General features: G+C 41.6%; 4 protein-coding genes across 9 annotated transcripts in view; all 4 read left to right on the forward strand.

Moving 5' to 3' along the window:
- The first annotated feature begins 5784 nt into the window (after positions 1 to 5784).
- LOC120027544 (H-2 class I histocompatibility antigen, Q10 alpha chain-like) lies at positions 5785 to 30492 on the forward strand. 4 transcript variants are annotated; one of them, XR_005473308.1, is made up of 11 exons: positions 5785 to 5990; positions 7339 to 7611; positions 7719 to 8012; positions 8130 to 8414; positions 9104 to 9220; positions 9435 to 9488; positions 18770 to 18808; positions 18992 to 19069; positions 19740 to 19931; positions 27404 to 27442; positions 28810 to 28876. XR_005473308.1 is itself a non-coding variant. In XM_038972535.1 (11 exons), the coding sequence occupies exons 1-11, from the start codon at positions 5927 to 5929 to the stop codon at positions 29381 to 29383; spliced, it is 1329 nt and encodes a 442-aa protein (XP_038828463.1). In that variant the 5' UTR covers positions 5787 to 5926; the 3' UTR covers positions 29384 to 30492. The 4 variants fall into 4 exon arrangements, 2 of the variants coding, with proteins under 2 accessions (XP_038828463.1, XP_038828464.1); XM_038972535.1 differs by lacking the exon at positions 19740 to 19931 and adding an exon at positions 29376 to 30492 and having other exon boundaries at positions 5787 to 5990; positions 28810 to 28887; XR_005473309.1 differs by lacking the exon at positions 18770 to 18808 and having other exon boundaries at positions 5786 to 5990.
- A 1805-nt stretch (positions 30493 to 32297) lies between these two features.
- Positions 32298 to 43719, forward strand: LOC120027545 (major histocompatibility complex class I-related gene protein-like). Of its 3 annotated transcripts, XM_038972537.1 has the most exons (12): positions 32298 to 32582; positions 34667 to 34939; positions 35109 to 35402; positions 35575 to 35859; positions 36076 to 36195; positions 36455 to 36508; positions 38888 to 38923; positions 39586 to 39624; positions 39732 to 39782; positions 40572 to 40610; positions 40718 to 40768; positions 43285 to 43719. In XM_038972537.1, the coding sequence occupies exons 1-12, from the start codon at positions 32528 to 32530 to the stop codon at positions 43296 to 43298; spliced, it is 1311 nt and encodes a 436-aa protein (XP_038828465.1). In that variant the 5' UTR covers positions 32298 to 32527; the 3' UTR covers positions 43299 to 43719. The 3 variants fall into 3 exon arrangements, with proteins under 3 accessions (XP_038828465.1, XP_038828467.1, XP_038828466.1); XM_038972539.1 differs by lacking the exons at positions 39732 to 39782; positions 40572 to 40610; XM_038972538.1 differs by lacking the exons at positions 39586 to 39624; positions 39732 to 39782.
- Positions 43720 to 57682: 13963 nt separating this feature from the next.
- LOC120027242 (zinc finger protein 239-like) lies at positions 57683 to 62827 on the forward strand. The gene is made up of 2 exons (XM_038972143.1): positions 57683 to 58033; positions 60612 to 62827. Exons 1-2 carry the CDS (start codon positions 57847 to 57849, stop codon positions 61493 to 61495), a joined length of 1071 nt encoding a protein of 356 aa, XP_038828071.1. The 5' UTR covers positions 57683 to 57846; the 3' UTR covers positions 61496 to 62827.
- A 2025-nt stretch (positions 62828 to 64852) lies between these two features.
- Positions 64853 to 71790, forward strand: part of LOC120026806 (ATPase family AAA domain-containing protein 2-like) — an 11521-nt gene continuing 4583 nt past the window's right edge. The window contains exons 1-14 of the mRNA XM_038971520.1: positions 64853 to 65974; positions 66069 to 66188; positions 67358 to 67486; positions 68109 to 68220; positions 68355 to 68470; positions 68775 to 68949; positions 69200 to 69288; positions 69402 to 69561; positions 69694 to 69784; positions 69994 to 70308; positions 70527 to 70644; positions 70777 to 70963; positions 71225 to 71410; positions 71585 to 71720. Coding sequence (XP_038827448.1) covers positions 67377 to 67486; positions 68109 to 68220; positions 68355 to 68470; positions 68775 to 68949; positions 69200 to 69288; positions 69402 to 69561; positions 69694 to 69784; positions 69994 to 70308; positions 70527 to 70644; positions 70777 to 70963; positions 71225 to 71410; positions 71585 to 71720 — 1795 coding nt within the window. The 5' untranslated portion in view covers positions 64853 to 65974; positions 66069 to 66188; positions 67358 to 67376. The remainder of the gene's footprint in view (positions 65975 to 66068; positions 66189 to 67357; positions 67487 to 68108; positions 68221 to 68354; positions 68471 to 68774; positions 68950 to 69199; positions 69289 to 69401; positions 69562 to 69693; positions 69785 to 69993; positions 70309 to 70526; positions 70645 to 70776; positions 70964 to 71224; positions 71411 to 71584; positions 71721 to 71790) is intronic.

Consider the following 71790-nt stretch of genomic DNA (forward strand, 5'->3'; position numbering starts at 1 on the left):
GGGAGCTCGCTGAAACACAGTGTTCTCTCTACGGTGCCATTTTGTCCCCCGATACACTGGTTCTTAATGCAACCGCTGTGTCAGATTTAAAAAAAAAACTTTTGTAAAAAGCACACCATGCAATAATCTGAGACGGCGCTCAAATATAAATAAAATTTCTCCGCCATGTTGGAGTCAACAGAAATACGAAATTACATCATAAATATTCCCTTACCTTTGATTATCTTCATCAGAATGCAATGCCAGGAATCCTATTTCCACAATAAATCGTTTTTTTGTTTGATAATGTCCAATACTTATGTCATATTAGCAACTTTAGCTAGCATGTGTAGTACACGTGTCCAAACACCGGCGCAAATGAAGGCAAACATCGGACGAAAACTTCAAAAAGTGATATTACAAGTCGAATAAACTGGTCAAATTTAGTAGAGAATCAATCTTCAGGATGTTGTTATCATATATATCCAATAACGTCCCAACCGGAGCATTTCTTCATGTCTGTATAACTAATGGCACACCTGGCCATCCCATGGCTATCGTGCGTGGCCAGGAACTGGCAATCTGCCAGACCAGTGACTCAAATAGCTCCCATCCGCCCCCACATCACACTAGAGGCTTCATTCCACGTTCTACTGACTGTTGACATCTAGTGGAAGGCGTATGAAGTACAAACAGATCCATAAATTACAGGGATTTGAATAGGCGATGACTTTCACATCAACCCTTTTCAGAATTTTCACTTCCTGTTTGGAAGTTTGCCTGCCATATGAGTTCTGTTATACTCACAGACATAATTCAAACGGTTTTAGAAATTTCAGAGTGTTTTCTATCCAACTCTACTAATTATATGCATATTCTAGCTTTTGGGCCTGAGTAGCAGGCAGTTTACTCTGGGCACCTTATTATCCAAGCTACTCAATACTGCCCCTTAGTCCCAAAGAAGTTAGATATCGTGCACCAGCTGTTATTTATAAAAATACATAGTCCGCCGCCCCTTGTCTTACCAGACACCGCTGTTTTATCCTGCCGGTACATCGCATAACCAGCCAGCTGAATGTTGATGTTGTTGTCGTTCAGCCACGACTCCGTGAAGCATAAGATGTTACAGTTTTTAATGTCCCGTTGGTAGTTTAATCTTCTTCGTAACTCGTCGATTTTTATTCTCCAAAGATTGCACGTTTGCTAGCAGAATGGAGGGAAGTGGGGGTTTATTAGATCGCCTACAAATTCTCAGAAGGCAGCCCGCCCTTCGGCCCCTCTTTCTCCGCCTCCTCTTCACGCAGATCACGGGATCGGGGCTTGTTCCCGAGGAAGCAGTATATCCTTGGTGTCTGGCTCGTCAGAGTTGTGAATGGAAAAAAAGGATTCTGCTAGTCCATGGTGAGTAATCCAGTCCTGATGTCTAGAAGTTATTTTCCATCATAAGAGATGGTAGCGGCAACATTATGTACAAAAAACGCAAATAAACAAACAAAAAAAACACAATCAGCTGGGGGCACGTAAAACGTTTGCCTTCTTCTCCGGCACCATCTTATTAAAGGGATATTGGTGTGCATGTAAACGTGGTCAATGTTAGGCATGTTTACTGTACAGCTCTGTGAACTGATAGACTTTTAGTTATAATAATGCTATGGTAAATTAAGCATTTTATGATTATTCCTCGCTCCTACTTGTTTTGTTCCACGGTTTGTCATGGCTGTTATGATATCAATATGCGCAAGTAGTTTAGAGATGTATAGATGCTTGTGTTTGTTATGATATTGTACACACTGAGTGCCAGGGAATGTGTGTAAGATCATTTATCTGAATCCCACCACAAATATGACTACGAGCTCTTTGTACTTTAATAAATGGGCTGTATTAACTGATGGATGTATAGGTTGTCTGTTTACTCATTGTCTAAAAGCATTTTTTAACAGATAAGATAATACAGTTCTTCAGCGATCAATCAGATAATTCATACCTTGCTAGATTGGTTTTAACAAACCAGGTTAAGGTTGAGGTCCTTTGTGGCTCAGTTGGTAGAGCATGGTGCTTGCAACGCCAGGGTTGTGGGTTCGATTCCCACAGGGGAGCAGTATGAAAATGTATGCACTCACAACTGTAAGTCACTCTGAATAAGAGTGTCTGCAAAATATCCAATCAAATTTTATTTGTCACATACACATGGTTAGCCGATGTTAATGCGAGTGTAGCGAAATGCTTGTGCTTCTAGTTCCTACAGTGCAGTAATATCTAACAAGTAATCTAACAATTCCCCAACAACTACCTAATACACGCAAATCTAAAGGGGTGAATGAGAATATGTACATTTAAGTATATGGATGAACGATGGCCGAGCGGCATAGACAAGGTGCAATAGATGGTATGAAATACAGTATATACATGTGATATGAGTAATATAAGATATGTAAACATTATTAAAGTGCCATTATTTGTGACATTGTATAAAGTGACTAGTGATCCATTTGTTGAAGTGGCCAGTGATTGAGTCTCAATGTAGGCAGCAGCCTCTGAGTTAGTGATTGCTGTTTAGCAGTCTGATGGCTTTGAGATAGAAGCTGTTTTTCAGTCTCTCGGTCCCAGCTTTGATGCACCTGTACTGACCTCGCCTTCTACATGGTAGCGGTGTGAACAGGCAGTGGCTCGGGTGGTTGATGTCGTTGATGATCTTTTTGGCCTTCCTGTGACATCGGGTGCTGTAGGTGTCATGGAGGGCAGGTAGTTTGCCCCGCCTGGAGAGCCTTGCGGTTGAGGGTGGTGCTGTTGCCGTACCAAGCTGTGATACAGCCCGACAGGATGCTCTCGATTGTGCATTTGTAAAAGTTTGTCAGGGTTTCGGGTGACAAGCCAAATTTCTTCAGCCTCCTGAGGTTGAAGAAGCGCTATTGCGCCTTCACCACACTGTCTGAGTAAGAGGACCATTTCAGCTTGTCTGTGATGTGTTCACCGAGGCTACAATACTCTTAAAATGTAAATTTACAAAGCACACAGGACGGTCCTTTATGAAGGTAACGGCTCTGTTTAGTAATTAATTTAATCTATAGTGTGAGCTCAAACCATTTATATGCACAAAGGATATTTTGTAGACACCCAACAACTTGAATACCAATATACCTATAAGAAAGCATAAAAAAACAAATGCATCCAACTACCCATATAAAATGAGGACTTGACATGGCAAACAGAAAACAGAAGAGAAGTTGTTTCGTGTTGGAATTGCAGCCATCGTTGGTGTTGTATGATCATTATAGAAGTCTATGGTTATATGACATTTTTACTTGAATTGTTCAATTGAGAAAAGTGACTGATCCAGAGTATGTAATGAATGTGTCAGGAAACCGGACAATGGAATTCTTTCAGGTACGTCCGTGTCCTCCCCGTGAGATGATCATAATGACTGAGTCCTTGACAAGGTTTCTTCGAAAGTCCTAAAGAATCACTTCACAATAATTGGACACTTTAGAATCCATCAGTTAAGTGAGGCCTGTTTCCAAGTCAGAAGAATTTAGATGTTGCATTACATGTGCGTCAAGGGCCCGATTAACCAATCGGGGACAGAGGACACGATGCTGTCAGCTGAAACTCTACATTTATGGGGGAGGGGCCAGAGGGGGGATCTGGAGAGGAAGGGTCAAGGCAGAAACACATTCTACAAGGTAAGCCAATGGATCCATCAATGCTAATGTGTTTGGTATCAGGTGTGGACGTTGATATTCAGTTTGTCTGTGTACAGCAGGAACACATGATTCAGTGCTTACATAGTAAATAGAACCATGTAAATACCTGTAGAAATCTAGAAATCTGAGACCTGAAGTAGTTGTTCCCGTTGCTCTGCAAGTGCAGCGAGTTTTGTGGAGCGATGGGTAAACGATGCTTCGTGGGTGTCAGTTGTCTATGTGTGCAGAGGGTCCCTGGTTCGAGCCCGGGTCGGGCGAGGGGACAGATGAAAGCTATACTGTTACAGCAGCACACCCACTTGGTGCTATTTCAGGGTATTTGTGGGAAGGAGGAATGCTTGCTTGTTGCTCCACACAGTTAATTTAGCCTTTTTCTTGAATGGGGCCCTAAGAATCAGGGCTTTGCGAATATCTGGATAGATTTGCAATCTGATGCGTTGAGTCTTTTTACTTTTTGTGATTTATTTCACAACTACTTTATATTTCCAACAACCTATAGATGAGATTTTCCTCGTTCCTTCTCTGTGCCTCTCAGCCGATGCTCACTCTTCTCCCTGGCTCTCCTGGTTCACATCCCGGGGCCACACGGGCACCCCCACTTCCCCCTTGCCATCCTGCCCACGTTGGATAACCCTGAGTGGGTGGCGGCCTTACTCCAGGACTCCCTGGATGTCCCGAGGGCTGTAGCTGCGGCGGGCCTCCGCCCCAGGGGGCCACTTCTGGAGTTTGGGCCAGAGAACCCACGCCCGGGCCTGCTCAGGGAGCTGGTGTCTGAGAACAGCTGGAGACAGGAGGGCATGAGGAGGGGCCAGAGGGGGGATCTGGAGAGGAGGCCCCTGGGTCCCTTCCCCGGCCACCCCATGGACACTCTGCACTACCAAAAGGGGGGAGAAGAGGGAGGAGGAAACGGGAACAGGGCTCTTACGTCACCTGCGGGCTTCAGGCTTTCAACAGAGAGAAGGGAGGCTTTGGATTACGTTTTGGAAGGAAGTAAAAAAGGAGGAGGGACTAAAACTTGTGGAGGGTGGGGAACTAGGAAATGGGTGAGGCAGAGGGATGAGTGGACAGCTGAAGTACTGATTGACACATGTCAGAGCAATCAATTGTGAGATTATGATTAGAAATGTATCATGAAATAGACTTCCAAACCGTTAAACAAAATGTAAAATCTAGTCTATCATAATTGTTACATTATAAAATGATTGAGGGTATGTGAATGAATCTGATATATTTGATGTCTATGATTGAATTTATCAATGCAAGCCTACAGTGAAAACAGTATTGGCATCGTGTTTATATTTTCTCCAGGTCTGCACAATTAATGAATAGGAATAGAACATACAGCACTACAGAGGGTAGTGCGTAGGGCCCAATACATCACTGGGGCCAAGCTTCCTGCCATCCAGGACTTGTATACTAGGCGGTGTCAGAGGAAAGCCCAAAGAATTGTCAGACTCCAGTCACCCAAGTCATAGACTGTTTTCTCTGCTATCACACAACAAGCGGTACCAGAGCACCAAGTCTAGGACCAAAAGGCTCCTTAACAGCTTCTACCTATTTATATTGACCCCCGTTGGTTTTGTACACTGCTGCTACTCGCTGTTTATTATCTATGCAGTCACTTCACCCGTATCTACATTTACAAATTACCTCGACTAACCTGTACCCTTGGCGCACATTGACTCGGTACTGGTACCCCCTGTATATTACCTCGTTATTGTTATTTTATTGTGTTACTTTTGATTATTTTTTACTTTAGTTTATTTGGAAAATATTTTTCTTAACTCTTTCTTGAACTGCACTGTGGGTTAAGAGCTTGTAAGTAAGCATTTCACGGTATGGTATACACTTTATTCGGCGCATGTGACAACGTTTGATTTGACACCAATAAGGGAAACAAATAGGCTTCACAGCCACTGAAACGTATATTCGTCTATTTTACCTGATAACAGGCCACGTTATTCAGTCCTCAAAAATCATTGGATGAATAAAAGCGAATTATGCCGCGTTCACACGCTAGTTGGCAACTAGGAAACTAAAATGTCCAATTTGCTAACATTGAACACGGTACGTTTATAACTACAACCAGTTAGCGAGGCAGAAAAGTCCCATTTCCGACTAGTACTTGAACGCGGCAGTAATCGGTTGTAACAGACCGGACTTTGTGAAGGTTGGGGGTATTCAGTTGCTGTACCTCGAACATATACTGTACCTCTCAAGGAAACTGTAAAAACGTAGTTTACAAGATGTATACGTTTATGTTACTTGTTTTTTATTTCTCGACGGAATGTATTGTTCAGAGCCAAAGCGGTAAGTTGTAGACCTACTCGAATGTCAAAAGTGAAAGTAAAAGTTTACTGCTGGATAAAAATAAAACGCATAATAAAAATCGTTTACCAACTGATATGAGCGGTCTGTTGTTGTAGCATAGTCTACAATATATTTGATTTATTGCGTTTTATAGGCTATGTAATCAACCTTATGTGCGTTATTACACTTTATTGATTACAGTTACTCGCTAATGCGCATTTACAGGCCAGCCATAAGGCAAGATGATACAGCTACTTTGTTTAGCCTTAGGCCGCCATGATCAACCTTTTGTAAAACACATATGCTGCCTGATCATGTTGTTAGCTGGTATGTTTGACATTTTACATTGTAGCTAAATTACTTCTGCTGTTTAACAAAAATATGAAACGCTCACACAGGAAACAGGAAATGCATTGTTTTCTTAATATTTTGACGACTCATATGCCTAATCAACAAGTTCCGAAAATAGTTTAACCTAATCAATAGTGTTAATTGATTATAATAATTAGGTAAATACATTTGTTTTTGATAAATTGCAGAATGTGTTCCACTTCTACTTCAATAGGCAATGAATGCAATAGCAGAGAAGTCATACTATGGCCTTGCATCATGACGTCTAAATGGTAGTATAGGTTACATTGGTGTAGTCCTTATAGGCCTATTAAAAATCGAATCAAATTGTATTTGTCACATGCGCCGAATACAACATGCGTAGACCTAACTTGTAAGTAAGCATTTCACGGTAAGGTCTAAATTTGATTTGATTTGATTTTTAATAGGCCTGTAGACATCATGATGCAAGGCCATAGTATGACATCTCTGCTATGATATTTCATAGCCATTTATTTTTTGACTAGTTGGCCCCTTACAGAGACGATAGACCTAAGTATTTGACAGGGATTTCCTGGGGGCAATATGTAACTTTCTGGGCGACACGACCAAATTCCCATAGAAATGTGAGTTATAGATCTATCATTCTAATTGAAAGCACTTCTAAGAAGCAGTGGATATGTTCAATGTACTCTATTTCTATGCTTTCTGTTCTTAAGTTTTGTTTTTGCTTCTTTTACTTTTGTTTTTGTACACCAGTCAAACAGCTGAAATACTGTATTTTTTGTTATGGAAAATATATTTAACAGCAGTTTAGATGGTACAATGATTCTCTACCCACTATACTAGCTTATTTTAGCACAAACTGAAATTAGGTTAACTATTAGAGTTTTAGCAACCAGGAAATGGCAGAGCTATTTATGCGTAGTGCAAATTGAATGTTTTACCGCATGGCTGTTTAACATGGAGAGAAGGCGAATTGAGACAAATTATCTCAATGTTTCTTTTTCCCCTACAGAGATCTACTCGCTGAATTACATCTACACTGCCCTCTCAAAGCCAGTTGAATTGCCTGGTATCCATGAGTTCACTGCCATGGGCCTGATGAATAACAGACAGATCGACTACTATGACAGTGTGTCAAAGAAGAAGATTCCCAAACAGGACTGGATGAGGGAGAAGCTGCCAGCAGACTACTGGGAAAAAGGCACTCAGTCACGCAAGAGCAAGGAGCAGTGGTTCAAAGTCAACGTCAACATCCTGATGGACCGCATGAGGCACAACAACACTGGTGAGAAACCACACCTGCATTTTGTCCTACGCTCAGCATTTATATTTTTCTTAAGTTGTGGGTAATTATCTGTCTACCTTTTTCATTATTTGTTTATTTTGTTTCAGATGTCCATATCCTTCAGTGGAGGCATGGCTGTGAGATTGACAAACAGTCAGACGGCACATTGAAATTCATAAAGGGCACTGACCAATACAGCTACGATGGTGATGACTTCCTGGCCTTTGATTATGCCAATGAGACGTGGGTGGCTCCAGTCAATCAAGCTGTGCTGACTAAGATCAAGTGGGACGGGGTGCAGATCCTCAACCAGTACACCAAGGGCTACCTGAATAAAGAGTGTGTGGACTGGCTGTCCAAATTCATGGAATATGGGGGAAAAGAATTCAGTAGCGCTGACTGTGAGTACTTATGAATATTAATCTCCTTAAATAGTGTAGCCTAACGATTGGTTAACAGAAAGGGACCTGTCAGATCAGAAATTAAATATGAATGTTCTCTGTTTATTCCCTCTTCAGCCCCTCCAAAGATCTATGTATTTGCTAAAAGAGCCAAAACTGCAGGAAATGTCCGCCTGACCTGCATGGCGACAGGTTTCTATCCCAAAGATGTGATAATTCATTTTAAGAAGAATGGGGTCCAACTGACTGATAAAGATGGAGTGCTGTCGACAGGAGCCCGACCCAATAATGATGACACCTACCAGATCAGGATTAGTGTGCAGATCCCAGAGGCAGACAAGCAAACTTATGAATGCTCTGTCAGCCATACAACATTGAATGAGTCAATTGTGAAAAAATGGGGTAAGGTTGTCCTAGTATTTAATATACTTTATATATTTTCAACAAACCAGTTATTAGCATGGTTAGCAATTATGGTAAAATCAATTAGTAAAATGTTTGTCTGTAGTAAGGTCACGAATGCAGATTTAAATGTGAATCAACAGTTTTTTCAAGCTCAATGTATAGGATTTTGTTGTTAAAGCTGGAATCTGTAGTTGCTACATCCATTTTTGGACATAAATGAATGATATATACCCATTGCATCTTGAAGAATATAACTTATGAATGCCTCATGAGCTTAGTTCTACTGTCGTACTCCATCAAATCCCAAGATACAAGCTTGTTTTATTCCAGTGTTTTGTAAACAATGTAAATGTAAACAAACACTGTATGGCCTCAGAACGTGGTTAAAACTGTCATTTGAATAACATGGATGGTCAGTCCTTGCATCCATAGCTCTATGAACTTGGGAGTGGTTACATTTCTCCAAGCCCATCCCACCGCTTTTTACCAAAATACAGGCGGTGTGACCACTTTGTTATTGTTTCTACGGACAGACAAACCTCTACCTACCTCGAGCATCACGCTCCCCCTTCACTACCTCAACTACCCCCCCCCATTCCATTACAATAAAATCCTTCAAACTACTATGTTGAAGGTGTGTTCTGTACCTAGTGAATGCTTAATATGTCCTCTTGTCTTACATACAGATGGAACATGCCGTGATTGTAGCCAATCCACAGTTGCTATCATTGCTGTCATCATTGGTGGTGCTGCTGCCATTGGCATAAGTATCATGCTGTTTCTTTGGAGGAAAGGCAAAATATGTAAGTTTCTTATATTGTGTATGAGAGAAATGGTAGCGATTATGGTAATTTCTGTACAGAGTAGGGTTTTCAGTGCCCTTTTTGGCATTAGTGCATGACTTTAGTCAGGAGGTCAAACAGTGAAGTATTGTATAATTATTTTTCCTACCTATGTGCTCCCACTGTTTTTGTCCACTTTCATAATTGGTTTTAACACCTTGCTCCATTGTTTTAGGTGCTGGTAAATCAGGAGCTCTACCACCTCCTGGGATCCAGGCCCCTCTAAATGGTACTGTTGATACAATGTCATGTGTTTTACCCCTAGAAGTCTGACATGTATAGCTGTAGCACAGCAATACCAATGACTTGACTTGTACCAGTCTGTGGCCCCCCTCCTTCAACATAGTATCCCGATGTCTAACAATAACATGTTCTGACAGTATTTACACATCCTGCTGTCCTCTCTCTCCCTCTGTGACATGATTAAGGATGTTTGAAGTTTATAGGTCAAACCCATCAGTTCCTCTGTGGAACCAAAAAGGGTTCTTCAAAGGCTTCTATGGGGACAGGCAAAGAACCTTTTTAGATTCTAGAGTTGTGCACCTAAAATCAGTCATAATCAAGAACTAAGAATTCACACTAGAACTGTCATAGGCCAACGGCCACTGACGTTTGATTTTATAAGTAAAAAGATTCAGCTCCCCAAAAAAGCTATGTCCTGCTCCTTCCCTGACTCTTCCTGAATGTTTGTATTTTACACTGCTCATTTGTCAGAATTTTGAAATTACAAACAGAAAAGTATTTAGAGCCTTTTTACCTGTTTTTTTACAACTATTCCTATCTAAATCCGCCAAGACAATGTGCTGTAGCCAGCCAGGTGCTAATGCGTCTCTCTCTTCTCACTGAATGATTGACAAATGGATGAATTGGCGATAATTGTACACTTCACAATCAAATTAAAATTAGGCCTAAATTGATCCCATTCTTGTTTACATTTTACTTTGTAAAAATACATTCTTACGGGACTGTTTTATTTACTATAACTCTATTACACACAAGTGTAAAGGGATAAAGAATATGTACATAAAGATATATGAATGAGTGATGGTACAGAACGGCATAGGCAAGATGCAGTAGATGGTATAGAGTACAGTATATACATATGAGATGAGTAATGTAGGGTATGTAAACATAAAGTGGCATAGTTTAAAGTGGCTAGTGATACATGTATTACATAAAGATGGCAAGATGCAGTAGATGATATAGAGTACAGTATATACATATGAGATGAGTAATGTAGGGTATGTAAACATTATATTAAGTGGCATTGTTTAAAGTGGCTAGTGGTACATTTTTACATAATTTCCATCAATTCCCATTATTAAAGTGGCTGGAGTTGAGTCAGTATGTTGGCAGCGGCCACTAAATGTTAGTGGTGGCTGTTTAACAGTCTGATGGCCTTGAGATAGAAGCTGTTTTTCAGTCTCTCGGTCCCTGCTTTGATGCACCTGTACTGACCTCGCCTTCTGGATGATAGCGGGGTGAACAGGCAGTGGCTTGGGTGGTTGTTGTCCTTGATGATCTTTATGGCCTTCCTGTGACATCGGGTGGTGTAGGTGTCCTGGAGGGCAGGTAGTTTGCCCCCGGTGATGCGTTGTGCAGACCTCACTACCCTCTGGAGAGCCTTACGGTTGTGGGCGGAGCAGTTGCCGTACCAGGCGGTGATACAGCCCGACAGGATGCTCTCGATTGTGCATCTGTAGAAGTTTGTGAGTGCTTTTGGTGACAAGCCGAATTTCTTCAGCCTCCTGAGGTTGAAGAGGCGCTGCTGCGCCTTCTTCACAACGCTGTCTGTGTGGGTGGACCAATTCAGTTTGTCCGTGATGTGTACACCGAGGAACTTAAAACTTTCCACCTTCTCCACTACTGTCCCGTCGATGTGGATAGGGGGGTGCTCGCTCTGCTGTTTCCTGAAGTCCACAATCATCTCCTTTGTTTTGTTGACGTTGAGTGTGAGGTTATTTTCCTGACACCACACTCCGAGGGCCCTCACCTCCTCCCTGTAGGCCGTCTCGTCGTTGTTGGTAATCAAGCCTACCACTGTAGTGTCGTCCGCAAACTTGATGATTGAGTTGGAGGCGTGCATGGCCACGCAGTCGTGGGTGAACAGGGAGTACAGGAGAGGGCTCAGAACGCACCCTTGTGGGGCCCCGGTGTTGAGGATCAGCGGGGTGGAGATGTTGTTACCTACCCTCACCACCTGGGGGCGGCCCGTCAGGATGTCCAGGACCCAGTTGCACAGGGCGGGGTCGAGACCCAGGGTCTGCATTTAACACCATAGTACCCTCCAAACTCGTCATCAAGCTTGAGCTTGATGACGAGTTTGGAGGGTACTATGGTGTTAAATGCTGAGCTGTAGTCGATGAACAGCATTCTCACATAGGTATTCCACTTGTCCAGATGGGTTAGGGCAGTGTGCAGTGTGGTTGCAATTGCGTCGTCTATGGACCTATTGGGTCGGTAAGCAAATTGGAGTGGGTCTAGGGTGTCAGGTAGGGTGGAGGTGATATGGTCCTTGACTAGTCTCTCAAAGCACTTCATGACTACCCCCCGCTACGGGGCGGTAGTCGTTTAGCTCAGTCACCTTAGCTTTCTTGGGAACAGGAACAATGGTGGCCCTCTTGAAGCATGTGTGAACAGCAGACTGGGATAAGGATTGATTGAATATGTCCTTAAACACACCAGCCAGCTGGTCTGCGCATGCTCTGAGGACGCGGCTGGGAATGCCATCTGGGCCTGCAGCCTTGCGAGGGTTAACACGTTTAAATGTTTTACTCACCTTGGCTGCAGTGAAGGAGAGCCCGCAGGTTTTGGTAGCGGGCCGTGTCAGTGGCACTGTATTGTCCTCAAAGCGAGCAAAAAAGTTATTTAGTCTGTCTGGGAGCAAGACATCCTGGTCCGCGACGGGGCTGGTTTTCTTTCTGTAATCCGTGATTGACTGTAGACCCTGCCACATACCTCTTGTGTCTGAGCTGTTGAATTGCGACTCTACTTTGTCTCTATATTGGGACTTAGCTTGTTTGATTGCCTTGCGGAGAGAATAGCTACACTGTTTGTATTCGGTCATGTTTCCGGTCACCTTGCCCTGGTTAAAAGCAGTGGTTCGCGCTTTCAGTTTCACGCGAATGCTGCCATCAATCCACGGTTTCTGGTTTGGGAATGTTTTAATCGTTGCTGTGGGTACGACATCGTCAATGCACTTTCTAATGAACTCGCTCACCGAATCAGCGTATTCGTCAATATTGTTGTTGGACGCAATGCGGAACATATCCCAATCCACGTGATCGAAGCAGTCTTGAAGCGTGGAATCAGATTGGTCGGACCAGCGTTGAACAGACCTGAGCGAGGGAGCTTGTTGTTTTAGTTTCTGTTTGTAGGCTGGAAGCAACAAAATGGAGTCGTGGTCAGCTTTTCCGAAAGGAGGGCGGGGGAGGGCCTTATATGCGTCGCGGAAGTTAGTATAACAATGATCCAAGGTTTTACCAGCCCTGGTAGCACAATCGATATGCTGATAGAATTTAGGGAGTTTTGTTTTCAGATTAGCCTTGTTAAAATCCCCAGCTACGATGAATGCAGCCTCAGGGTGTGTGGTTTCCAGTTTACAAAGAGTCAGATAAAGTTCGTTCAGGGCCATCGATGTGTCTGCTTGAGGGGGAATATATACGGCTGTGATTATAATCGAAGAGAATTCCCTTGGTAGATAATGCGGTCGACATTTGATTGTGAGGAATTCTAGATCAGGTGAACAGAATGACTTGAGTTCCTGTATGTTGTTATGATCACACCACGTCTCGTTAATCATAAGGCATACACCCCCGCCCCTCTTCTTACCAGAAAGATGTTTGTTTCTGTCGGCGCGATGCGTGAAGAAACCAGCTGGCTGCACCGACTCCGTTAGCGTCTCTTGAGTGAGCCATGTTTCCGTGAAGCAGAGAACGTTACAATCTCTGATGTCTCTCTGAAATGTTACCCTTGCTCGGATTTCATCAACCTTATTGTCAAGAGACTGGACATTGGCGAGTAGTATGCTAGGGAGTGGAGCGCGATGTGCCCGTCTCCGAAGCCTGACCAGGAGACCGCCTCGTTTGCCCCTTTTACGGCGTCGCTTAGGGTCGCCGGCTGGGATCAGATCCATTGTATTGGGTGGAAGGCAAAACACTGGATCCGCTTCGGGAAAGTCATATTCCTGGTTGTAACGATGGTGAGTTGACGTTGCTCTTATATTCAGTAGTTCCTCCCGACTGTATGTAATGAAACCTAAGATTACCTGGGGTACCAATGTAAGGAATAACACATAAAAAAACAAAATACTGCATATTTTCCTAGGAACGCGAAGCGAGGCGGCCATCTCGGTCGGCGCCGGAAGTTGAAGTCGGACCAGATCGGACCAACACGCAGCGTAGGCAGTGCTCAACATGTTTAATAAAATGATAAACAGTGAACACTTACAACGAATACAAAATAACAAATGTGGCAAACCGATACAGCCCTATCTGGTGCAGAGAAAACACAAAGACAGGAAACAACCACCCACAATCTCCAACACAAAACAAGCCACCTATATATGATGCCCAATCAGAGACAACACAAAACACCTGCCTCTGATTGAGAACCATATTAGGCCAAACATAGAAACAGACAAACTAGACACACAACATAGAATGCCCACCCAGCTCACGTCCTGACCAACACTAAAACAAGCAAAACACACAAGAACTATGGTCAGAACGTGACAGTACCCCCCTCCTGAGGTGCGGACTCCGAACGCACTCCCTAAAACTCTAGGGGAGGGTCTGGGTGGGCATCTGTCCGCGGTGGCGGCTCCGGCGCTGGACGAGGACACCACTCCACCATTGTCTTTGTCCCCCTCCTTAGCGTCCTTTGAGTGGCGACCCTCGCTGCCGACCTTGGCCTAGGAACCCTCACAAAGGGCCCCATCAGACTGAGGAGACAGCTCCGAACCGAGAGGTAGCTCCGGACCGAGAGGTAGCTCCGGACCGAGAGGTAGCTCCGGACCGTGAGGTAGCTCCGGACCGTGAGGTAGCTCCGGACCGAGAGGTAGCTCCGGACCGAGAGGTAGCTCCGGACCGAGAGGTAGCTCCAGACCGAGAGGTAGCTCCGGACTGGAGGGCAGCTGACTGTAGGGCAGCTCATGACTGGAGGGCGGCTCTGGCGGCTCCTGACTGGCTGGCGGCTCTGGCGGCTCTTGACTGGCTGGCGGCTCTGGCGGCTCCTGACTGGCTGGCGGCTCTGGCGGCTCCTGACTGGCGGACGGCTCGGGACAGACGGGCGGCTCTGACGGCTCGGGACAGACGGGCGGCTCTGACGGCTCGGGACAGACGGGCGGCTCTGACGGCTCGGGACAGACGGGCGGCTCTGACGGCGCTGGGCAGACGGGCGGCTCTGACGGCGCTGGGCAGACGGACGGCGCTGGGCAGGCAGGGCAGACGGACGGCGCTGGGCAGGCAGGCGGCTCAGACGGCGCTGGGCAGGCAGGCGGCTCAGACGGCGCTGGGCAGGCAGGCGGCTCAGACCTGCTGAGGCGCACAGTAGGCCTGGTGCGTGTTGCCGGAACTGGTGGTACCGGTTTGTAGACACGCACCTCAAGGCTAGTGCGGGGATAAGTAACAGTGCGTACAGGGCTCTGGATACGCACAGTAAGCTTGGTGCGTGGTGCCGGAACTGGTGGTACCGGGCTGGAGACACGCACCACAGGGAGAGTGCGTGGAGGAGGAACAGAGTTCTGGAGACGCACAGGAAGCCTGGTGCGTGGAGTAGGCATTGGTGTTACTGGGCTGGGGCGAGGAGGTGGCGCCGGTTATACCGGACCGTGAAGGCGTACAGGAGCTCTTAAGCACCGAGCCTGCCCAACCTTACCTGGTTTAATGCTCCCCGTAGCCAGGCCAGTGCGGCGAGGTGGAATAGCCCGCGCTGTGCTGGCGAACAGGGGACACCATGCGTAAGGCTGGTGCCATGTACACCGGCCCGAGGAGACGTACTGGAGACCAGATATGTTGAGCCGGCTTCATGGCACCTGGCTCGATGCCCACTCTAGCCCGGCCGATACGCGGAGCTGGGATGTACCGCACCGGGCTATACACACGTACAGGAGACACCGTGCGCCTTTCCGCACAACACGGTGTCTGCCCGTACTCTCGCTCTCCACGGCAAGCCTGGGAAGTTGGCGCAGGTCTCCTACCTGACTTCGCCACACTCCCCTTTAGGCCCCCCCCAATACATTTTTGGGGTTTCTTCTCGGGCTTCCTGGCCAGCCGTGTTCCCTCATAACACCGGTTCCCCTTCGCGGCTGCTTCCGCTCTCCTAGCTGCCTCCACCTGTTCCCATGGAAGGCGATCCTTACAAGCCAGGATCTCCTCCCATGTGTAGCAACCCTTTCCGTCCAACACCTCTTCCCAAGTCCATTCCTCCTGGTACTGCTGCTGCTGCCGCTGCTGCCCGTTGCTACGCTGCTTGGTCCGAGATTGGTGGGTGGTTCTGTAACGGCAGCCTTCCCTCTCTTCACGAGAAGAGAGGGTGTAACAGGGATCGGACCAACACGCAGCGTAGCCAGTGCTCAACATGTTTAATAAAACGATAAACAGTGAACACTTACAACGAATACAAAATAACAAATGTGGCAAACCGATACAGCCCTATCTGGTGCAGAGAAAACACAAAGACAGGAAACAACCACCCACAATCTCCAACACAAAACAAGCCACCTATATATGATGCCCAATCAGAGACAACACAAAACACCTGCCTCTGATTGAGAACCATATTAGGCCAAACATAGAAACAGACAAACTAGACACACAACATAGAATGCCCACCCAGCTCACGTCCTGCCCAACACTAAAACAAGCAAAACACACAAGAACTATGGTCAGAACGTGACAAAGGGAAAGTAAAACATGCTACATGTTGCAGGCTTCAGAATAATGTTAAACATATCCTTGACTATTATCCAGGTTGATGAGCAGGAAACAAACAATGCCAGTCAGCCGATGCCACACAGCCGGCCCATCGAAACTACACCTAAACTATACCAAAACTAATTTCATACATAATAAGAGTTAGCCTGTGGACAAGATTCAGTTGACAATAACTTGAGGAGAGAGAATATTAGGCCTATCAAATTGTACATGAAGAAATGGGCGCATCTTGTAATTGACAGATGCAGGGAACGGAGCATTGCTTTATCAAATTGACCTTCAGAGTCACTCGCAGGTAAAACATTGTGATTTTTATATAGTATCTGAAAGAGCATATTCTGCAGTTTCTATCAGACTTACCTTTTTCAAATAACTCAAAATTCAAGAGGTGCAGCTCTTTTTCCAAATGTCACTTTTTACAAGAATATCTGTGCTGTCCATGCATTCAGCACATGACCACTTGTCAGGCAGCATTCCTCTGGCTATTAAGCAAAAACTAGTAACATAATAAACGTAAAATTAAAATATGCTATTCTGTCGTGAATGGGTGATAGAAACCCGATAGAAAGTGATAATGGTGCATTTGACTTCAGTTAAGTTCTGGTTAGCCACCGATGTCAAAACCAAGTCCTTGCTCAATGGCTTTCCATATCTGAGGAAAGATGAAACCAGGCTAGCGGGTGAGCGACGGTCTGAGACTGTGGTTTGAGACTCATGGAGCCTTAACATGGGCAAAGGCAGAAATATGACCATGTTCACATCAATTTCCCTGGCAGACAAGTTGATTGCAAAGAAGACTAGCCCGCTCAGAACAGTGAACAAACAAAGGCGGGAGCTGCCCCCCTCTGCGCAAAACAACATACCAGCGGAGCTGTAGTCCACATCTGTGATGGAGAGTGGTAAAGCAACACTCACGATGTAATAAGAGTGTTTGCATGCTCAGCACCATGCATCCCACTGGATCTGGCATGTGAGCTTCGTGAGAACCATATAAACGCCAAGATGGAAGCTACAGCAGCCAAGCAGGCCGCCAAGGAAACAAGTCCTGCTCTCTTTTCCCCAAGCACCACAGTTCCCACTCGGGAAAAATAAGACACAATGTCAAGTCGTCAGGTGCACGAAACAAGGCCCATGAAAATTGTGCAGTGCAACCGATTTGTTTGTGGGGCTTGCTCACACAAAGCCCCGAAGCTGTGTGCTGACTGTGGACCCGAAGCATAAAGAGAAGACACGATTGATTTGTGTGTAAAGGCACAGATATAAGGGCGCAATACAGTGTCTGCTACAATCAACCAATTACTGTTTTTATATCTTGTCATGAATATATTTCCACTAATATTTATTTATGCAATTAATCCTTTACTATTGTTCATGCACTGGCGCTTTTGTTTAGAAATACAGCAAATAATTCACCTGCACACCTGGCTGGTTCTATTATTATTATCATATTTTTAGTTTCTACTTTGTCAAAAGAAGCTGTAACTGGCCTTTATTACTAATCACATCTACAAATAAAGGTGATCAAATTGATTACACTGTAGTGTTTTTTTATTGTAAGGGAAACAAAAATAGACGATGGGCCTACGTTTTATTCTATGACTTTATAGAATTATACAAAATATATCCTTCACTACCCAAACAAAACTATTGTTATTTTTTAAATATATATTTCCATGAATCCTTCTTCATGCAATTAATCCTTTACAATAGTTAATGCACTATTTATCAAGCATTTAATTATCAAGCATTTATTTATCAAGCATTTAATTATCAAGCATTTAATTATCAAGCATTTATTTATCAAGGATTTATTTATCAAGCATGTTTGCGCACCTTGCAGGTTGAAATGCATCTTATGCATATGCTAAACGGGACGCCTGGCAACGTTCTCTATCGGGTACTTATATGCTGAAAGGCCAGGCAGTTCTAGTGTTAAAAGCTCTTACACACTGTCAACAACCTAGTGGGGAACAACATGACAAATGAATTTTAACCAATAAATGATCTGTACTGAGTATGATTATTATAACACTGAAGTTAAATGTAAAAAGGGGAAAAGTAAATATAACATATTTTACTAGTGTACTTTTCAATTCAGGAAGTGAATTAAATTAATGATCTGGAAACTATTTTATCTTATACAGCGTATTCGGAAAGTATTCAGACCCCTTGACTTTTTCCACATTTTGTTACGTTACAGCCTTATTTTAAAATTGATTAAATAGTTTTTTCCCCCTCATCAATATACAGTGGGGCAAAAAAGTATTTAGTCAGCCACCAATTGTGCAAGTTCTCCCACTTAAAAAGATGAGAGAGGCCTGTAATTTTCATCATAGGTACACTTCAACTATGACAGACAAAATGAGAGAAAGAAAATCCAGAAAATCACATTGTAGGATTTTTAATGAATTTATTTGCAAATTATGGTGGAAAATAAGTATTTGGTCAATAACACAATGAACAAAAATATGGAAGAATGGAACATCTTGTTTATGTTTGTCTTTGTTAGCTTATGTTTGTCTTTGTTAGCATATTTAGAGTGAAATTAGGGACTCTGTTTCCTTCTTTTTATTAGGCAAATATGAGGATGGAAGTAGCAACTCATCAGACTCTGGTAATCTAATATTCCCTCGACCCATAATAATAATAAATAAATAAATGAAAATAGACAGACGTATCTAAAGCGACATTCAGTCAGTCGTGTGCATACATAATATCAATCAAAGAATTAGATTCTATTTGTTTACTAATTATTTTGAGACTGTAGAAAGACCGTTTCCCTCTGCCACTATTTCAGGTCAAGGCAGCCAGAAGGCAAGGTCTTCAGACGGAGCCAGTGAGGAGGAAGTTAAGACGCCAATGCTGCCTAATGGAAGTAAGTCGATGGATATCAACCCTTCTTTCACCTCTTCTCCAACTGTCCCAGTTTAATACAAAAATGATTTCCCCAAGGTAATTATGAAGATAGCATAAAATAAGAAGGAATTACATGCTGCTCCTGGGCCTGACCCTGCTCTCTGATCCTAGGCAATTTCCTCATATCTGATTAGGTCAACCTTTCTAAATTAGTATTCACACAGTTTAATGGATAAACTCCATTAATACTCACAGTAATCATTCACTAAACAGGATACAAACTACAGTTTAACTTGAATCATGTTACATTTGAACAGGATCCATCAACGTTGAGTCTTACCACTCAAATTCGAGACCCTCAACTTACACTGTTAGAATGTACATTTACAAACAGGGAAAACATATAAACAGTATGTACTACTTATATTACAGATATTAACTTTTCTCATGACGGCCTCCGTTCGTCCCTGTTTAACTGTCGCGATTGACAAGTTAATGACAGATCTGTATCTCAATGCATTTTAAACCTAGATTACCATGCATTTCCCAGTGTATAGACCTCTAAACTCAACCTGATACCCCAAATAAACAGTTTAGGGCAACCCTAAATCATTTTACAGGTACAGTTGACCACGCCCTCCCTTTTTCCCGGCACTTATTTTCTGACATATCTTCATTTTCTTCTTCAGATAGCGTTACAGTTTATCTTCCCAACGGCACATATGGAACTCGTGCCTGTCACAGTTGATGGCCCATGATAATGTCCCGGTTTCAATCTCTGGGGAATAATCCAAATGTCCCAAGCACACGAATCTCGCCACCATCATTCGGCACAGTCCATTCTGTCTGCTTCGTTGTCCCACCAGTGCACCAGCAGCATGGTAGGAGTTTGAACATGATCTCTCTCCATACTCACTTCACATGCACGCTCTCCGGACTCGTACACCGGTTGATGGCTCGGACTCAGGTCTCCATAGTAGTGGTGCAGGACAGGGCCGTATTGAACTCCTTGATCACTATTTCTTCAGTCGATTAGTTAGGTTGAGGTTCACACTGTTATTGGTCAAATTATCCCTGCCATGCATCAAGACACCATCTGTGTTCACCTTTACCATGACTTGAGAGAAGACAGAGCGAAACAACAGTTTAAGGCATTTCTGATTCAGAAAATTCAAATAACTATTTATCGTATGACAAGTATTACCTACCTAATTCCTTAATACAACATTCCTAAAACAAATGTCAAAGAGCATAACCACACACACTGTTGAAACCATTTTCTAAATTGGCTTATACTCCCTTATCATACTGTCGACCTCACCGCAGCTACCGGGTCAGGGAGTTAGAGCGCTAACCCTTAGGGAGAGATCCCGACAATACAACATACTCAATCTGGTGAAATTTGTATCAAAACAGAAACAAGAACCAAAATAATAACCCTGCCTATTAAATCAAAAATAAACAAATTAGAATATTAACATCCAATTTGAATTACAACTATCGATAATTCCATAAGGAAATAATTGTATCCCATAAGGTAATGGTCACTTAAAAATCCTACTGTCTATCATTTCTAGTGAGGTTGATCTCCAGAAAGTCAGGACAAAGGTCATTCAACACCATTAAGTATTTTCTGTCCCTTTTCTGTCCCTGTACTTTTTTAAACCATTTAAAAACAAAAACGTAGAGCAAAAACACTAGTGGCCAGGCCTTACTTGGCTAGGATCTCCCTCTACGGCCGAATCCGGATACCTTTATACTTATAATATTGCAGAATTTCACTAATTGCTCTCCCAAGACAATAGTCTCGGGAACCAAGATGAGAGCAAATGACTACCCACATTCTCCTGGAAGAGAAAGTGTACATTTCGTTAATATTCACTATACTACATCTTAATCAGCAACCCAAAGGTTTTAATTACAAACAAAACATAATGTCCACTGTCCTCCCTCCAGTCATTAATTGTTTGTTTTTATCTACCCCAACGGTTATTCATCTTTTATTTAGCATGTACTACCCTTATACACAGCGACATTTATCTCGCCACCGAGTAGCAATTTACTCCCGTAATGACTGGCTTCTCTTCCCCATGATTTTCCGTAACTATGGCACTGCAATGCCCTTCATGTTCATGAACAAACATTTTAAAAGGTCATTTTAGGTTTGGTAACCCCAATGCTATCGCTTGACAGAATTGATTCTCTCAAACTCTACTGACACTTACTCCCAATATTAACTCCCATCTAATTTCCCGTGACCCATCCACCCTTTCGTCTTATTCTATAAATCTATTTCAGAATAAGACAACATAAAATGTAAATCTATTTCAGAATAAGACAACAAAAAAATCTCGCTGGATTTGAACCCAAGGTTTTCTGAGTTTGCAAGGAGTATTTTTCCGTTCCGGTTCTAACTTGTTACCTTTTAGACTCCATTGTCTTTGATTCTCGCAAGGATTATCCAACCCCCAAAATCGGCTCCACTTCTATCCATGTAAAATTATCTGGGTATTGTTACTGGACCTATGTTCAAAGACGTGTAATAGCTGTATCGCCTTAGATGATGCCCCTATTACCCTGCTAAATGTAATTATTTTTCCTGTCGCAAATTTAGCATATATCTCATCGTAAGGAATCAGTGATATTTGATTCAAGGCATCTATTAGAAAGTTGCGTGATATGTGGTCTCCTATGTCTCCCTTCACATAGAAACTGTCATCTCTATGTACCACTATTGATCGAACTGAGGCCATACACCGCTATTTGAACGTTTCCTGCCCCGCTGCCTTTAACAGTGTTTGCTGCTGTTCTTTTGTCAAAGATGCAAACACTTGCATTGCTGCATTCCCCCCGAATGCACCGGGTGCAGTAGGCTCCATTATCACTCTACACTCATTCTTCCAATGACCAACGGCCCCACATCTAAAACAGGGATCTGTCGCCTTACGCTTTGATGTTTTTTCGCTACTTTTGCCTCCATGTTTCTTTGTCCTACCTTGGCCATTAAACCACCATTAGTGACTTTCACTGTGGCTGTATTAACCCCTCGCACGACTGCACAGTGAGCGGAGTTACATTCCACTCTCAAAGCATCCTGTTGTATTTCATCCACTACCCCCTGCAATAGCCATTTTGATAATAGGTTTCAAACCTGCCTTCAACGCAGACGTACAAATTCTATCAATGTACTCACGTACGCAGTCTTTGCAGCTGAGTACAACTACTAATTTTGGGTATATCAGTTTGTCTTTTGTGTTGAAAGAATGCTGACATCAAAACGCTGGTGTATTGAGCTTTTGATTCTTCTTTTATGTCATTGTGTCAAGTCATAATTGCATCTCTGAACTCTAATATTGAAAATTTCCGTCAGCAGGGAAATGCTGACCAATTTTATAGAGTTTTCTCAATTTCTTCCATATTTGAGACGAATTGGTAGAATGCTTGTGTGCCTCTTCCAGCGCCTCTATGGCTTTATTAAACTGTTCTTCCCCTAGACCCCTTTACAGAGAGAATCGGGGCCGCCTGTCGCCATTTCAATAATTATTATTTCTAAGCCTCCTGATGGTGTCCAGGATGTTTAAATCTCCGCACCCACACACTAATACATGCCAATTTCAACTATTTTTCAGGTTGCGATATCCACTTCCCGGAGAGTAGTCACGGTATCGGTACCTAATCATTTGGTCACTGTACCTGATACCTTGTATTAATCACAATCTTGAAGCTTCTGCCAATTTACTACTGGAGAATAGGTGTGACCTAATGTCTTATTCCAGTGTTACACCTCAGATATCACTGTTGTTGACAACCCACATTACCAAAATTATTCAAAGTAGTCTTCATATTTCCACATAATGTAACAATTTTCCGCCCCTATTGGGCATAAACCAACCTCTCTCCTTATTGCTATTGCTAATACACCCAAATCATGTTCAAAACAACGTTCAAATATATTTTTGCTTTTCTAACCATGAATGTGGCTCTCCTCCAGAACTTATAGGCAACCTTTTATCACTGTCCACATACACTCTACTGCCTCACTGCCACTGCAGCTGGGACTTTCGTCCCCCTTACAGATCTCGCAGGGAAATACCCCCACTAGGGACCTATCCTATACTGAACCTACCCTACACTGTATTTTTACCTGGATCTCTCAGATGAAAACCTCCACTTGGGACCTGTCCTTAAAAAGGAACCTACCCTACACCATAAATAGTACACAAGCATAACAATTTATCCATACACACACACACACTCTACGGCCTCCCGGCCACCACGGCTGGGCTTTCACCCTCCCTTTATGGGTTTAGTAGGGAACCAACCCCACTCTGGATTTACCCCCTAGGACTTACCCTCTGCAGGTACTAGCCTGCTCGGGCTTACCTTCCGGGACTTACCCTATATTTTACAGTACACGTAGGAACCAACCCACTCTGGATTTACCCCCTAGGACTTACCCTCTGCAGTTACCAACCTGCTCGGGCTTACCTTCCGGAACTTACCCTATACCATGAAGCTATGACCGGTTGTAATACAATGGGACTACTGAATAAGCTCAGGCTTTCTAGGTCAGTATCCTATAATTGGTTCAGCCTACGACTCTCATCTCCCAAGGATGTCAGAATGAGTGGTAACATGTGTAGGAACTATGCCTACCTTGTTTTTGGGGCCGGCTCCTGCTTCACTGATTCGGACTCTTTAGTTCGATTGTAAATCGCAGCGAACCCTGCTCGCAGCCCCAATTGTTACGTCTAAATGAACCGAGCAAAAAACTCACGGACGATTAGTAAAGCTCCAACCAGGTGTATTCACCCACTGGTATTTAACCCTTCCTACGCGGAGTATCCTCCTCACACATATGGTCAGCCAGTACATCTCTGTTGCTAGGCAGAACTCCAGTGATGACTGTTCTTTCTCACTTCATTGGAGCTGACTTGGTTCCGCATTCCTTAATTCTCCCCACTCATAGCTGTCCTGTTGACTTGTACCAGTCTGTGGCCCCCCTCCTTCCCATAGTATCCCGATGTCTAACAATAACATGTTCTGACAGTATTTACACATCCTGCTTTCCTCTCTCTCCCTCTGTGACATGATTAAGGATGTTTGAAGTTTATAGGTCAGAATCCATTAGTTCCAAGCCTTTGAAGCCTTTGAAGAACCCTTTTTGGTTCCATGTAGAACAATTTCCACAGAGGGTTCTACATGGAACCAAAAATGGTTTATCAAAGGCTTCTCCTATGGGGACAGGCAAAGAACACTTTTAGATTCTAGAGGTTTTTTTTTCTAAGAGTGTGTACCTAAAATGAGAGGACTATGGGTCATCATCAAGAGCTAGGAGATAACACTAGAACTGCCATAGGCCAAAGGCCACTGATGATTGATTTTGTAAGTTAAAAAAATCAGCCTCCCAAAAAAGCTATGTCCTGCTCCTTCCCTGACTCTTCCTAAATGTTTGTATTTTACACTGCTCATTTGTCAGAATTTTGAAATTACAAACAGAAAAGTATTTAGAGCTATTTTACCTGTTTTTTTTACAACTATTCCTATCTAAATCCGCCAAGACAATGTGCTGTAGCCAGCCAGGTGCTAATGCGTCTCTCTTCTCAATGAATGATTGACAAATGGATGAATTGGCGATAATTGTGCAAGTCACTTCACAATCGAATTAAAATTATGCCTAAATTGATCCCATTCTCGTTTACATTTTACTTTGTAAAAATACACTCTTATGGGACTTTTATTTACTATAACTCTTTTACTAATCAAATGGAAGGGAAAGTAAAACATGCTACATGTTGCAGGCTTCAGAATAATGTTAAACATATCCTTGACTATTATCCAGGTTGATGAGCAGGAAACAAACAATGCCAGTCAGCTGATGCCACACAGCCGGCCCATCGAAACTACACCTAAACTATACCAAAACTAATTTCATACATAATAAGAGTTAGCCTACGGACTAGATTCAGTTGACAATAAGGAGGAGAGAGAATATTAGACCAATCAAGTTGTACATGAAGAGATGGGCGCATCTTGTAATTGACAGATGGAACGGAGCATCGCTTTATCAAATTGTCCTTCAGAGTCACACGCAGGTAAAACATTGTGATTTTCATATAGTATCTGAAAGAGCATATTATGCAGTTTCTATCAGACTTACCTTTTTCAAGTAACTCAAAATTCAAGAGGTGCAGCTCTTTTTCCAAATGTCACTTTTTACAAGAATATCTGTGCTGTCCATGCATTCAGCACATGACCACTTGTCAGGCAGCATTGCTCTGGCTACTAAGCAAAAACTAGTAACATAATAAACGTAAAATTAAAATATGCTATTCTGTCGTCAATGGGTGAATGGGTGATAGAAACCCGATAGGAAGTGATAATGGTGCATTTGACTTCAGTTAAGTTCTGGTTAGCCACCGATGTCAAAACCAAGTCCTTACTCAATGGCTTTCTATATCTGAGGAAAGATGAAACCAGGCTAGCGGGTGAGCGACGGTCTGAGTGTGGTTTTGAGACTCATGGAGCCTTAACATGGGCGAAGGCAGAAATGTGACCATGTTCACATCAATTTCCCTGGCAGACAAGTTGATTGCAAAGAAGACTAGCCCGCTCGGAACAGTGAACAAACAAAGGCGGGAGCTGCCCCCCTCTGCGCAAAACAACATACCAGCAGAGCTGTAGTCCACATCTGTGATGGAGAGTGGTAAAGCAACACTCACGATGTAATAAGAGTGTTTGCATGCTCAGCACCATGCATCCCACTGGGTCTGGCATGTGAGCTTTGTGAGAACCATATAAACGGCAAGATGGAAGCTACAGCAGCCAAGCAGACCGCCAAGGAAACAAGTCCTGCTCTCTTTTCCCCAAGCACCACAGTTCCCACTCGGGAAAAATAAGACACAATGTCAAGTCGTCAGGTGCACGAAACAAGGCCCATGAAAATTGTGCAGTGCAACCGATTTGTTTGTGGGGCTTGCTCACACAAAGCCCCGAAGCTGTGTGCTGACTGTGGACCCGAAGCATAAAGAGAAGACACGATTGATTTGTGTGTAAAGGCACAGATATAAGGGCGCAATACAGTGTCTGCTACAATCAACCAATTACTGTTTTTATATCTTGTCATGAATATATTTCCACTAATATTTATTTATGCAATTAATCCTTTACTATTGTTCATGCACTGGTGCTTTTGTTTAGAAATACAGCAAATAATTCACCTGCCCACCTGGCTGGTTCTATTATTATTATCATATTTTTAGTTTCTAATTTGTCAAAAGAAGCTGTAACTGGCCTTTATTACTAATCACATCTACAAATAAAGGTGATCAAATGGATTACACTGTCATTTTTTTATTGTAAGGGAAACAAAAATAGACGATAGGCCTACTGTAACGATTTTCTTCTTCTTCTGGCGAGGAATATGAAGGACCGGACCAAAATGCAGCGTGGTACGTGTCCATGTTAAATTTAATAAACTGAACACTGAATACAAAATAACAAAGGTGACTAAACGAAACAGTACTATCAGGTGACACAACACAAAACAGGAATCAACTACCCACAAACACAGGTGGGAACAGGCTACCTAGGTATGGTTCTCAATCAAAGACAACGATTGACAGCTGCCTCTGATTGGGACCCATACCAGGCCAAACACAGAAATACAAAACATAGAATGCCCACCCCAACTCACGCCCTGACCAAACCAAAATAGAGACATAAAAAAGGAACTAAGGTCAGAACGTGACACCTACCTTTTATTCTATGACTTTATAGAATTATACAAAATATATCCTTGACTACCCAAACAAAACTATTGTTCTTTTTTAATATATTTTTCCATGAATACTTCTTCATGCAATTAATCCTTTACAATAGTTAATGCACTATTTATCAAGCATTTATTTATCAAGCATGTTTGCGCACCTTGCAGGTTGAAATGCATCTTATGCATATGCTAAACGGGACGCCTGGCAACGTTCTCTAACTGGTACTTATATGCTGAAAGGCCAGGCAGTTCTAGTGTTAAAAGCCCTTACACACTCAACAACCTAGTGGGGAACAACATGACAAATGAATTTTAACCAATAAATTATCTGTACTGAGTATGATTATTATAACATTGAAGTTAAATGTAAAAAGGGGAAAAAGTAAATGTAACATATTTTAGTAGGGTACTTTTCAATTCAGGAAGTGAATTAAATGAATGATCTGGAAACTGGCCATTGTTTGCTATGAGGATTTTTCAGTTCATAAATGTATTTTCTATTGGGAATATGCATGCCTATAGAGGACCAATGATCATCACTATATAGCTTTATCTAACTAAAGATTGATTATCTTTTTCCAGTGACAATGGATGGCGCTAGCGGCACTTCCTCTGACTCAGGTAATGTTATTCAAAAGTATTGCCAGTTACTTTATCTTATACAGCGTATTCGGAAAGGATTCAGACCCCTTGAGTTTTTCCACATTTTGTTACGTTACAGCCTTATTTTAAAATTGATTAAATAGTTTTTTCCCCCTCATCAATATATACACAATACCCCATAATTAGAGGTTTTTTTATTTTTACTTTTTGCAAATGTATAAACACCCCACCCCCGGACCTGTATTTGGGGAGTTTCTCCCATTCTTCTCTGCAGATCTTCTCAAGCTCTGTCAGGTTGGATGGGGAGCGTTGCTGCACAGCTATTTTCAAGTCTCTCCAGAGATGTTAGATCGGGTTCAAGTCCGGGCTCTGGCTGGGCCACTCAAGGACATTCAGAGATTTGTCCCGAAGCCACTCGTGCGCTGTCTTGGCTTGAGGTCCTGAGCGCTATGGAGCAGGTTTTCGTCAAAGATCTCTCTGTATTTTGCTCCGTTCATCTTTCCCTCGATTCTGACTAGTCTCCCAGTCCCTGCCGCTGAAAAACATCCCAACAGCATGATGCTGCCACCACCATGCTTCACCGTAGGGATGGTGCCAGGTTTGCTCCAGACATGACGCTTGGCATTCAGGCCAAAGAGTTCAATCTTGGTTTCATCAGGCCAGAGAATCTTGTTTCTGATGGTCTGAGAGTCCTTTAGGTGCCTTTTGGCAAACTCCATGTCCTCCCAGTCTCATTCTTCAAAGTAATTTTTTTTTCTGGTGTTAATTGTTGTTGAGTGTATTATTATGCATCTGAGCACTTAACGGATTTGGTGCCAGCAGCCATAACACCCTGCATCCAACTAGGCTACTGGTGCATGCCCATTGACAGTACAAACCATATACAGTGTCTAGTGAAAGTTTACATACCCCTTGCACAGTTTTCAAATTTTTCTGCCTTAAATTGAATCTAAAAAGGGATTAAACTGGATTTATTCCCTACACAACCTAGCGGTACTCCACATTTTCAATTTGAATTTTTGTGGGGTCTTAATTAAACATTTAAAGATGTCTTGGTTGCTTATGGCTTCACACCCCTGATTTAATACTTGTTGGAAGCACCTTTGGCAGCCATTACAGATGTGAATAATTTTGAATAAGATTATACCACTTTGTACAACTCGGTAAGGGCAACATATATCCACAGTTATGTGAAAGTTGCTTTTGTCCCAGCTCGTGATACCTTCAAATATAAAGACATTTAGCAGACAGACGCTTTCATCCAAAGCCACATACAGTCGTGTGCATACATAATATCAATCAAAGACTTAGATTCTATCTGTTTACAAATGATTTTGAGACAAATGAGACTGTAGAAAGACAGTTTCCCTCTGCCACTATTTCAGGTCACGGCAGCCAGAAGGCAAGGTCTTCAGACGGAGCCAGTGATGAGGAAGTTAAGATGCCAATGCTGCTTAATGGAAGTAAGTCTAGATGGATATCAACCCTTCTTTCACCTCTTCTCCAACTGTCCCAGTTTATTACAGAAATGATTTACTGAGGTAATTATGAAGATAGAATAAAATAAGAAGGAATTACATGCTGATTTAGGTTGCCTCCATAGAATTGGTTACTTTTATGTAAAAAATGTATTCCCTCTGTTTATCCTCTAAAGTTGGCATGTTCGATAAATAGACAGTTCTGAACATAAGGAACATCAGTTTTAAAATGTCAACGGGCAACACTTATGTTTTATCACTAAAAGTGAAAGTTAAAGATCCTAACTGATTGGTTCATGTGAGGCCAAGCCATCGGCAGTATTTGACACCATCTATTTGTAATTAGAGCTGACTTATGTGTTATTCATGTCATTTATTGTTATACATAAGAAAATATTTTACAACATTGTGCTGTAACGTATGTGTTCAATCTAATAATGCACATCTTTTCCATATTGTGTATTTATGTGCAGGTGGCTAGATGACTATTGGTGGGCAAACTTCCTGACCGGACCAGTCAATTCATTTCATATTATGGCTATTGATAACGCTTGTTATTCAGTTACACTGCTCAATTCTTATAAGCTTGTGATGGAAATGATAGTTACTTATAGTTATAGTTAGTATGTGCTGAAAAGTGCTGCATTTAATAGTGTTTGCTGTTCTTCAGTAAGGTTCTGTACTTCCAAATACACTCAATAGTGGGTGGTTAGGTACCGGTCGGGTCGATGTGTACATTCCTCTTCAATGAATTTATTCCGTCGTACATTTAATGTTTTACTGTTACACTGGATGTTACTGTATGGAGATGAAAAGGCATCTTTACAGCTTCTGTATCAATCTTAAGGGATTGTAACTAGACCTGTACTAGATCAGGGTTATATAGGCCTAGAAGTATACTGCATGTTGATATGTTTTCATACCTCTGGTCCCTGCCCAATCGGTGACAAACTCTTCTTTTAGATGACATTTCAAAAGAATTATAGACAAATATTTTATATTTTGAGTAACAAAACATTTACTGTGTGTTTCATGACATTTTTTACCGTATTGTATATCTTGTTTTAAGTTCCTGCAAATATATTTTTTAAAATATGATGTTTAATATTGTAGAGTATTGTTAATACTTTGGGTATTTGCAATATAATATTTTAAGATTGTTTATTTCAACCTAGGGCCATTTCAAAACCTTTCACTGGGTTGCTAAGCTAAGACAAAGCTACACTCTTGAATTAATATGTAGTTTAATTTCTGTTAATGTCACATTGTAAACATTTTTTTATTGAGGACACAAATAATCCCAACATGCAGTCTTGAAGCGCAGAATTTAAATAGTTTCTCTTATCCCAGAAACCTGGTCAGCGTTTTTTTTTAATAGGGCCTCTTGTTTTATTTCAATAATTTTGCATGGCATTGCTCTGTTACTATGTACTGGCTAGTATGTTACATCACTTATTACATGCCCACGGATGCACGCAGAAACACACACACACACGCACAATGGTTATAACCTGTACTGCTTTTGAAATCTCCTGTATGATTTATTTTTGTTTTTAAGACAAAAAAATAAAAAAATAATGATAAAATACCTTCTTTTTTGAACATTCTATCATTCAAAATAGGGTCTACCATATATATGTACAGTGGATTCGGAAAATATTCAGACCCCTTCACTTTTTCCACATTTTGCTACTTTACAAGCTTATTTTAAAATGGATTGAATTGGTTTTTCCCCCTCATATATCTACACACAATACCCCATAATGATGAATCAAAAATGTATTACAAATAAAAAACTGAAATATCACATAAGTATTCAGAGCCTTTAATCAGTACTTTGTTGAAGCACCTTTGGCAGTGATTACAGCCTTGAGTATGATGCTGCAAACTTGGCACACCTGTATTTGGGGAGTTTCTTCCATTCTTTATTTATTATTTTACCAGGTAAGTTGACAGAACATATTCTCATTTACAGCAACAACCTGGGGAATAGTTACAGGGGAGAGGAGGGGGATGAATGAGCCAATTGTAAACTGGGGATTATTAGGTGACCATGATGGTTTGAGGGCCAGATTGGGAATTTAGCCAGGACACCAGGGTTAACACCCCTACTCTTACGATAAGTGCCATGGGATCTTTAATGACCTCAGAGAGTCAGGACACCCGTTTAACGTCCCATCCGAAAGACAGTACCCTACACAGGGCAGTGTCCCCAATCACTGCCCTGGGGAATTGGGATATTTTTTAGACCAGAGGAAAGAGTGCCTCCTACTGGCCCTCCAACACCACTTCCAGCAGCATCTGGTCTCCCATCCAGGGACTGACCAGGACCAACCCTGCTTAGCTTCAGAAGCAAGCCAGCAGTGGTATGCTGCTGGGTGGTATATGCTTCTTCTCTGCAGATCCTCTCAAACTCTGTCGCTGCACAGCTATTTTCAGGTCTCTCCAGAGATGCTTGATCGGGTTCAAGTTGGGGTCTGGCTGGGCCACTCAAGGACATTCAGAGACTTGTCCCGAAGCCTTTTAGCCTTTAGGTGCCTTTTGGCAAACTCCCAAGTGGACTGTCATGTGCCTTCTACTGAGAAGTAGATTCTGTCTGACCACTCTACCATAAAGGCCTGATTTGTGGAGTGCTGCAGAGATGGTTGTCCTTCTGGAAGGTTCTACCATCTCCATATAGGCACTCTGGTGCCCTTCTCCACTGATTGCTCAGTTTGGCCGGGCGGCCAGCTCTAGGAAGAATATTGGTGGTTCCAAACTTCTTCCATTTAAGAATGATGGAGGCCACTGTGTTATTGGGGACCTTCAATGCTGCAGAAATGTTTTGGGACCCTTCCCCAGATCTGTATCACAATCCGGCCGTGATTGGGAGTCCAACAGGCAGCGCACAATTGGCCCAGCATCGTCCGGGTTTGGCCGTCATTGTAAATAAGAATTTGTTCTTAACTGACTTGCCTAGTTAAATAAAGGTTAAATAAAAAATGTAATCTGTGCCTCGACATAATCCTGTCTTGGAGCTCTACGGACAATTCCTTCGACCTCATGGCTTGGTTTTTGATCTGACATGCACTGTCAACTTTGAGACCTTATATGGACAGGTGTGTGCCTTTCCAAATCATGTCCAATCAATTGAATTTACCACAGGTGGAATCCAATCAAGTTGTAGAAACATCTCAAGGATGATCAATGGCACATGAGCTCAATTTCGAGTCTCATAGCGAAGGGTCTGAATACTTACGTACATAAGGTATTTCTGTTTCGATTTTTTTAACATTTGCAACAATTTTTAAAAAACGATTTCACTTTGTCATTATCAGTTATTGTGTGTAGAGTCATGGGGGGGAATGATTTAATCCATTTTAGAATAAGGCTATAACGTAACAAAATGTGGGAAAGGTGAAGGATATGGCTGACAATTGCTTATGAAGTACAGTCATGTCAAAGAAAATACGTTGGACTTTGTACCAACACCTGTTCCACTTTATGATCAGGCTCAACACGGGAGTTTCCTTGTTAGAAAAAGCTAAGAGCACGCAGTCGTAGCACTGTGGGGGAATCTGAATTTGACACAGAATATAGGATATTTGTATATTTTTGGGTAATTTACAATACGTGAGGTTTCAAAATGTATTTTGTCGTAGTTTTGCTCTTGTTTAGGACACTTTCAATGGTGAACAGTGGTAAGAATGATTTTACTTCTAGAAAATGTGTCATAAGTTAAAGTAAAAGCTCTTTGCAGAGCCATATATAGCCTACATTATTTTTCAAATCAATAATAAACTTAAAAAGCAATTTTCAGTGACTAGCCTATTATATTGGTGGACTGAAGTTCATGTTTTGATATGTTGCTCCTTAAATATAAAAAAAAGATTATTCACCAACTTTCAAAATATAAATGTTTTTTTAATGTTATGTTCATGTTATTGATGACGACTCCAACTTTTTGTTTAATGGTAGGCTAGTTCTGTCAGCACTTATATTGTGATGTTTCCTTGTTGCCGCTGACAAGTTCCATTGATTGCACACCTGAGAAAATGTTTTTTACCCAGCAACATGATAAGACAGTTTGATTGGTTGGAACTGCCAGGTGTCAGGTGATAAGGCTATATACGCTCAGCAAAAATATAAAGACAACATGTAAAGTGTTAGTCCCATGTTTCATGAGCTGAAATAAAAGATCCCAGAAAAGTTAAATATGCACAAAAATGTTATTATTCAAAAGTGTTGACACAAATGTGTTTACATCCCTGTTAGTGAGCATTACTACTTTGCCAAGATAATCCATCTACCTGACCGATCGGGCATATCTAGTAGCTGATTAAACAGCACGATCATTACACAGGTCCACCTGGTGCTGGGGACAATAAAAGGACAATAAAACACAATGCCACAGATGTCTCTTGTTTTGAGGGTACAATTGGCATGCTGACTGCAGGACTGTCCACCAGAGCTGTTGCCAGAGAATTTCATGTTAATTTCTCGACCAAAAGCCGCCTCCAACGTCGTTTTAGAAAAATATGACAGTACGCCCAACCGGCCTCACAACCGCAGACCACGTGTGTTATTATATATATTCTTATTTTACCTTTATTTAACTAGGCAAGTTGGTTAAGAACAAATTCTTATTTACAATGACAGCCTAGGAACAGTGGGTTAACTACCTTGTTCAGGGGCAGATTGACAGATTTTTACCTTGTCAGCTCAGGGATTTGATCTAGCAACCTTTCGGTTACTGGCCCAACACTCTAACCACTAGGCACATGCCGCCCCAGGTAGGTAGCCTAGTGGTTAGAGCATCAGCAGTGTATGGCATCGTGTGGGCGAGATGTTCTGCTGATGTGAACTGAGTGCCCCATGGGGGAGGTGGGGTTATGGTATGGGCAGGCATACGCTACGGATAACAAACACAATTGTATTTTATCGATGGCAATTTGAATGCACAGAGATACCGTGACGAGATCCTGATGCCCATGGTTGTGCAATTCATCCGCCGCCATCACCTCATGGATCTCAAGGATCTGTACACAATTCTTGGAAGCTGAAAATGTCCCAGTTCTTCCATAGCCTGCATACTCACCAGACATGTTTGGGATGCTCTGGATCGACGTGTAAAACAGCGTGTTGCAGTTCCCGCCAATATCCAGCAACTTTGCACAGCCATTGAAGAGGAGTGGGACAACATTCCACAGGCCACAATCACCAGCTTGATCAACTCTATGCAAAGAACATGTGTCGCGTTGCATGAGGCAAATGGTGGTCACACCAGATACTGACTGGTTTTATGATCCGTGCCCCTACCTTTAAAAAAAAAAGGTATCTGTGACCAACAGATGCATATCTGTATTCCCAGTCATGTGAAATCCATAGATTATAGCCTAATGCATTTATTTACATCGACTGATTTCCTTATATTAACTGTAACTCAGTAAATCTTTGAAATTGTTGCATGTTGCATTTATATTTTTGTTCAGTATAGCATGACTGGCACATAAACGTGCTTTGTCTCAATTGAGTCTTCTTTAGTATCTTTTAAAATAACAAATGAGTCTAATACATAATTTAACTATACAAAGTTTCAATAAAATATTGGATTGATTGATTCGGTAGCCTAGATTTCATACCAAGACAATGAATATGATGTTACTATGCTTACTATTATCTATACCTTTTTTTTTTTTTTGAATTCCCTTCACTTTCTTTCTTTTACATACATCTCTACTAAGGAGTTGTGACTAACCCATTTTCTCCCCTTTGTAACCATTAGAGACATGGTCGCTGAGCTACATCTACACTGCCCTCTCAAAGCCAGTTGAATTGCCTGGTATCCATGAATTCACTGCCATGGGTCTGTTGAATGACAAACAGATTGATTACTATGACAGTGTGGCAAAGAAGAAGATTCCCAAACAGGACTGGATGAGGGAGAAGCTGCCAGCAGACTACTGGGAAAAAGGCACTCAGTCACGGAAGAGCAAGGAGCAGTGGTTCAAAGTCAACGTCAACATCCTGATGGACCGCATGAGGCACAACAACACTGGTGAGAAACCACACCTGCATTAGTATCACTCTACATCGTCTACTGTAGATATTTTACTAAAACTCTTAAGATAATGGATTAACTTCTAAGTATAATGCCAAAAAATAAATAAAAGACTTGACCATAGGTAAGTCATTCCCTCTCCTATTCTACTTGTTTTTCATCTCAGATGTCCATATTCTTCAGTGGAAACATGGCTGTGAGATTGACAAACAGCCAGACGACACATTGAAATTCATAAAGGGCACTGACCAATACAGCTACGATGGTGATGACTTCCTGGCCTTTGATGATGCCACTATGCAGTGGGTGGCACCAGTCGATCAAGCTCTGCCGACTAAGAGGAAGTGGGACGGGGTGCAGATCCTCAACCAGTACACCAAGGGCTACCTGGAGAAGGAGTGTGTGGACTGGCTGTCCAAATTCATGGCATATGGGGACAAAGAATTCAGGAGAGCTGACTGTGAGTACTTATGAAAGACGCTAATAAGGACTGAGTATTTTTTTTAAACAAGCTAACATTTGAATGTTGATCTGAACTTCAAATAGTGTAAATGTGGATTACAGAAAAGGCATATTTGTAAGTGTGAGATCAGAAATAAATCACTCATGTTTTCTGTTTCTTCCCTCTTTAGCCCCTCCGAAGGTCTATGCATTTGCTAAAAAAGCCAAAACTGCAGGACATGTCCGACTGACCTGCATGGCCACAGGTTTCTATCCCAAAGATGTACTAATGTATATTAAGAAGAATGGCGTCCAATTGACCAAACAAGATGGAGTGCAGTCTGACGGAGTCTTACCCAATGATGACGAGACCTACCAGATCAGGATGAGTGTGCAGATTCCAGAGGCAGACAAGGAAACTTATGAATGCTTTGTCAACCATACAACGTTGAAGGAGCCAATTTGGGTCAAATGGGGTGAAGTAGTTCTTATATTTCATATACCATTGCTGTATATATTTTTAACAAACATGTTATTAGCTGTTATCAATTGTGGTAAAATCAGACGTTTATGAGTCTCTTATGAGGTCATGAATGCAGATTATTAAAATGTGACTCCTGTTTTTTCAAGATCATTGTATAAGATGTTATTGTTAATGGTGAATATGTACTCTTATCTTGTCTTCCATGCAGATGGAAAATGCTGTGATTGTAGCCAAGTCACAGTTGTTGTCATTGTTGCTGTTGTTCTGGTGGTCCTCATAGTAGCCTTGGTTACCTCACTGTTGGTTCTTTGGAAGAAAGGCAAAATATGTAAGTTTCTCACATTGTGAATTAATTTCAAGTCTGTTATTTTTCTTATTGTTATTGTTCTGTGAGATAAACTGAAGCAATTATTGTTATTTCTGAAGAGAGTAGGCATGTGTCAACCTTACCTTTTTTGACATCAGGGCATTACAATACTATTAAGTATTGTACCCACGTGTTCCCACTGTTTCTTCCCAGTGTTTCTGATACTAATTTCAGAAAAACCTGTTATATTTGGCATTAACACCTTGCTCCATTGTTTTAGGTGCTGGTAATACAGGAGCTCTACCACCTACTGAGATCCAGGGCTCTCTAAATGGTACTGTTGATACAATGTCATTTTCCTTTCTTTAACAATTACATGTACAGTTGAAGTCGGAAGTTTACATACACTTAGGTTGGAGTCATTAAAACTCATTTTTAAACCACTCCACAAATTTCTTGTTAACAAACTATAGTTTTGGCAAGTCGGTTCATCTACTCTATTTTTCCAACAATTGTTTACAGACAGAATATTTAACTTATAATTAACTGTATCACAATTCCAGTGAGTCAGAAGTTTACATACACTAAGTTGACTGTGCCTTTAAACAGCTTGGAAAATTCCCGAAAATTATGTCGACTTTAGAAGCATCTGATAGGCTAATTGACAACATTTAAGTCAATTGGAGGTGTACCTGTGGAATAATTTAAAGGCCTACCTTCAAACTCAGTCCCTCTTTGCTTGACATCATGGGAAAATCAAAAGAAATCAGCCAAGACCTCAGAAAGAAGATTGTAGACCTCCACGAGTCTGGTTCATCCTTGGGAGCAATTTCCAAACACCTGAAGGTACCACGTTCATCTGTACAAACAATAGTACACAAGTATAAACACCATGGGACCACGCAGATGTCATACCGCTCAGGAAGGAGATGCGTTCTGTCTCCTAGAGATGAACATACTTTGGTGCGAAAAGTGCAAATCAATCCCAGAACAACAGCAAAGGACCTTGTGAAGATGCTGGAGGAAACAGGTACAAAAGTATCTATATCCATAGTAAAATGAGTCCTATATCGACATAACCTGACAGGCCGCTCCGCAAGGAAGAAGCCACTGCTCCAAAACCGCCATAAAAAAAGCCAGACTAGGGTTTGCAACTGCACATGGGGACAAAGATCGTACTTTTGGTCTGATGAAACAAAAATAGAACTGTTTGGCCATAATGACCATCGTTATAAAAGGCCATAATGACCATCGGAAAAAGGGGGAGGCTTGCAAGCCGAAGAACACCATCCCAACTGTGAAGCACGGGGGTGGCAGCATCATGTTGTGGGGGTGCTTTGCTGCAGGAGGGACTGGTGCACTTCACGAAATAGATGGCATCATGAGGCAGGAAAATTGTGTGGATATATTGAAGCAATATCTCAAGACATCAGTCAGGATGTTAAAGCTTGGTCGCAAATGGGTCTTCCAAATGGACAAATGACCTCAAGCGTACTTCCAAAGTTGTGGCAAAATTGCTTAAGGACAACAAAGTCAAGCTATTGGAGTGGCCATCACTAAGCCCTGACCTCAATCCCATAGACATTTTGTGGGCAGAACTGAAAAAGCGTGTGCAAGCAAGGAGGCCTACAAACCTGACTCAGTTACACCAGCTCTGTCAGGAGGAATGGGCCAAAATGAACCAAACTTATTGTGGGAAGCTTGTGGAAGGCTAACCGAAACGTTTGACCCAAGTTAAACAATTAAGGCAATGCTACCAAATACTCATTGACTGTATGTAAACTTCTGACCCACTTGGAATGTGATGAAAGAAATAAAAGCTGAAAGAAATAATTCTCTCTACTATTATTCTGACATTTCACATTCTTAAAATAAAGTGGTGATCCTAACGGACCTAAAACAGGGAATATTTACTAGGATTAAATGTCAGGAATTGTGAACAACTGAGTTCAAATGTATTTGGCTAAGGTGTATGTAAACTTCCGACTTCAACAGTATATCAGTAGCACAGCAATATCAAAGATCTGGTAGGGATGTGTATAATGATGGGCCATCTTATGAGAGTTAATTGTAATGATTGAATTATGTCTTGTGAGGATTAATGACAGCCCTCCTAATCCTTGTGTTTACACATCAATCATGTTTATTAATCACATACTGATGAGTTGTCACGATCGTCGTAACTTTGAAGAGAGGACCAAGGCGCAGCGTGAGAGAAATACATATTTTATTATGAAGACGAACAAACAGACGACCGTGAAGCTACTCAAACAAAATAGTGCTGACACTAAACACTACACATAGACAATTACCCACAACAGCCTACTGCCTATGGCTGCCTAAAATATGGCTCCCAATCAGAGACAATGAATGACAGCTGTCTCTGATTGAGAACCATTCAGGCAACCATAGACATACCTAGACACCTACACTCAACACAACCCCATGAACTCTACCAAAACCCCCTAGACACTACAACCACCCAAGACAAGACAAATACACACAAACATCCCCCCTGTCACACCCTGACCTAACCAAAATATTACAGAAAACAAAGATAACTAAGGCCAGGGCGTGACATGAGTAGTGTCGCCCCATATTGTCTATTTGTTGTTTTGGACAATGCCAATCAGTATATAGCAAAATGTTATTTAAACAGACTTAACTATGGACTTGCAGAGTTATACTGTTCACATGACTCTGTTACTTTCAGGCAATGGAAATGGAGCGGCCATTTTGAGCATGCCTGGTAAGACTGGTCATATTATGTTTGTTACACTTGTTAAAAGCAGAAAAGGCTCCAATTTATTTCATGCAACAGAGTGTAGATTATAATTACAATTAAGAATGATTGACTGAGAACATTGAATCCTGGTATTGTAAAAAAATGCCTTCATGGAGTTTTCAACAGTGAGTTTTACAAGGAACAATACAACAGGGCCTGTCATGTTTGCTTTTCGGTGCCAAGGTTGCTTTAATCACCTTTATCACAAGTCATGTGGTATATAGACTTGTAAAATGAGGACTGTGAGTCAAAGTCAATAAAAGGTTTCTCAAGGAAGGCAACACCTAAAGAATAACTAGCAGTTAGACACTGTGAACAATTTGGGGAACAACATGACAAATTAATTCTAACTAACTAATTAATAATCTGTACTGAATAGGAGTATTATGACACTGACGTTAAATTTAAAGTCACATCTTCTATGTGCTAGGCGGGTATTTTTAGAATCAGTCAAATTAGGAAGTTAATTAAATTCATACTTTTTAAATTGTCCATTGTGTGCTATGAGGATTTTTCAGTTAATTAATTTAATTTCAATTGAGAATATGCATGCCTATAGATGACCAAATGATCATCACTGAATACTGTATATCTGTATCTAACTAATTGATTATATTCTATTTTAGTGACAACAGATGGCGCTATCAGCACTTCCTCGGACTCTGGTAATGTTCTTCAAATGTATTGCCAGTTATTTGATCTTGTATTACTTACATAGACAGTGAATGCAACTGAAACTATGGAAATGCTGATGTTAGTTCTGCTGTTCCAGGTCAAGGCAGCAATGAACGTCTAGAGAGGGAGGCAATGCTGACAAATGAAGGTAGTATAATTGATCATTTTTGACATTTCTTTAGATGATCTAACAATCATGGCCTCCCAATCACATTCTTGAAAGTTCCTGTTTTTTCTGGTGTTAATTGTTGTTGTATGTAATATTACGTATCTGAGCACTTAACGGATTGGGTGCCAGCAGCCATACAATCCTGCATCCAACTACTGGCGCTTGCCCATTGACAGTACAAACCACATACAGTATATTAACCAACATCCCCTAACATAATTTGAATTATAACATGAATTCCTGGCATTAATATAAAAATGGTGTTTTCTGAAGGCAAGAACAATACAACAAGGCCTGTCATGTTGACTTTTCAGTGTAAAGGTTGCTTTCATCACCTTTATCACAAATCATGTGGTATAATTATACACTTGTAACATGAGAGGAGGACTGTGAGTCAGAATCAAGAACAGGCTTCTCAGGGAGTTTTAAAAGCCGTTAGACACTGTGAACACTGTGAACAACATGACAAATGAATTCTAACTAACTAATGAATGATCTGTACTGAGTAGGAATATTATGATACTGAAGTGAAATGTAAAAAGGTAGGAAAGTAAATAGAACATATTTTAGAAGTCACATCTATCTACCAGGGTAGTTTTCAATTCAGTCAAATCAGGAAGTGAATTCAATCTATGAACTAGAAATAGCCCATTGTTTGTTATTTAGGATTTTTCAGTTCATTAATCTAATTTCAATTGGGAATATGCATGCCAATGATGATAAGTGTATATCTGCATCTAGCTAAAGAGTGATTATATTCTATTTTAGTGACAACAGATGGCGCTAGCAGCACTTCCTCGGACTCTGGTAATGTTCTTCAAATGTATTGCCAGTTATTTGATCTTGTATTACTTACATAGACAGTGAATGCAACTGAAACTATGGAAGTGCTGATGTTAGTTCTGCTGTTCCAGGTCAAGGCAGCAAGGAACGTCTAGAGAGGGAGGCAATGCTGACAAATGAAGGTAATATAATTATAGATATATACACAGTACCAGTCAAAAGTTTGGACACACCTACTCATTCAAGTGTTTTTCTTTATTTTTACTATTTTCTACATTATAGAATAATAGTGAAGACATCAAAACTATGAGATAACCCATATGTAATCATGTAGTAACCAAAACAGTAGCCATTCCAGGTGACTACCTCATGAAGCTGGTTGAGAGAATGCCAAGAGTGTGCAAAGCTGTCATCAATGCAAAGGATGGCTACTTTGAAGAATCTAAAATCTATTTTGATTTGTTAACACTTTTTTGGTTACTATATGATTCCATATGTGTTATTTAATAGTTTTGACGTCTTCACTATTATTTTACAATGTAGAAAATAGGAAAAATTTAGGAAAAACCTTTGAATGAGTAGGTGTGTACAAACTTTTGACTGGTACTGTATATATAATGTAATACAATCTCATTCTTGAAAGTTACTGGGGTTTTTTTGGTGTTAATTGTTGTTGAGTGTATTATTATGTATCTGAGCACTTAACAGATTTGGTGCCTCCAGCCATTCCACCCTGCATCCAACTAGGCTACTGGCGCCTGCTCATTGTGACAGTACAACCCATATTAACTAACATGTCCAGTGAAAGTACAACCCATATTAACTAACATGCCCAGTGAAAGTACAACCCATATTAACTAACATGTCCAGTGAAAGTACAACCCATATTAACTAACATGCCCAGTGAAAGTACAACCCATATTAATTAACATGCCCAGTGAAAGTACAACCCATATTAACTAACATCCTTTTACAAATATCAGCATCATGAGACTACATGGACATGTAATACCAGTGATGTAATGTACTTAAGTAAATATACTTTAAAGTACTACTTAAGTCATTTTTTGTGATATCTGTACTTTACTATTTATATTTTTGACAACTTTATACTTTTACTCCACTACATTCCTGAAGAAAATAATGTACTTTTTACTCCATACATTTTCCCTGTCACCCAAAAGTCCTTGTTACATTATGAATGCTAAGCAGGACAGGAAAATTGTCTAATTCACACTTATCAAGAGAACATCCCTGGTCATCCCTACTGCCTCTTATCTGGCAGACTCACTAATCACAAATACTTTGTAAATACTTTGTAAATTTGGTCAAGACGTTTACACAGATCAGACACAGACAGAGTAGGATTAACTCGGTTTCAAAGATGTTTATTAAAATAATAGTCCAAAAGAAAAGAATAGGTCTCCCCCATGAGACCCTCTCCTGGATACCGTCTTCTGGGCTCCGGGTCTTGCTGTATCCTGTTTGGCACTCAAACGTTTCAGCTCGGGCACCGTCTCCAACTACACAGAAATCACCCAGTCCTCCCCTGTGTGCTGCCCTTCTGGCAGCTTTATGGGGCTTGTACAGCTGGTGAGCAATCAGCCCTTGATTACTCACCAACTCCCAAATCAGCCCCAATTAGTCCTGGGCAGAGAGCCCGTCGAGACCTGGCACGTCCAGCAGATAGAGCCATCGCCTCGTGATGTACACTCTGTCTGTCACCAGGCCTCGACGAGTCTCCCCCCTGGTGGCTGACCTGCTGTACGCCACAATATTTAAAACCAAATACTTTTAGACTTTTACTCAAGTAGGATTTTACTGGGTGACTTTCACTTTTACGTTAGTCATTTTCTATTAAGGTATTTTTACTTTTACTCAAGTATGATGATTGGGTACTTTTTCCACCACTGTGTAATACTAACTGCTCCATTAATATGTTTGCTTAGGTGTCATTCTTAGTTATCTAAATTAATGTACACTGAACAAAAATATACTGTAAACGCAACATGTAAAGTGCTAGTCCCATGTTTCATGAGCTGACATTTTCCTTACTCACAAAAATTAAATTTTTCTCAAATGTTGTCCACAATGTGCTTACATCCCTGTTAGTGAGAATGTTATCCTTTGTCAAGATAATCCATTCACCTGACAGGTGTGGCATATCAAGAAGCGGATGAAACAACATGATCATTACACAGGTGCACCTTGTGCTGGGGACAATAAAAAGCCACTCTAAAATGTTTAGTTTTGTCACACAACACAATGCCACAGATGTCTCACGTTTTGAGGGAGCATGCTATTGGCATGCTGACTTCAGGAATGTCCGCCAGAGCTGTTGTCAGATAATTTAATGTTTATTTCTTTACCATAAGCCACCTCCAATGTTGTTTTAGAGAATTTGTCAGTACGTCCAAGCGGCCTCACAACCGCAGATCACGTGTATGGCATCGTGCGCCCCTGCCCAGTCATGTGAAATCCATAGATTAGGGCCAAATGTATTTATTTTTATTTCAACTGACTGAATTTCATATATGAACTTAAACACTTCAAAATCTTTTAAATTGTTGCATGTTGCATTTATATTTTTGTTCAGTATATTATTGTCATTAGCATTCGTACTGTTAGTGCAGCTGTAGCAGGAGTATAAAAAGCAAGCACCCATTCCCATAATGACTATCTCTCTCTATTCTTTCAGCCATTGGGGAGTGACTGACAACGCATTCAAATCCAGCAAAGAACGTGTGATTTTGCTTTGTTAACAAATATTGTCAATCTAGATGTGGTCATTCCCAAGCATTAATAATTTTAATCCGATTGGCTTGGATATGAAAAACGTATTTATTAACATTTTGATCTTTTGAATATCGTAGTGGAATTCCTTGTTTGAATCAAATTTACCAAATAATTTTTCAACAAATAGATTGGTAAATCCATCAATATGTTGAACATTTTAATTGATTGGTATTGGAACCATTAGGCTATTTCTATTGTAGATTGAAATGATTGGTTTCTAGTTTAAAAATAATATGTTTTTTGCGCACACACACACACACTGAACTGCTTTTAAAATATGTTTTGTTTTTGTTTTTTATGGAAAGTATAATAAATAATTAATTAATAAAGGACTGCTTTGAACCAATGTGAAAGCCTCAGTAGCACTTGTGTGTTCAACAATACATTCCACATTTGACTGTTCCAAGAATTATTGGACCCCTGTTGTGCTTTTGAGTCATTATAATAATAAAAGATACCAATGAATAAAGGTAAGATTATCCACATATTGCATGAAGTAGGCCTAGCTACAATTACAGTTTACACAACCAACCAAACTTGTTTGACCACGTTCCATGCGGAAAGACTGGGGGTTCACTTGACAGAGAAAGCCAAGCTGCACTGTTGTCGGACTGCATCTCACAGGGGAATTTGACTCAGACCTTATTTAAGATAGCCCTATTATTCTTATTATTGTTGTTATTATTGTTGCTAAAAGTGAAAGTAAAATGTTGTTTGGGCCAAGTTGCTACGTTTTCTTTTTGTTTTCATATTAATTATTATTATAGAGGCACATTTCATGGATTCATGTTGAATTGTGTCATGTGAAAATGGAATGTTTTGTTAAATTATTTATTATTCTGTTGAATTATATCATTATTCTGAATGTGTTACTTATATAACGATTCAGGTAAGACCCAGATGCAGACAACGTCGAAGTAACAACAGTTATTTAATCTAACAGGGGTAGGCAAAGGACAGGTCAAGGGCAGGCAGGGGTCAGTAATCCAGATAGGTGGGGCAAAGGTACAGGACAGCAGGCAGGTTCAGGGTCAGCAGAGTGGTCAACACTGGGAAACCAGGAACAAACGAGAGACAGGAGCAGAGGGAAAACAGCTGGTAGGCTTGACGAAACAAAACAAACTGGCAACAGACAAACAGAGAACACAGGTATAAATACACAGCGGATAATGGGGAAGATGGGCGACACCTGGGGGGGTTGGAGACAATCACAAAGACAGGTGAGACAGATCAGGGTGTGACAATTTACTTAGTAACTACAATGTAGTTCTTAAAACTGTTAAGGTAATTAGGCTACAATGTTTATTTTGTACCTGTTGCTGCCAAGTGCCATGACTGTACCTGACTGTACACCTGTGAAAACCATCTCACCTGGCAACATAAAAGGACAGTTTGATTGTTTGGAGATGCTATGGTGCGACTAGCCTATAGAGTCGAATTTCATTGATCCGTGCTGGGAACAATAAAAGGCCAATCTAAAATGCCACAGATCTCTCAAGTTTTCAGGGAGCGTGAAATTGGCATGCTGACTGCAGGAATGTCAAACAGAGAATTGAATGTTAATTTCTTTACCAATGTCGTTTTAGAGAATTTGGCAGTACAACCAACTGTCCTCAGAACTGCAGATCACTTGGGTGGGGGGATTTCTGTCTTTAATATAAAGCTCTTTTGTGGGGAAAAGCTCATTCTGATTGGCTGGTCCTGGCTCCCCAGTGGGTGGGCCTGGCTCTCAAGTGGGTGGGCCTATGCCCTCCTAGACCCACCCATGGCTGCGCCCCTGCCCAGTCATGTGAAATCCATAGATTAGTGCCTAAAGATTTTATTTCAATTGGCTGATTACCTTCTATGAACTGTAACTCAATAAAATCTTTGAAATTTTTGCATTTACATTAATATGTTTGTTCAGTATATAGTTTTCACAAATCAAATAGTTTTCACAAATATAACATGGTCACTGTGGTAAAACGTTTATTTTGATTGCCGATTTTCTGTATTTATCTAAATCCCACCAGTAGCCTGATTTCAGAAGTGTAAACAGGATTATTAGGGAAATTGTTCTTCTTGCAAAGCATGTAAATGTTTTAAACAAACTATTATATTAACCTTCTCTATCCACAATAATTGCATTAATGTGTGCATGTAACCGTGCTCAATGTTACCCCCTTCTGAAATGTAAGGGAAAATTACTACAGTAAAAAAAGCCTAATCCAGCAAGCACAGACATCCCAGTACTGTTATTGTTATTTGTTGTTATTCTTAAAATGAATGAATGTTTTCAATATTGGCCAGGATGTAAAGACTGTACAAGGACAATAATTCCATCTACTCATCTTTGAGATGAGATTAATTCATACTCACCTTTACACTTACTTCTGCTTTGACCATAGGGCAAATGCAAATGCAACAAAACCCCAGTGTTGCTTAGCAACCTGATGTCACTGACAGAGTACACTGTGACCATCTTGGCTTTGTCTGACGGGGGTCGCCAAGCCCCTGACTGGCAGATTTACCACCAGTAAGACTGCCTCTCTTCTCCCCTCTAATCTCCCCAGTTGTTAGTTGTGGAGAGCTGTATGGTACAGCTGTACTGAAGGAGGAAGACTGATGGCCAGAGAGTTGCTACTCCAAAAGTATTCCTCTACTGTACTGTACTGTATTGCTCTTCTGTGTTGCTGTCCTGAGCTGCTTTTCTTTATCCTAGGAATTTAATAATAGGATTTAGTGTAAAAATATGACATTTTGATTGACTCATGTTCCCACAGACGACAGGTAGGGTTCTGAGGTGCTAAAAAGAGTCACTGGCAGGGAATTCGTAACACTTATTGCCACCTTACATCCAACCTATGCAGCTATTTCATTTGGTTACACTCTCTATGAACTACCTGTGTGCAACGTATTATGAATGTTTTAAGGATGCAATTTAGATGGAAAATGTATGTCATGTGTATTCTCTTTAAATGACTCACCCTTTGTGTCTAATCCAGAGACGGTCCCAGAGCATCTCAACCTGAGGAGCAGTGAAGTCTCCACACAGAGCTTCAGGGTCACCTGGGAACACTCAGCCCAAGACGTGGTCCTTTACAGACTGTTCTGGATCCCAACCAGAGGAGGAGACACTAAAGAAGTCTGTCTGTCAGGTTTTCTGTCTGTATGTTGATCTTGGTCTGTTAGTTAACCTCTTCCAAGCCAGTCTTCAATGCGTTTTCCCTGTTGCTTACTGAATCTCTCTCTCTTTTATTTTCTCCCTCTTTCTCCCTCTGCATGGTGAAGATGCAAATGAATGGTAACATGAACACCTACATTGAACACAAGGTGGCCGTGTCCACCATCTTCAGAGACAAGTTCGAAAGTGACCATCAAAGTGTCAACAGGTAAACTACAGGATATATAGCAAATGTAACCGCTCTCAAAAGACTTTGTAATTGCACTTTTGCACATTGAGCATAACAGGGTCAATGTAGTTTATTATAGTTGAGTATGTATAGTATAGTGATACTATTAGGTAACGTTTAGGTGAAAAAATACTTGGGTTTACCAAAAAATTATACAAAAAAGACAGCAGGGTTTACGAAAATATTACATGAGGAACGATTTAGAAAAAACTTGAAATGGGAATTTCTTTTGTGCTTTTCTGATAACTAATTTCTGTGTTCGTGCAAGTGACTGATTTAACGAATCCTCATTTATCAGTATCTGCAATTTGGCAGTACACCCAGACCTTGTTTTGAGAAAGAACAAAATATATCTCAGTTTCAAGGTCTCAGTTTAGAGAGAAGAAGCCTCGTGAGGTGTTGGTCTGTCACATGTTATGAACCAGTATTGGTCAGTCACATGATTGAAACAGAATGGTAATGATTAATTAATTATGCTAAATCATGCAAATATAACTTGTCTGTGTATAGTCGTATATAAGACAACTGCTGGAACTGTCCAGGAAGAGCTTGTGATTAACATGTGTATTATTGGCCACTGCCGCCGAGGTGAGTAAAATATTTAAACGTGTCAACCCTCGCAAGGCTGCAGGCCCAGACGGCATCCCCAGCCGCGTCCTCAGAGCATGTGCAGACCAGCTGGCTGGTGTGTTTACGGACATATTCAATCAATCCTTATCCCAGTCTGCTGTTCCCACATGCTTCAAGAGGGCCACCATTGTTCCTGTTCCCAAGAAAGCTAAGGTAACTGAGCCAAACGACTACTGCCCCGTAGCACTCACTTCCGTCATCATGAAGTGCTTTGAGAGACTAGTCAAGGACCATATCACCTCCACCCTACCTGACACCCTAGACCCACTCCAATTTGCTTACCGACCCAATAGGTCCACAGACGACGCAATCGCAACCACACTGCACACTGCCCTAACCCATCTGGACAAGAGGAATACCTATGTGAGAATGCTGTTCATCGACTACAGCTCAGCATTTAACACCATAGTACCCTCCAAACTCGTCATCAAGCTCGAGACCCTGGGTCTCGACCCCGCCCTGTGCAACTGGGTACTGGACTTCCTGACGGGCCGCCCCCAGGTGGTGAGGGTAGGTAACAACATCTCCACCCCGCTGATCCTCAACACTGGGGCCCCACAAGGGTGCGTTCTCAGCCATCTCCTGTACTCCCTGTTCACCCACGACTGCGTGGCCATGCACGCCTCCAACTCAATCATCAAGTTTGCGGACAACACTACAGTGGTAGGCTTGATTACCAACAACGACGAGACGGCCTACAGGGAGGAGGTGAGGGCCCTCGGAGTGTAACCTCACACTCAAAAATAACCTCACACTCAACGTCAACAAAACAAAGGAGATGATTGTGGACTTCAGGAAACAGCAGAGGGAGCATCCCCCTATCCACATCGACGGGACAGTAGTGGAGAGGGTAGTAAGTTTTAAGTTCCTCGGCGTACACATCACGGACAAACTGAATTGGTCCACCCACACAGACAGCGTTGTGAAGAAGGCGCAGCAGCGACTCTTCAACCTCAGGAGGCTGAAGAAATTTGGCTTGTCACCAAAAGCACTCACAAACTTCTACAGATACACAATCGAGAGCATCCTGTCGGGCTGTATCACCGCCTGGTACGGCATCTTCTCCGCCCACAACCGTAAGGCTCTCCAGAGTAGGGAGGTCTGCACAACGCATCACCGGGGGCAAACTACCTGCCCTCCAGGACACCTACACCACCCGATGTCACAGGAAGGCCATAAAGATCATCAAGGACAACAACCACCCGAGCCACTGCCTGTTCACCCCGCTATCATCCAGAAGGCGAGGTCAGTACAGGTGCATCAAAGCAGGGACTGAGAGACTGAAAAACAGCTTCTATCTCAAGGCCATCAGACTTTTAAACAGCCACCACTAACATTTAGTGGCTGCTGCCAACATACTGACTCAACTCCAGCCACTTTAATAATGGGAATTGATGGAAATTTATGTAAAAATGTATCACTAGCCACTTTAAACAATGCCACTTAATATAATGTTTACATACTGTTAATGTTTACATAGGAATTGTTAGGTTAGATTACTCGTTGGTTATTACTGCATTGTCGGAACTAGAAGCACAAGCATTTCGCTACACTCGCATTAACATCTGCTAACCATGTGTATGTGACAAATAAAATTTGATTTGATGGTGCCGTCACACCCTGATCTGTTTCACCTGTCTTTGTGCTTGTCTCCACCCCCACCAGGTGTCTCCCATCTCCACTCATTATCCCCTGTGTATTTATACCTGTGTTCTCCGTTTGTCTGTTGCCAGTTCGTTTTGTACTTCAAGCCTACCAGCGGTTTACCCCTTGCTCCTGTCTTTTCTATAGTTCCTGTTTTCCCGGTTTGACCATTCTGCCTGCCCTGACCCTGCCTGCCGTCCTGTACCTTGCCCCACCACACTGGATTATTGACCTCTGCCTACCCTGAGACTGCCTGCCGTTCTGTACCTTTTGGACTCTCTGGAATACTGACCTCTGCCTGCCCTTGACCTGTCATTTTGCCTGCCCCCTGTTCTAGTAATAAAATGTTGTTACTTTGACACTGTCTGTATCTGGGTCTTCCCTAAAACGTGGTAGGTGCATTGAGTTGGTTGGAACCTCTCCAGCACACTTACAGTAAATTATGATTCATTTAAGATTGACTATGAGCGTTCCTGTGTAAGAATTTCCATGACAAACTCATGCTTGTTTTCATTGCAAAGGTTGCTTTTATCACTTATCGTAAATCACGTGGTACATTAGTCATAAACAGGAGAGACAGATCAGTTACTGTAGTTATGATCAAGAACAGGTTTGTCAAAGTAAAACACTAGAATAACAAGCATTCTGTTTGACACAATGAACCTATGATACTTCACATACTTTCAGCTTTAGTATGAAGATCGACAAGGATAAGATCATCATCCTTCAAGGTCAAATCAATTTACTGATAAATGTTGTCATGTTCCCACACAAGGGCCACAAAGAGGAGCATTATTGTGGCAGAATACAATGACTTTGTTTAAGTTCAACATCAGTTGACTTATCTTTTTTTAATATATATATATATATATATATATATATATATATATATATATATATATTTAAAGGTACTTTCTGACTTTAATAAACAGTATAGAGGATGACAGTGGGGAAAGAGAGGTTGTGTCAAAGGGCAGTAGGCCGGATTCCAACACCGTAGACATGACAGTAATATGTCATATTTTGCTTTATTATTTGTGATAATATAAACATAAGTTATCACAATCTCTTTTTCGAAGAAGACCAATGACAACCCCTCTTTTGACTCGTGTTTAAAATGATTACATCAAAAAAAAATTATAAGATTTGGTTTAGACTAGGTCTAACAGGTATACTCTGTAAGTGATGGGGTTTGACTGTTATGCTGTTACTTTTTCAGGTCAGGGTTCAAGGGAACATTCTAGTGAAGGTTCTAGTCAGGAGGGAAAACCAACCAGAAGCCGTGATGATATTGATGAGAACCAACGACTGTTACCTGGTGAAGGTCTGTATATCAACCTCCCTCTCTATATCAATTACACCCTTTCAGGTTTGGGTCATCTAAATGAGTAACTAAAATTCAATTTTTTAATTCAAAAGTAAATAAGAATTGGAGTTACAATAAAAGTATATATATTAAGGCCTTTATTTAATCTCTAGCACAGATGCAGGGGCTCTTTGTGATCTATTCATAGTATAAATAGATTGATTGTATGTATACTGATAGTTTTATACTGTGTGGACTACAGCAGGGGTGTCTAACATGCTGGTCAAATCCGTCCCGCAGGTGGTTTGTGTGAAAACAAAAGGTGAAAATATTTTGGGGGGGGCGGTAAAACTAACTCAATATACTTAAAAATGACTAAAACCAAATCGAAACTGTGTAGAAATGATAATGGATCTACATTCATTTATTGACTGCATAATCACCGAAATGAAAGCTAGACAGCCAGGGAGCATCGTAAATTCCAAAAACGATGGATAGAGGACTGTTTTGCCAATTTTGACGACGAGAAAATATAACCAATTTTCGGTACTGCCCTCCGGACCTCATTGAAGACCGAATGCGGCCCCCGTAGTGTAGAGTCAGTGTCGTACATATCCTAATGAGTATCCCCATATTTTTATCTTAAGGGAGCGAGAAGGGCATCCAACTCCAGTGAAGAACAAAAGACCCAGAACCCTCTGCTGGGAAAGGATGGAGCTAATGTGTGTTTTATGCTGCTTTTAAATAGATTATTGTATCAGCTATCAATAATGTAAACCTAGATACGCTTTCCCCAAAATATTTGATTATTTGTATAATTTATATTCTGGATATTTAACTACATGATCCAAATATATCTGTAATGAATACTCAGGGAGAAAAAGGTGTAGATTCACGCGCAGAGCACGGCAGGTGTTTATTTCGCCTTAGCAGAAGGCAGGAATCGTGGTCACATGCAGGAAATGGTCATACACAGGTAGGCAAACAGGCAAGTGAATCAAAACTAGGACTGAAGGCTGTAACTGGTTCTCACAAACGAGCTAGGAAGAGGCTTAGTAGAGTCAAAACGAACAATACCTCACAAAGGCACAAACAGAATGAACTGAACTAAATAAGGAGCTGATGAGAACAGGTGAGTAACTAACACAGGTAAAATCAATGAACAAAAATGAAAGACAGGGCTACGTTCAAGAACACAAAGAAACAGGGCTACGGTTCAAGAACACAATGAAACAGAACACAAGGTTGACTAAGAAAATAAATACAGAACCTTACAATATCATACTATTATATTTAACATTCTATCATAATTATCCTATTATATATCCTGTGATGTATGTACTGCACGTATACTGCATGAGTATTTGCAAAAGCATAACCGTTAGAGTGTTGTCTTGTAACTGTTTGGTACACCTATCACCAAAGGGATATGTTTACAATATATACTTGTAGTATCTGTGATCTACATCTGTTTATATTAGTTACTATGCTGTTACTAAGCAGTATTGTATTACGGCAGTGTTATGTTACTACACCTAATAGGAAATGCACATGCGCACTATTGTGCCGGGGGCTGTAGAGCACGAGAGGTTTTGACTAAACGAAAACTAACTGTACTCCCGTCTCCTGCCTGGTCATTTCTCCATAACACAAATATTACAATACTGTAGACATTAGTTTCCCAAATGAAATATCAAAGGGGCATGACGATGAGCGAACACAGATATGAGTTAGCTAAATCACAAACAGACTGGATCACCAGGCTAGCATAGTATAGACAAATAATATAGAATGGAACAAAGAATTTAAGAGAAATTCCATTACCGTGGATTGTTACAATCACTATTGTAACTACTGAAGTAAGTACTGAAATTAAACAAAAAACGTAGATATAATGGGGTATGGTTTATTTAATGGTTTATCTAATCTTGGGTGTATATTGCTGATAGCCCTTTTTTAAACTTCAACAGAATGGGCTTCTTCGTGGTTATTTTACCACATACATTTAAGGGGAATTGTCGCTACATAAACTTAGAAAATACTTAGAAAACAGTAGTAATGCATTTAATAACCCAATAAATGACATATGAAGGATTTCATATGAGCCTTTGACTCGTACATCTAGTAATAATGCAATAATATCTTCATTTGATTTAGCTAAAAAAATGGGATGGGTTTGTTTCTTCTATAATTTTTTGGTATCTCATATGTAATTCTCAGACCTCTGACCTGATTTCTTTCTTTCAACAAATTTCATTAAATGACATTGTGCTGTTCAAATGTGAAAGTAAATCAGATTATTTGGTATTGGTAAATAAATACATAACATTTAAAATATTTTATTCTTTTTATAATTTAACCATGAAATAACAACGTTTTTGGAAACGCACATCCCATATTTTATTTTAGTTCATGCAAGAAATGATCATCCTAGATTACCCTATAATTTTGGATAACTACTATTTAAACACCCCAAATGTTCCTCTCTGCCCACATTTGATCCCTTTACCAATGGTCTGTACCTTGTAGTAAAATCTCCTCCACAACTTTGTGAAAATTAATATTTGTGTCATTCTCAAAACTTTTGGCCACGACTGTACTTCCATGTTGTCTTTTTCTTATTCTTATCAGTATGGTGAGCCCAGAAAAACAAATTAGCGCTGCTGCTTCATTGTCTTTAAATATTTTTGTCAGATGTTACTATGGAATACTGAAGTATAATTACAAGATTTTCATAAGTGTCAAAGGCTTTTATTGACAATTACATAAAGTTGATGCAGAGAGTCAATATTTGCAGTGTTCACCCTTCTTTTTCAAGACCTCTGCAATCCACCCTGGCATGCTGTCAATTAACTTCTGGGCCACATCCTGATTGATGGCAGCCCATTCTTGCATAATCAATGCTTGGAGTTTGTCAGAATTTGTGGGTTTTTGTTTGTCTACCCGCCTCTTGAGGATTGACCACAAGTTCTCAATGGGATTAAAGTCTGGGGAGTTTCCTGGCCATGGACCCCAAATATCTATATTTTGTTCCCCGAGCCACTTAGTTATCACTTTTGCCTTATGGCAAAGGTGCTCCATCATGCTGGAAAAGGCATTGTTCATCACCAAACTGTTCCTGGATGGTTGGGAGAAGTTGCTCTCGGAGGATGTGTTGGTACCATTCTTTATTCATGGCTGTGTTCTTAGGCAAAATTGTGAGTGAGCCCACTCCCTTGGCTGAGAAGCAACCCCATACATGAATGGTCTCAGGATGCTTTACTGTTGGCATGACACAGGACTGATGGTAGCGCTCCGCTTATTTTTTCCGGATGCCCCAAACAATCAGAAAGGGGATTCATCAGAGAAAATGACTTTACCCCAATCCTCAGCAGTCCAATCGCTGTACCTTTTGCAGAATATCAGTCTGTCCCTGATGTTTTTCCTGGAGAGAAGTGGCTTCTTTGCTGCCCTTCTTGGCACCAGGCCATCCTCCAAAAGTTTTTGCCTCACTGTGCGTGCAGATGCACTCACACCTGCCTGCTGCCATTCCTGAGCAAGCTCTGTACTGGTGGTGCCCCGATCCCGCAGCTGAATCAACTTAAGGAGACGGTCCTGGCGCTTGCTGGACTTTCTTGGGCGCCCTGAAGCCTTCTTCAGAACAATTGAACCGCTCTCCTTGAAGTTCTTGATGATCCGATAAATGGTTGATTTAGGTGCAATCTTACTGGCAGCAATATCCTTGCCTGTGAAGCCCTTTTTGTGCAAAGCAATGATGACGGCATGTGTTTCCTTGCAGGTAACCATGATTGACAGAGGAAGAACAATGATTCCAAGCACCACCCTCCTTTTGAAGCTTCCAGTCTGTTATTCGAACTCAATCAGCATGACAGAGTGATCTCCAGCCTTGTCCTCAACACTCACACCTGTGTTAACGAGAGAATCACTGACATGATGTCAGCTGGTCCTTTTGTGGCAGGGCTGAAATGCAGTGGAAATGTTTTTGGGGGATACAGTTCATTTGCATGGCAAAAAGGGACTTTGCAATTAATTGCAATTCATCTGATCACTCTTCATAACATTCTGGAGTATATGCAAATTGCCATCATACAAACTGAGGCAGCAGACTTTGTGAAAATTAATATTTGTATGATCTAACCTTGGTAGGGAAAAGGAAAGATTGGTCAGAAGTCAGTGATATAGGGAAACGGGTTGACAATTACATTGGTATAGGTTTTTATGCATTTTTACCGCTTTTCACAGATGGATCCAAGGACCAGACAGTGGGTGCACAGGAGCAGGTGTTTACTTTCCATAATTTGATGTGCAAATGTAGAAGACTAACAGATTAACTTTCAGTATACTCAGTTGAACTGTTGGTGATAGTAGTTGCCCTCCAGGGGGCGGAGGACATACAACCTGTCAGAAATAAAGTATGCTCAGATTCCTTGTCTGTATTTAATAGTTTATCATCTGGCAAATCTAATAGGAGTTACCTACTATTGGAGGTATTAATGTTATTATGGAGAATTGAGAGACTGGGTGTAGTAGTGAGATTCTGCTGGGTCCCAGCCTATGCGGGTGTGGAAGGGAATGAAATTGTAGACCAGTTAGCCAAAAGAGCTTTAAAATTAGATATAAATTATTTTAATGTTCCACTGGGTAGAGGTGAGGCCAAACGTAAGTTCAAAGCCATTTTGATAGGTGTGTAGCAGAAGAAATGGGACTCTGAGCCCAAGGGCCAACATGTATATGCCCTCCAAAGTAAGGTCGGTGGACCAAGATTCAAAGGTCAGATTCGGAAGGAAGAGGTTGTGTTTGCTCAATTGCGCCTAGGACATCATTAAATCTGGTGGGCAAGCATGGAAATGGTTTGTGTCTGGAGTGTATGGTCGCTGAAACGGTGGAGCATGTGTTATATTGTTATAATTATGTTGAAGAGAGGGAAAGATTTAAGTGTAGTGTCATTGAGGTTGGACAGGGTTGGGGGGGCAGGTTGGAAGGGATTTTGGGGATGGGGAGGGTCTATTAGTAGATAGTATGGCAGTTTTTTGTCCCCTCAGAAGTACTGAGTTAGGTAGGAGGATTTAGAAATGTAGAGCTTATGTTGTAAACCGTGATTGACCACACACTCCAGCACAGTAGGTGGCGGCTTGCACCTTTCTACAGCACAGTAGGTGGCGGCTTGCACCTTTTTTTGCCGACCGCTGTTATATTATAGAAAAGAAGACGACGACGAAGAACATCAACAACACGGATGTAGAACTGAGAGGAAGGGAGGGAGTTTGTTTTGATTTGGAACATCCTTTCCTCGTGGACGAAGCCAAACACCCAAGAGGGTGAATAACCACAAAACATGTCTAAATTACTGTATTTGAATGCGTTTCTTTCTGAGCGTTTAACGGATGTTTGGGGCAGTTGAGAAGGTGGTAGTTGAGTACCAGATCTCCCGATCTAAACAGGAGAATGACTGTCTACGAAGACTGCTAGTATGGATCACACCGGAGATAAAACGATGTACAATAGGTTCGTAGCTATGTAGATATTATCTACTCAATTAATACATTGTTTATGGCTGACTAACATCGATTCACCTATCAACAACTTTCAAGTTTAACTTTCACCATTAAATAGCTAGCTAGTGCTATCTCGAAAACCTTGTACTAGTAGCTTCTTAGACATGTCTAAAGGCTTTAGGTAGTTATAACTCAGGTTCTCTCTTATTCCCACCAGACTCCCAGCAGCTCTCTCACCCCGTCTCTGAGGGGGAGGTTGGCCCTGAGCAGCAGCACTGTGAGCAGTGGTGCTCCAGTCTGGGGCAGGAGGACCCAGAGCCCACACAGATTAGAGGCACAAGAGGAACTCAAGACCAGCCCTGAGGAAGTGCAACTTCAAGGGCAAGAGGCTAATACGAAATAGTTAATTTCTTGCTGTGTGAAAAGTGAGTGGGTTCAAGAGGACCCACTTCAGTCCTTGTTTCTTCCCAAAACTCAGACTGTGGAGAACAGAGTGACTCAAAACTAGTGGATCGAAAATATTTTGGCACTGTTGTGAGCGCTGCGTTACTCGAATCCGGTATCAGGATAAATAAAAAGCAAGGTCTGCTAACTTTCTTTAATTATGTTAAATTAACGCAAACAATAAATGGCAAATGCAATTTTCGTATATACGGGTTCGCTGTATCACCGCGCAGGGTAAAACAGAGAACTGGCAGGAAGTACGTAATCAGCTGTTCTTATACCGTGATGACGTAGTTCCAACCCGTCTGTTGGCCTATCACAGTAGAGGCTGAGCGTGGTTTAAACTTTGCTCAGCCTATCGCCGGCACTCAGACTGGTCCCAGTCTCTGGTCCCAGTCTCTCAGATGTCCGCATCTGGTCGTTGGGTAGATTAGATCCGTCTTGTGCCGCTCCCGGTGCTACACTCAAACAGTTCCTTATTTGGTATTGTCCAGTGTCCTACCCTCCCTGGTTGGCCTGGAGATATGCACCCCTCCCCTCTCCAGATTGACCACAGTCTCTTTTTATTGTAGCCTATTGCTGTGTTTTGGCAACTTGGCCAGGCATTTTTTGCAAATGAGAACTGGGTCCGGGATATAAATCATTAAGCTGTGGTGACTGCAGATAAAGCTTCAATCACAAGGGGCATCTGACGATACTGACTCACACAACATTAGCCAATGAACAATTCCTGGTCTAATGTTTTGGAATGTCTCTCAGGGTGATGAGAAAATGGTCAGACTGATGTTATTAATAACATTAAAGAATATTATATACATTCCAGAAGAGGTCTCCTTGTATTTGTTTAAGAGTATTTATCTTCAATTTTCACCTGATGCTGCTCATTCATGATATACAATAGACTCCTTCCTGTAAAGTGCAAACTATTTTTATATGCATGTGCTCTGCAGTTGTTCAGTCCCAATTCGATTATATTCATTTTAATTCCTTCTGATAAACATCCATTCATTAAAGTTCATGCAAAAAAAGTATCATCCTATATTTGTTTGATTTATTTGACAATTTAAAAACACAATACAACCACACGTGGATACAATGCATTTAAAATCATTGAGGATGACACAATAACAAAAATGTATTTCCATTTTGGCCCTCTTGATGAAAACACAATATATACTCAAGATTATATCATAAATACATCATCTCATCAATAGGGAGGTACCATAACTTTTTTGTTGTTGCCTGTTCTCTCTTAAAGCATTCATCACCCTGTTACAGTATGACTTTTTGCCCCCTATGTAGTTATCTGTAGTAAAACCCGATCCACCCGGGGCGCCAACTTTTGTTTCTGGGTTCGCCATACCCACTCATAAGAACATAAGAAGAAGACAACACGGATGTAGAACGGGGAGAGCAAGTAAAAAAATAAATATATATATGTATATATATATATTACATTCCTTCTTCGTGGACGAATTATAGTTAGGCGAATAAAACCAGAGATTAAGAGGTTATTTTGACAATAATAATACCACTACTACAAGTCTACAAAAATGTATAAATTACAGTCTTTGAATTCGTTTCTTTCTGAGTGTTTAACGGCGGCGGCAGTGGAGATTTTGGGGGCAATTGAGAAAGTAGTAGCTGAGTACCAGGAGGAGATATCCCGATCTAAAGAGGAGATTGATAGTCTACGGAGACAGCTAAGGATTACACCGGAGAAAAAACTATATAGAACAGGTTTGTGTGTATATCTCATCTACTCAATTAATATACTGTAACAGCGATGACCATTTCAACGTTTTAGTTTAACTTGCACCATGCATGATTATTTAGTCGCTGTCGCGAAATTTGTGTAATTTATGTTACGCCGTTTGTATCTTTGCGTGTCAAAAAAGATACACGCGTTGAATAAGATTTTATTTGACACGTCAAATAACACAATTCTATTATAGAATGTTGTGTGTGATGAATTTGCACGTGCAAGCCAAGCGCTACCACTGTCAAAGCTGTACAAAAAAGTCTGCAAACAATCACACACTGGCCACGAACGATGTGTTTACAATACCGCGTTGGTAATGGGGCATTATTTGTTCGACTGCAATTTCTGGGGTAGTTAGCTAGCACCAATACAACCAGCCTGAAAACAATTACCAGTAGAAACTGCAGTCATTTTCATCATCATTCTTAGCAATGATTTAGGAATCCTTGTGAGTAAGTATTGGCTACCTATTTGTTGTTGTGGCTACCTACTTGTTGTGGCTACCTATTGGCTAGGTAGCCACTTGTGCCTATTGACATTGAACCAGCTACTTAACCCTGTTGCCCAAAGCTAACGTTATAAGCAGGGTTGGGGCAGGTAGCCTTGTGGTTAGAGCGTTGGGCCAGTAACCGAAAGATGCTGGATCGAATCCCCGAGCTGACAAGGTAAAAATCTGTCGTTCTGCTCCTGAACAAGGCAGTTAACCCACGGTTCCATCATTGTAAATAAGAATTTATTCTTAACTGACTTGCCTATTCAGTTAAAATAAAAAAACAGCCAGCTAGCTTCATCTGGCTAGTGAGGCTAGGCTAGACCTGGATATGTGTTGTGAAGCTAGGCACAATAGTCGGTTTGCCTTCAAAATAAAAGTCCCACTTTGAAGTGATGCAGAATGCTGTGCAGAATGCTGTATTTAGACTAGATAATGTTAAACAAGGTTGGAATGTGAAGCAATGAAAATGGGTTATCAGTCTACTCGTTGACACCAACAGAACACAACTGTGAATAGTTTATGCAAATATTAGCGTTGTAGCTCTGATCACCTCCCCATTGTGTTTATTGACATTCATATTGCACTGACATTCATATTACAGCTTTACCTAAGGATTGGGGATCATGGAAATGGGGTATCAGTCTACTCAATACCCAATATATTTTTTCCCAACGTCCTCCTCACGGTTATCAGACTCCAAAACATCCACGCAGAACTGTTTTTCCTCAGAAATAGTGTTCAATACACATAGCAGGTTGACAATACATGTGGCTCAATTCACAGTTGTTTCAGAGTCCTGCAATAAGAGCTACGATGCTGATGTTCTCGGTGTCACTGAGTAGACTGATACCCATGTCATTGAACCACAATCCATAGGTAAGGCTCTACAGTGAAATAAGTATGCCCCCAATGCAATTCTAAAGTCTAATACATCCAGTGTGATTTCAACAGAATTTAACAGATTTTTGTCAAATTAACAAATGATTGTCTTTTGTTGATTTTATATAACAACATTCTCGTTTAGCATGATCTATTCAATTATGGCATACCACCCTGCATACCACTGCTGGCTTGCTTCTGAAGCTAAGCAGGGTTGGTCCTGGTCAGTCCCTGGATGGGAGACCAGGTGCTGCTGGAAGTGGTGTTGGAGGGCCAGTAGGAGGCACTCTTTCCTCTGGTCTAAACAAAGATCCCAATGCCCCAGGGCAGTGATTGGGGACACTGCTCTGTGTAGGGTGCCGTCTTTCGGATGGGACGTTAAACGGGTGTCCTGACTCTCTGAGGTCATTAAAGATCCCATGGCACTTATCGTAAGAGTAGGGGTGTTAACCCCGGTGTCCTGGCTAAATTCCCAATCTGGCCCTCAACCATCACGGTCACCTAATAATCCCCAGTTTACAATTGGCTCATTCATCCCCCTCCTCTCCCCTGTAACTATTCCCCAGGTCGTTGCTGCAAATGAGAACGTGTTCTCAGTCAACTTACCTGGTAAAATAACGGAAAAATAAAATAAATAAATAAATAATTCTACTATTTGTATTAATTTGCATCACTGTCAATGACATACTTTTATTTTGAAGGCTAACCGGAAAGTCCACTATTGTGGCTAATCCTTATTGTGGCTAGCTTCACATAAATGGGTCCCGCCACCATTATTCAAATAAGAACTGTTTTATAAATTAGGGTTATTTTAGATGATGACACCTAGCTATATAGTTAGCTAGATTATGTCGTTTTGCTATGTTTTTTGGGAAGAACATTGTTTTTTATGACCAGCACTGTAGGTGCGCGAGACAACTTTACCAGCGTCATAACACACGTATCGATGAATCGTTGTGACATATGAAATACGTGTGATATTGTAATCAATGTGTAATAACTACGTCAAAAATGTATAAACGCGTTAAATTATTATGTGACGTGCAGTCATATTCACGTCCTGATTGGTCAACACGCTTATTTGACACGTCAAATAGTGTTCTTTTTTTTGACACGCAAAGACCAAACGGTGTTCCATAGTAATTATGCTTGTCTGCGACTGTCTCCCCCCCCCCCCCCCCCAGACTCCCAGCAGCTCTCTCTCCCTGTCTCTGAAGAGGTTCCCCTTGAGCAACAACACTGTGAGCAGGAGTGGTGCCCCACTCGTGGACAGGAGGAACCAGGGCCGTCACAGATTAAAGAGGAACAGGAGGAACTGAGGACCAGCCAGGAGGAAGAGCTGGAGGGTAATACCATAGAGTTTATATTTAGTGGTCCCTGTGTGAAAAGGGAATGGGATCATGAGGGCTTAAGCCGCAGCTCAATTGTAATTAGTGACCAAGTAAATAGACCACCATTGGATCCCACACCACCATTGGGGGCACACTGTTCTGAACTCAGCACCATGTCTAAAAAATCTCACTACTGCGGCAAAGTATTTCCACTGAAAGCTGACCTTCAGAGGCATGTGACTCTCGCCAGGGAGAGACCCATTGAATGCCCCTACAATGCCACATGTAAACTGAAGGCCCATGTCCCACTCTGTCACAGTGGGAAACCCTGCCCTGTTTGTGGCAAGACCTTTAAAAACAAAGACCATCTATCCCAGCACATGAGGATTCATACACGGGACAGGCCATTTAGCTGTGGTGACTGCGGAAAAAGTTTCTATAGCAAGGGGCTGCTGAACGTGCATATACAGACTCATAAAGGAGAGAAACCATTCATCTGTGGATACTGCGGGAAAAGCTTCTATCAGAAGGGGAATCTAAACCAACATTTACGGACTCACACAGGAGAGAAACCTTTTAGCTGTGGTAACTGTGGAAAAAACTTCAGTCGAAAAACACACCTGAACAGGCATATCCTGACTCACACAGGTGAGAAACAGTATGGCTGTTCTGTGTGTGGTAGAAGATTCGCTGAGAATGCTGACCTGCTGAAGCATGTGGATAAAGTACACAAATAACAAAACCAGGATCAAAACCGAATGGAGAAGACAATCAGAACACAGACATCTATCACAAGTTGGGAATTGAAACGCAGGATGTGGACAACACCACACTGGATCATTCATGCTGTAGGTTTCAAATGAATAGACCTACCCTGTTGAAACATTAGCCAATTAACAATTAAGTTGTTTGTTTTGGAATGTCTCAGGGTGAAAAGAGAATTTTCAGACTGTTTATACATTAAAACTTTGAACTTTCCAGAAAATGGTATCCTTGAATTTGAGTATTTATCTTGACCCAATGGTCCATTCTGTCCTAATGCTACTCAGCCATGATATTGTAGCGATATATTGTAGTTGGAATAGTTTTGCGGTGAAACTGCCATGTCCGTTGGTGATATTACAACAGATGTTACTTCAATGACTAACACTGCTTAATCTTTTCTCGGACATCGTTGCACACTTGATAGAACAGCAGAGTACGTACCGCGATTTTAAATAAATAAATGAACAAAACGATAACAAATGCACCTGGAGCAACCAGTGGCGCTGTTTCACCTTTCGCGGATCTCAGCTTTAACCCAACACCTAGCAACCTTGTCACGCGATTGGAACCTCTTGGCGTAACAGTTAAGGTGTTGGCTTGACAGTCGCTAGACCCCAGTTCGAGTATCATTGTGTAGCAAAGGCTCTGTCCCTTTAACTGTACATTCCTGTGTGTGCACCTCCTGAGAGCACCTAAAACTGGTTCCCTTGTTAAATACCTGGTTCTATTTATTATGTCTTGTAATGGAAACTGTTTACCATTTTAAGAACCAAACAGAGCAAATGGAACAAAACGGGGAGGGACCTATCTAAATGTGTCCAATAAACTCTTGTTTTTGTTGCAAAATGTTTTCAGTTTGTAGTAAACGGTCTGTTGCAAAACGTTTTGCAACAGAATCGGTTTAATGAATACACCCCTGGGTTTCTTTGTCTTTTGGTTCAGTGGCAAAGGAATGTTGCCACTGAGGATATTGTTTCGATATGCATTGAAATGATCTAATCATAAAATTATGGTGGATATATTTTGTAAATGTTTTGGAGTTAATTATGGTTTAAGAAGTATGAGAATTATGACTAATAGGTTTTATATAATGATGATGAATCTCACTGCAATTATGTAATGTTGAAGTCATTATCATGATTATTCTGGTTTGGATGCTGGTTCTGAAATGTGTTGGAAATAATGATGTTTATGACAAAAAAAAAAATCTTATGATATTAATATATGATAATGTGAACTCCTTTATGAAATTATTTTAAATATGCTAATACACATTTTTTGGGTTTATATTTAGCAGATAAATCAATAAGGAAACAAGGCAAAAGTGAACATGTCATCCCCACGAATGATGCAGTGTGCACCTCATCTCTCCTGTCACATCCAACCTGGATCGATGTTTGTTTTTAATGCAGATGAGAGCACTGAATCAGCGTACCATGAGTTTTAATGCTCGGTGGGAGACGGCACAGTATTCCTATTGAGTCAGTAACCAAAACTCCCCCACGGTGATCAGGATTTTGCTGATTCGGTCACTCACCTGTATAATTGTTTGGTATTTCCCCTGCATGCTTGTGTTCAGTTTGTTCAGTTTCCTAAATATGTCTGTTACATAGGCAAGGAGACACATTTTATTTTCATTACACAGAAAGTCAAGTCTTTTTTACATTATTTTTTTTACATCTATTGCGAATAACAACAGCTCCTCTCTCAATTGAACAAATATTTTCACTCCCCCTCGATAATCACCAACCCTCGGTGTGAAATAGAACATTGTCATGTTATGATTAAATATCTCCACATCAGTGGCGGTCAGTGCCATTTAAGATGAGGGAGGACAATTTATTTTTCTTCATGAGCATGGCCTTATTTATATTACAGCATATTGTATTATTTATTTAACCAGGAAAATATGTAATTCATATTCCATTCACCTAGTTCAATGTAATAGCGATGGGTTTAGGCTACTATATAATTCTTCTAATTTTACCTATACCCATCATGAGGTTTCTACAACCCATCCTATGAATGAACGTTTATAATGTACAGTACCAGTCAAAAGTTTGGACAACTCCTCATTCAAGGGTTTTTCTTTATTTTTACTGTTTTCTACATTGTAGAATAATAGTGAAGACATCAAACTGGTACTGTAGGTGCACACTTGTCAATACACATTCAATACCGCCTTGCACACTTTTGCCTGCATCTAGCTGATAAAGGGTGTAATCATTAGTCCAACAGTTGCAAATTAGAGTTTCTATTGGACAAAATCATGTATGTTTATCCCTGTTATGTTCTGTTTTAAGATTTATTTTCAACAGAATAGGCAGAATGAATACACCCCTGATCACATGTAAACACAGTTCATTTTCATAACAGCCACGTTGTATTCCTTCTCGCATCTATGTGCTCTACTCCTCTCACCTTTTCCCTTCGTTGCTTGTGGACATCAATGCACAACTCATCAGCTGTATGTGACCAGGCGAGACAACTTTTCCAAGCCAAACCATATCATAAAGTAACGACATAGTCAACATAGCTCATAGAACGAATGCATTAGTAAACCTGCTACAACCATGCAGTAACGTTAGTGTACAGTCAGTAAGCAGTTTAGCTCTTACACAGGCGGGCCCCGGGGGCAAATACATTTTTAAAACCGAAAGCTTACCTTGACTTGCAAGAGTTCCAGTGTTGTTGGATAGTCATAGACAGCTAGATAATATAGCATCCCTCTGTTTGAGTAGGCTAAACTAGCTAGCTACATTTGCTAGCTAAGTGAAACTGAAAGTGAGAAAAAAAAGACACTTGCTTCTCCATTTTGGAAGAAATTAATTTGTTCAAAACTGTTCAACTATTGTCTTTCTCTGAGTCAACTACTCTATCTTACTCTATTCATTCTCTGATCCTTTGATTGGGTGGGCAACATGTCAGTTCATGCTGCAAGAGCTCTGATAGGTTGGAGGACGTCCTCTGGAAGTTGTCATAATTACTGTGTAAGTCTGTAGAAGGGGGTGAGAACCATGAGCCTCCTAGGTTTTGTATTGAAGTCAATGTAGCCAGAGGAAGACGGAAGCTCTCTGTGCTACCCTAAAGAGTGCTATAGAGTGCTGTTGGGGCTATTGTAGACCATTGCAAAATAGTATGTTTTAATCAATGATTTGGTGACGTGATTATATTTAGTATAGTTTTATCTAAAAAGGATAACTTTTTAAATGTTTTACCAAAATGTTTTGTTGTAAATCATTGGTCCTCCTCTGAGGAGCCTCCACTGCTCTACATAGCACACGCCTGTTCGCAAAACTATGTATAGTAGTTTAGCCTACAATCGAAGTTACCTGCTGCGTATCTCAGAGTTCTGCACTCAGTTCTTTTGCTGCCAGTTGCACTCGGTGTATCCATTATAGCTCAGTGGGTGTATCATACAATGTGTCCATATGGCAGAAGGAGACACATTCATAACTAGAGTGCAGAGGCCTGCCCGTCGTCCTGCCATAGATGGAGCCCCATCTGTTCAAAAGCCCACAATTCGATCCCATCTGTTTTTCGTCAATATAGCTACACAGCACACTGAACATTCGCTGTGCCAGTTCATGCTCGGGAATCGTGAGACAGAACAAAATGTCCTCGTGAATACCACCCCCCGACATGTAGCGAACAAAGGTCAATGCATCTCGGCCCTCACAGCTAACGTCCATTTGGAGAGCATAAGGTGGGGAGTTTGAGTCGTTCAGTCAGTTTCCTCTTGATTGCTAGCTATAGCATCAATTCTTAGTTTCACAGTGTTATCTGACAAAGGTATTGATGTGAGTGTCTGTGCCTCTGCCGCCCCACACATTGTTTTCACCATATCTATTGCGGCCGGTAATATCAAAGTCTACAACAGTGTGTGGTTTCATAGTGTAGCGGGCTTAGCCATTCACCGTGGGAATGATTCAAGTTCGGCCTTTTCCCATGATCTAAGGGCGCTCTAGTTGAATTTTAACTTAGATTTTAATCATTTTCATTTAGATTTTTAAGGTTAAGCACATTACAATGATTGAGAGACAAAGATGATATTATAATATAACTTTTTTTTTACCAGGATTGTGGAAATACTCCGAACCCATTTTCATATCAGGCGACCCCCACATGGGGTCGTAACCCCTAGTTTAGGAACCACTGAGCTAGCTAGTCTGCCTCGCTAATGTTAGCTCAACTTAACTGTACTGAATGGATGCTCTTTGTCTGTTCTGGTCAACTCCTCATTGGTGGATGGTGTCGTGGGCAGAAGGATACAACAACCTTCTCTCTTGTGCTGTTTTATTTAAGAACTTGTCATACCACACAGACTGACTCTATCTATGAAGTTGTTTGAATTTCAGAGGATCTCTGAAAGGAGCCCAGCGAAGGAGCCCAGCAAAAGAAGACTACTGATCGTCCAACTGTAAAAGCAGTTTCCAAACAAGAAACGGAAGGTCTGTTTCTATTGTAGTTTAGGTCAAAGTCACGTTTGACCATAACTCTCTAAACATGAATTCATTTAACTTTTGGTCCAATACCTATTTCCAGAGTACTCTGATGGTGAGGAGGATGACGATGATGAGGAGCACGATGAAGACGACAATAACAGCAAGCGCTATGAACCTCGACAGAAAAAAGCAGTGGTTCGCTACCAGGCACCTCTGGATGGTTATTACTCTTTGCTGAACTACTTAACTATTCATCTCAATTAATGAGCGTAGCAGGGTCGTTCCACCAATTCCTTTTGAGAAGTTGGTCCAAAAAAACAATTAACTTTATTTAATCTAATTGAAACATTCTGTCATAAAGAGCACACTACTTCATAAAAAAACATGTTTTCCCATCTCAAGAGGTTAAATGAAAAAATTACTATCATAAGTGCCAAATATAGTAGCAGGGTTGACCGTAAAGGATTGACGATTTCCTCTTAACTCAACCATAAATCCCCCTTTTTCACCCCAAAAATGAAATTGTTAAAACATTTCTAGCCTATCTATCTATGGGTAACAGGTTTGACGTGTTTTCCACCACAAAACACCAGCAAATGGTCAAAAAGAGTAGAACAAGCTTTTACACTATGGTTTGACTATTCAATGTTCCATTTCTTTCAAAAAAATGTTTTAAGGAATTGTTTCATGTAACAGGTTTGACCTTAAAATGAGGGAAAGATGTCAATTAATCACATTAAATAAATAATAATCTTCAGAAATGACTTTGTCAAAGCAACAAAATAACTAGGGCTGTCCAATTACGGTGAAAACTTTGAGGAATTTTAGGGTTGAGTTAGTAAAAATCTGCAGAGGGTGCACGAAGGGACATGCTGGATTTTGGCACTTTAGCAAGTCTATATAAATAATCAGATTAAATTCCCCATGTGGTCTTTATTGAAGGGCACTTAATTTAATATAACAGGCTTTTAATATTCAATATTGGTGCACAATTTCTACTTAAAATATCAAAAGGCACCCATTTCGTGGAACAATGCCACAAGTGCTGATTGGGATCAGGTCCCCAGTCCATGTTATTCATGATGATCTCGTATATAATAAGAAGAGTCTACCGCACACCCAAAACCAATAAGTAAAGGGTGCTGGAGGCAAAATATGAAACTGGAAAAACAGGAAAAAGTCTGCACACCTCAAGTCAGATGCAAATGTATTTTAATAGTAGGTAAGCTTTCGATCAGTCGACCTTTATCAGAGCATATCTCCACAAAATATTCTGATCTAAAAAGCAAAACTGATCCTAGATCAGCACTCCCACTCTGAAATTATTGACTAGTGGCCAAGATCAGTGCTTATCATGATGTTATGCCTCTCTCACTGTTTCATCTGTAGAATCCAGGAAGAAGCCGCCATGTTTTTCGACCGCCAGGCATCTTCCACTAGAGAGAGCTACCGCATCAGTGCCTCAGTGCCCAGGAGTGTCCACACCACCAGCCGAAGGAGTGGCAGGTCCCTCCCACGGTACTGTACTTCACAGTACTGGCCCTTTACCAATAGTCTTAGCCCGTACATTGGTTTCATAGTGTCCAGTTATTTGTTTTGACCCAAAAAATCTTTGTTTTGACCAAAATATGTTGTAGGGTCCATTAATGCTGTGCTTCATGGGTTGGGTCCTTATAAATGGTTATGGTTATACATGACTATGGGGTATTCTTGTAGGGTCTTGTCAATATAATATAATGGCATATTATCTTGGACACAATTGAATCATATTTTAAAGGATAATGAACATGGGTGAGCAGAGCAATGATTCCCCATCCCTGAATGTTTTTGAACTGTGTCTATGACATCATGAGTGGTGGTGGTCGATGATGTAATAATAATAGACGAAGGTTCCGTCTTGGTTATTCTGGTGATATCTCCTTGGCGAGCTTCATTTGGTGTCAGACCTTTGTAGTGAACACATGATTTAGCTCAAGAGTTTCTCTGTATGAGACTGACACCACGAACAGAATATCATTATTGGATTTTAAAGCAAAATCTGTCCAATATTTCACACCAGTGGAATCCGGTGTGGTTTTGAGCTTCTGCTTAGAATAAGCTTGCCAAAACCACAATCTCTTTAATTTGGGATCCCTCTCAGGTGTCTGCCTCTGAATTGGCGCAAAGAGGGCATTTGGGACAGAATCCATAAGGACAGAATGAAGATGGGTGCAAGTCTTGCGGATGTCGACCCCATGGCGATTGACCAGTCGGTAAGCTCTAACATCACAATTAAATTATTTGAAGCCGTTTTAATCTCAAAGGTTGGTTTGCTTACATTATATGGTCTAAGTTATCAGACTGCATCTCCTATGTAAAGATCCAACCCACTCTCTTCCCTCCAAAGGTGCGCTTCGACACCGTTGGCGGTCTGACAAGCCACATTTCCGCCCTGAAGGAGATGGTAGTCTTCCCTCTGCTCTACCCAGAGGTGTTTGAGAAATTCAGGATCCAGCCCCCAAGGTGAGCAATTGTTTTAGAGTTGAATAGCTAACATATTTTGTCGTGGGTAACTTGCAGTTATTTTGACTATTGATTTACATTGTCTTCGGGGTAGCTTACCATAATGACATTGTGAGGAAATAGCCTACAACAGGATGAGGAACTTACTTGGGTGAGCAACTAGAATGGATCATGTCAATGGACTTAAGCCCCACCCCAGCCCTAACTCTAATCACAGCCTCATCCACTCTTCATTTCATTGGCTCTTTGATCATTTGAGTCCTTTGCAAGGATCCATTCTAAGAAAATTCCCTGTCTGTTGCAGGGGCTGCCTGTTCTACGGTCCCCCTGGTACGGGGAAGACCCTGGTGGCCAGAGCGCTGGCCAACGAGTGCAGCCAGGGGGAGAGGAAGGTGGCCTTCTTCATGAGGAAGGGGGCCGACTGCTTGAGCAAGTGGGTGGGAGAGTCGGAACGCCAGCTAAGGCTGCTCTTTGACCAGGTACAGTCCCTCATACAACACACTAAAGATCATTAATATAGTTATCACTGGTGCATTCAGTCTTAGGGAAACCATTGAGTCTAGTATTTTCCTATCTATCAGCATTTCCTGCTCAAGTCACTATTGGTCTCTTGTTGTAACTCTGTAAAGTGAAATGTAAGGGTGGCTGGCTATACTGTGTTTGACGGTCATGTCTATTATATAGGGACATACTTGCATTGATAGGATGACTCATTATTTGTACCCACAGGCTTACCAGATGCGGCCAGCCATTATCTTCTTTGACGAAATCGATGGGTTGGCTCCGGTTCGCTCCAGTCGTCAAGACCAGATCCACAGGTGAGACATTTCAGCCACTCTCATTTCTCACTCCACTGATTACAGAGACTTACCATTGATTGTGCCTGCATACTAAACATTGTATACTCCCAACTCGTGGTTCCTTCCTGCAGTTCCATCGTGTCCACCCTGCTGGCACTAATGGATGGCCTGGATAGCCGAGGAGAGGTGGTGGTGATCGGAGCCACCAACCGACTGGACTCCATCGACCCCGCCCTCAGACGCCCCGGACGCTTCGACAGGGAGTTCCTCTTTGGCCTCCCTGATCGCGAGGTAAGACTCACTTGAGTTGATGTGTGCGTGCAAAACTCAAATGTCCATCCAAATCTTCCTTTGACTTGAGAGACCTACATGCAGTTACTTTTTATTTGTGCACTTATCTTTCATTTCTGTCGACAACTTCAGTCCCGGAAAGATATCCTGAAGATTCACACCAGACAGTGGAATCCTACACCGTCCGATCCTTTCCTGGAAGAGTTGGCTGATAAATGTGTCGGTAGGTGATTAATGTATACCAAATCAACTCTAGCGTTGGGCAAGTCAAGATTGTACAATAATTGTAAGAACAAAAATAACTATGTAGTTTTGTTGTCTCATAATATTCAGACAGATCACCACAATTCATCTATCGATTTAACACAGTTCCACAGTCAATCCGACACATGCCACATATTAACCGCAACATCTTCCCGCTATGCACCCCAGGCTACTGCGGCGCCGACATCAAGGCGGTGTGCGCCGAGGCGGCCCTGTGCACGCTGCGCCGGCGCTACCCCCAGATCTACGGCACGTCCCAGAAGCTCCTGCTGGACGTGGGCTCCATCAACATCAACAGCCGGGACTTTGTGGCCGCCATGAGGAAGATGGTGCCAGCCTCCCAGAGGGCTGTGTCATCCCCTGCCAAGGCCCTGACCCCTGTGGTTATGCCCCTGCTGGGCCCCGCCCTCACCAACGTGCTGGACGCAGTGCAGAAGCTCTTCCCCCACGCCGAACAGGGCCTCAAGAGGAAGAGGGATGCAGGTGGGTCGGGTTAAGTTTTGTCTGAGAACTAAGTCACGGCCATTGTTATCTGGTCCCAGATTGATTTGTGCTCTCTTGCCGAATCCTATGGTCAATGTCATGCCAATGTTGGCTATACAACACAAACAGATGTGGGACCAAGCTAGGTCACTATTAGAGTGGATCATTGGTTAAGTTCAGTTGATGCAATTACTTGATCAAGTTTTTCCTTTGGTCAGATCTGACAGACAGCATTCTGGAGGATGAAATCATGTACAGTGGGGACGAGGGCCCCTCGTCCAATAATTCCATCACCAAACAGACCACCACCAAAGGGAGCTTCCTCCATTTTGCCAGGTAAGATGTAGATTACCTGTAATATGTAGATACGTTCTGCCCTGAAAGAAACACCCTATTTTCATTGTTTCCATTCATAATCACATCACTGAGTCTCCATTCACTTCACCTCTCCGCTCGCCTCTGTTCCAGGAGTGCGATCTGCCACCCCACCACCTACCGGCCCAGGCTGCTGCTGGCTGGGCGTCCCGGGGCGGGTCAGAGCTCCCACCTGGCCCCCGCCGTGCTCCACGCCCTGGAGAAGTTCACCGTCTACACCCTGGACATGGCTGTGCTGTTTGGAGTCAGCTGTACCTCACCCGAGGAGGCCTGTGCACAGGTACTGGCTGGAACGAATGTAGCCTTTAGAAGTGAAATGTTAAAATGCACACCGACCTGCTCCACTCATTTGTGGTGCAGAGAATTATAGACCCAGAGTTGACTTCATTGTAGAAAGGCTAACTCCAAGCACATAATTACTAAGTCAAATGCAGCGAGATGTCGGTGCAGTGCTGATAGTTTGAATGCCGACCTAAGTGCTAGGTTGGCAAGTGATACACAGTCATTGACCTCTTAGCCCCTCTCGCCCTGCCTGCCCCAGGTGTTCTGCGAGGCCAAGCGGACCTCCCCCAGCATAATGTACATCCCCCACATCCAGCAGTGGTGGGACACGGTGGGCTCGGCCCTCAAGGCCACCTTCCTCAGCCTGCTGCAGGACATCCCCTCCTTCTCCCCCATCATGCTGCTGGCCACCAGCAACGTGGCTCACCACGACCTGGCCGACGAGGTAGGTCATATCTGGGCCTCCCCCGCCATACATTACACTACAAGTACTGTAGAGAAGTGATCCCTGGACCTTACTGGGCTACTCAACCCATGAGTAGATTCGTAACCACTTTCTTTTTTTTACACTTCAGTAAATAGTCACTGAGGTAACTATTCTACACTTTGTCTCTCTCAGATCCAGACTCTGTTCCGGATGGAGTACGGAGAGGTGCACTCTATCCAAATTCCCACCCAGCAGGAGAGAAGGAAGTTCTTTGAGAATCTCATCCTTAGCCAGACTGCCAAGGCACCCGCGTCCAAGAAGAAAGCCTGTACCTACTAGATATTTATGGCTTTTGATAATCACTTGGTATAATTGCTGTTTGTTTCCATTTTAACCCT

This window comes from Salvelinus namaycush, chromosome 32 (genome assembly GCF_016432855.1).
Source record: "Salvelinus namaycush isolate Seneca chromosome 32, SaNama_1.0, whole genome shotgun sequence".
NCBI lineage: Eukaryota > Metazoa > Chordata > Actinopteri > Salmoniformes > Salmonidae > Salvelinus > Salvelinus namaycush.

Bases quoted from the DNA above. Each gene is read 5' to 3' on its own strand.
- LOC120027242 (XM_038972143.1), top strand. From the start codon at position 57,847: ATGTATAAATTACAGTCTTTGAATTCGTTTCTTTCTGAGTGTTTAACG. The intron at 58,034-60,611 runs GTTTGTGTGTAT...CCCCCCCCCCAG, and splicing joins GAAAAAACTATATAGAACAG to ACTCCCAGCAGCTCTCTCTC.
- LOC120027545 (XM_038972537.1), top strand. From the start codon at position 32,528: ATGTATTTTGTCGTAGTTTTGCTCTTGTTTAGGACACTTTCAATGGTG. The intron at 39,783-40,571 runs GTAGTATAATTG...ATTCTATTTTAG, and splicing joins GGCAATGCTGACAAATGAAG to TGACAACAGATGGCGCTAGC. The intron at 40,611-40,717 runs GTAATGTTCTTC...CTGCTGTTCCAG, and splicing joins CAGCACTTCCTCGGACTCTG to GTCAAGGCAGCAAGGAACGT.
- LOC120027544 (XM_038972535.1), top strand. From the start codon at position 5,927: ATGTATACGTTTATGTTACTTGTTTTTTATTTCTCGACGGAATGTATT. The intron at 8,013-8,129 runs GTGAGTACTTAT...TTCCCTCTTCAG, and splicing joins AGAATTCAGTAGCGCTGACT to CCCCTCCAAAGATCTATGTA. The intron at 8,415-9,103 runs GTAAGGTTGTCC...TCTTACATACAG, and splicing joins GTCAATTGTGAAAAAATGGG to ATGGAACATGCCGTGATTGT.